The sequence below is a fragment of the Triticum urartu genome, chromosome 7, assembly GCF_003073215.2.
Source record: "Triticum urartu cultivar G1812 chromosome 7, Tu2.1, whole genome shotgun sequence".
In the NCBI taxonomy this organism is placed as follows: domain Eukaryota; kingdom Viridiplantae; phylum Streptophyta; class Magnoliopsida; order Poales; family Poaceae; genus Triticum; species Triticum urartu.
The window spans coordinates 431368005-431439186 of NC_053028.1; the positions used below are offsets into that span (position 1 = coordinate 431368005).

General features: G+C 48.5%; 3 protein-coding genes across 6 annotated transcripts; 1 reads left to right on the plus strand and 2 right to left on the minus strand.

The window, feature by feature from the left end:
• The first annotated feature begins 18545 nt into the window (after window positions 1–18545).
• Window positions 18546–24183, plus strand: LOC125522342. Of its 4 annotated transcripts, none has more exons than XM_048687406.1 (4): window positions 18546–18853; window positions 23026–23190; window positions 23292–23341; window positions 23717–24183. In XM_048687406.1, exons 1-3 carry the CDS (start codon window positions 18583–18585, stop codon window positions 23327–23329), a joined length of 474 nt encoding a protein of 157 aa, XP_048543363.1. In that variant the 5' UTR covers window positions 18546–18582; the 3' UTR covers window positions 23330–23341; window positions 23717–24183. The 4 variants fall into 4 exon arrangements, with proteins under 4 accessions (XP_048543363.1, XP_048543360.1, XP_048543361.1 ...); XM_048687403.1 differs by having other exon boundaries at window positions 23805–24183; XM_048687404.1 differs by having other exon boundaries at window positions 23813–24183.
• Window positions 24184–24395: 212 nt separating this feature from the next.
• Window positions 24396–27756, minus strand: LOC125522341. The gene is made up of 5 exons (XM_048687402.1): window positions 26630–27756; window positions 25646–25725; window positions 25191–25455; window positions 24819–25086; window positions 24396–24733 (listed from the first exon to the last, which is right to left on the minus strand). The coding sequence occupies exons 1-4, from the start codon at window positions 27477–27479 to the stop codon at window positions 24833–24835; spliced, it is 1449 nt and encodes a 482-aa protein (XP_048543359.1). The 5' UTR covers window positions 27480–27756; the 3' UTR covers window positions 24396–24733; window positions 24819–24832.
• Window positions 27757–61336: 33580 nt separating this feature from the next.
• On the minus strand, window positions 61337–63362 carry LOC125524204 (protein LOL4-like). Its single transcript, XM_048689277.1, has 5 exons — window positions 63189–63362; window positions 62773–62928; window positions 62478–62611; window positions 61802–61870; window positions 61337–61689 (listed from the first exon to the last, which is right to left on the minus strand). The coding sequence occupies exons 2-5, from the start codon at window positions 62924–62926 to the stop codon at window positions 61648–61650; spliced, it is 399 nt and encodes a 132-aa protein (XP_048545234.1). The 5' UTR covers window positions 62927–62928; window positions 63189–63362; the 3' UTR covers window positions 61337–61647.
• Between the last annotated feature and the right edge of the window lie 7820 nt (window positions 63363–71182).

The window sequence follows — 71182 nt, forward strand, 5'->3', positions numbered from 1 at the left end:
TCTCGTTTATGGAGGTGACAAAGAGCTCATCGTAAATGGTTATGTTGATGCGAGCTTTGACACTGATCCGGACGATTCTAAATCGCAAACCGGATACGTGTTTACATTAAACGGTGGAGCTGTCAGTTGGTGCAGTTCTAAACAAAGCGTCGTGGCGGGATCTACGTGTGAAGCGGAATACATAGCTGCTTCGGAAGCAGCAAATGAAGGAGTCTGGATGAAGGAGTTCATATCCGATCTAGGTGTCATACCTAGTGCATCGGGTCCAATGAAAATCTTCTGTGACAATACTGGTGCAATTGCCTTGGCAAAGGAATCCAGATTTCACAAGAGAACCAAGCACATCAAGAGACGCTTCAATTCCATCCAGGATCTAGTCCAGGTGGGAGACATAGAGATTTGCAAGATACATACGGATCTGAATGTAGCAGACCCGTTGACTAAGCCTCTTCCACGAGCAAAACATGATCAGCACCAAGGCTCCATGGGTGTTAGAATCATTACTGTGTGATCTAGATTATTGACTCTAGTGCAAGTGGGAGACTGAAGGAAATATGCCCTAGAGGCAATAATAAAGTTATTATTTATTTCCTTATATCATGATAAATGTTTATTATTCATGCTAGAATTGTATTAACCGGAAACATAATACATGTGTGAATACATAGACAAACAAAGTGTCGCTAGTATGCCTCTACTTGACTAGCTCGTTAATCAAAGATGGTTATGTTTCCTAACCATGGACAAAGAGTTGTTATTTGATTAACGGGATCACATCATTAGGTGAATGATCTGATTGACATGACCCATTCCATTAGCTTAGCACCCGATCGTTTAGTATGTTGCTATTGCTTTCTTCATGACTTATACATGTTCCTATGACTATGAGATTATGCAACTCCCGTTTGCCGGAGGAACACTTTGTGTGCTACCAAACGTCACAACGTAACTGGGTGATTATAAAGGTGCTCTACAGGTGTCTCCAAAGGTACATGTTTGGGTTGGCGTATTTCGACATTAGGATTCGTCACTCCGATTGTCGGAGAGGTATCTCTAGGCCCTCTCGGTAATGCACATCACATAAGCCTTGCAAGCATTGCAACTAATGAGTTAGTTGTGAGATGATGTATTACGGAACGAGTAAAGAGACTTGCCGGTAACGAGATTGAACTAGGTATTGAGATACCGACGATCGAATCTCGGGCAAGTAACATACCGATGACAAAGGGAACAACATATGTTGTTGTGCGGTCTGACCGATAAAAGATCTTTGTAGAATATGTAGGAGCCAATATGAGCATCCAGGTTCCGCTATTGGTTATTGACCAGAGGCGTGTCTCGGTCATGTCTACATTGTTCTCGAACCCGTAGGGTCCGCACGCTTAAGGTTTTGATGACAGTTATATTATGAGTTTATGCATTTTGATGTACCGAAGTTTGTTCGGAATCCCGGATGTGATCACGGACATGACGAGGAGTCTCGAAATGGTCGAGACATAAATATTGATATATTGGAAGCCTATATTTGGATATCGGAAGTGTTCCGGGTGAAATCGGGATTTTACCGGAGTACCGGGAGGTTACCGGAACCCCCCGGGAGGTATTTGGGCCTTAGTGGGCTTTAGTGGAAGAGAGGAGAGGTGGCCAGGGCTGGGCCGCGCGCCCCACCCCCCTAGTCCGAATAGGATAAGGAGAGGGGGGCGGCGCCCCCCCTTCCTTCTCTCTCTCCTCTTTCCCCCTCCCGAATCCTATTCCAACTAGGAAAGGGGGGGAATCCTACTCCCGGTGGGAGTAGGACCCCTCCTGGCGTGCCCTCCTCCTAGCCGGCCGCACCCCCCCCCCCTTTGATCCTTTATATATGGGGGCAGGGGGCACCCCTAGACACACAAGTTGATCCACGTGATCATATTCTTAACCGTGTGCGGTGCCCCCTTCCACCATAGTCCTCGATAATATTGTAGCGGTGCTTAGGCGAAGCCCTACGACGGTAGTACATCAAGATCGTCACCACGCCGTCGTGCTGACGGAACTCTTCCCCGACACTTTGCTGGATCAGAGTCCGGGGATCGTCATCGAGCTGAACGTGTGCTAGAACTCGGAGGTGCCGTAGTTTCGGTGCTTGATCGGTCGGGCCGTGAAGACGTACGACTACATCAACCGCGTTGTGCTAACGCTTCCGCTGTCAGTCTACAAGGGTACATAGATCACACTCTCCCCTCTCGTTGCTATGCATCACCATGATCTTGTGTGTGCGTAGGAAATTTTTTGAAATTACTACGTTCCCCAACACTGATATCCGGGCTGTTGCTGCTGATGACCTTGGCCGGGTTGTGGATTATATCCTCCTTGGTTACCAGGATGGCCCTGACCGTGAAATCCTACTCCACCTGAACCGGCCCCCGGGCCTTGGAAACTGCCTCCACCTGAACCACCACCTGGGTTGTGACCTCCATCAAACGTGTTTGAATTTTTAAACGCCTTCATGATCGTACAATCTTTCCACAGGTGGGTGGCTGGCTTCTCGCGGGTGCCGTGCCTTGGACAAGGTTCATTCAATAGTTGCTCAAGGGTGGGACCTGACCCACCCGACCGAGGGGGTTATCTGCCCTTGCGCCGTTGATTTCCACCCTATGCATTGGTGTTAGCAACAAACTCATCAGCCTTGCGTTTATTACCTCCTTGATTTGCCGGGTTATGCTGGTGACCCTTGTTGTTGCTGTTCTTCTTTCCCTTCGTTGTCTTTTCTTTGTTAGACACCGGGTCTTTGGTACTATCAGAATCAGCATACTTGACGAGAGCCGCCATCAACTGGACCATGTCATTACAGTCACGCTTGAGCCGCCCCAACTTCTGCTTCAGAGGTTCAAAATGGCAATTTTTCTCCAACATCAAAACTGCTGAGGCGGCATCCATCTTATCAAACGAATGTATTATCTCCTTGACCCGGCGCACCCAATGGGTTATAGACTCACCGTCCTCTTGCTTACAATTAGTTAGGTCCACAATCGACATAGGCTTCTTACACGTGTCTTTGAAGTTCTGGATGAACCGGGCCTTTAACTCCGCCCATGAGCCGATAGAATTAGGCGGCAAACCCTTCAACCAAGTACGAGCTGTTCCATCCAACATCATAGTGAAATACTTGGCCATTGCTGCGTTGCTGACCTCCAACAACTCCATAGCCATCTCATAACTCTCAATCCAAGCCCCGGGCTGTAAGTCAGCCGTGTAATTAGGCACCTTACGAGGCCCCTTAAAGTCCTTCGGCAGACGCTCATTATGTATGGCTGACACCAAGCAAGGGACGCCTCCGGTTCTTGTGGCCACTCCTGCCTCGACCGAGGTTGCTGGATAAGCCGAAAAAGTTTGATGAGCCGCCTGATCTGCTGCCATTTGAACTGCTCGTTCCGCCTCTTGATGAATCCTCTCCTGATCCGCCAAGTTAAGGGCTCCGGCCCGCACCGGCTCATGCCTATGTGGCCGGTTGTGGCGTTGAGCATTGCTTGACATGTCTGCGGACTCCATATGCCTACTGTAGCTCGGGCTCCGGCTTGGGCGAGGAGTTGAGTGGATCCTGTCTCGACTGTAGGAGTACGCATCCTGCTGTGCTAGAGCTGCTTGAAGAAGTTCTCTTACCCTCCGCGTTTCAACCACCGCCGGTGAGTCGCCTTCCATCGGGAGAGCCGCCAAACGAGCCGACGCTGCGATGAGGTTTTCCAAGGGGTTGGAGAAGTGACCCGGCGGTGTTGGTACATAATGAGATGGAGCAGTAATTATACGAGGTGGTTCCATGGCACGCGGCTGAACCGGTGCGCCGGGTGTCGTGATCCGGTTTGCCTCCGGCGGGTTGCTTCCCCCAGCTCCGGGTGTATGGAATAGGTTCCTAGGATCAAGCGTCAGAGGTAAACGTGAATGAGTTTTCTGATGTCTCCTTCTCATGACCTCGTTTGACGCGTTAAGATCCACCGAGAGTCGGAAGGTCTCCGCTTGAAGCTGTTGAGCACGAACGTCCAAAGCCCCCCGCTCTGCCACCATCCTGACTTCCTCTGCGGCTAGATTTTCCTTAGCTTGCACCATCTCTTCACGTACGCGTGCCACCTCTGCGTCATGCTGGGCTTTATCCGCCAGCTCTACCACGACAGTCAACAGAGTCGTCAGTTTATCCATGAGGTCCATTAGAATTTGAGCCGGGGGCGCGCGGGGTCTCCTCACCTGGCTGCAGCCGACCCGGTAGCTATTACCGCCGCTGCTGTAGAGTTCTGCCCGGGCTGTGTCCCTGCCATGAAGACTCTGGCCCAATTCGGCGGCTCAAGAGGGTCCGGAATACTGCTGCCATCGGAACAGCCCCCGAGCATGCCGTCCTGTAGCTGGTACAAAGAGTTCATCTCGCCCGTTGATGATGCAGTGTCAGAATAGACGGCCGTCTCACCGCCCTCCACCGATCCTTCAGAGTATTCACCGCCGTGGACGCAGCCTACGAAGGCATGCTTCACGACAGATTGAACACGGGTGGTCCTTGCGCGCTGAGCCGTTTCGATGAGGTTGGTGTGGACGTCCGGCTCAGGGCCTGACGCGCCGATCCGACCGATGATGACGTGAATTCTGCCGAAGAGGACCCGGTACCCGTACTCAATTGAGCCGGCCTCGGGGCCCCAGCCTTCGTCGTTGATGTAGAGCTTGCCGCGACGACTCTTGGTCATCCGGCCCACAGCGTATCCCTTGAGCCCTTCGAAGTTGCCCTTCAAGAACACAAATCCACCGTGCGCTGGCCCCATGGTGGGCACCAACTGTCGTGGAATTGTCATGGCAGATGTCCTAGAGAAAGGACTTAGTCGTAGGGCCATCGCAACTAGGAAGCTTAAAGGGGTTAATCGGGACAAAGGACACGAGAGGTTTTATACTAGTTCGGCCCCTTACGATGAAGGTAAAAGCCTACGTCTAGTTGTGTTAGTATTGCTAGGGTTTCGATCACCAAGAGGCACAACTCGCTGGCTTGGTTCTTGATCTCTTGTTTCTTACCCTAAGCCACCACCAGGTTGTCCCCTTATATACACGGGTTGACACCTGGTGGCCTACAGAGTCCCGGCCGGCTCATAATCGTATCCGGCTCGGTGACTTCCTTTACATGCCTTTCCTTACAAGTCTTTCCTTACATACGGCGGTTTATAATACCGGGACTTAAGCCTCCTCCAGGCCTTTGGGCCTTCTATAATATTTAATAAACTATCATCTTGAATGTTTACTGGGCTTCTTGCTGGGTTTCGTAGTAATTTCAAAAAATTTCCTACGCTCACGCAAGATCATGGTGATGCATAGCAACGAGAGGGGAGAGTATGATCTACGTACCCTTGTAGATCGACAACGGAAGCGATTAGTTGATGTAGTCGTACGTCTCCACGGCCCGACCGATCAAGCACCGAAACTACGGCACCTCCGAGTTCTAGCACACGTTTAGCTTGATGACGATCCCCGGACTCCGATCCAGCAAAGTGTCGGGGAAGAGTTCCGTCAGCACGACGGCGTGGTGACGATCTTGATGTACTACTGCAGCAGGGCTTCGCCTAAGCACCGCTACAATATTATCGAGGACTATGGTGGAAGGGGGCACCGCACACGGCTAAGAATATGATCACGTGGATCAACTTGTGTTTCTCTGGGGTGCCCCTGCCTCCGTATATAAAGGCTCAAGGGGGGGTGCGGCCGGCCTAGGAGAGGCGCGCCAGGAGGAGTCCTACTCCCTCCGGGAGTAGGATTCCCCCCCCCAATCCTAGTTGGAATAGGATTCGCGGAGGGGGGAAAAGAGAGAGGGGGGCCGGCCCCCTCTCCTTGTCCTATTCGGACCAAGGGAGGGGAGGGGCGCGCGGCCCATCTAGGGCTGCCCCTTCTCTTTTCCACTAAGGCCCACTTAGGCCCATATAGCTCCCGGGGGGTTCCGGTAACCTCCCGGTACTCCGGTAAAATCCCGATTTCACCCGGAACACTTCCGATATCCAAAAATAGGCTTCCAATATATCAATCTTTATGTCTCGACCATTTCGAGACTCCTCGTCATGTCCGTGATCACATCCGGGACTCCGAACAACCTTCGGTATATCAAAATGTATAAACTCATAATATAACTGTCATCGTAACCTTAAGCGTGCGGACCCTACGGGTTCGAGAACAATGTAGACATGACCGAGACACGTCTCCGGTCAATAACCAATAGCGAAACCTGGATGCTCATATTGGCTCCTACATATTCTATGAAGATCTTTTATCGGTCAGACCGCATAACGACATACGTTGTTCCCTTTGTCATCGGTATGTTACTTGCCCGAGATTCGATCGTCGGTATCCCATACCTAGTTCAATCTCGTTACCGGCAAGTCTCTTTACTCGTTCTGTAATACATCATCCCGCAACTAACTCATTAGTTGCAATGCTTGCAAGGCTTAAGTGATGTGCATTACCGAGAGGGCCTAGAGATACCTTTCCGACAGTCGGAGTGACAAATCCTAATCTCGAAATACGCCAACCCAACATGTACCTTTGGAGACACCTGCAGAGCTCCTTTATAATCACCCAGTTACGTTGTGACGTTTGGTAGCACACAAAGTGTTCCTCTGGCAAATGGGAGTTGCATAATCTCATATTCATAGGAACATGTATAAGTCATGAAGAAAGCAATAGCAACATACTAAACGATCGGGTGCTAAGCTAACGGAATGGGTCATGTCAATCAGATCATTCAACTAATGATGTGATCCTGTTAATCAAATGACAACTCTTTGTCTATGGTTAGGAAACATAACCATCTTTGATTAACAAGCTAGTCTAGTAGAGGCATACTAGTGACACTCTATTTGTCTATGTATTCACACATGTATTATGTTTCTGGTTAATACAATTCTAGCACGAATAATAAACTTTTATCATGATATAAGGAAATAAATAATAACTTTATTATTGCCTCTAGGGCATATTTCCTTCACTTCTTGTGTAACCCACCATTGGGGCTGACCCGGCCCCTCCTGGGCGGGTCATAACTGATAGCTATATCCCCAACAATAACCATGAAACTTGTCATCATGATTTTAATTTTCAATTGGATTATGCCTCACATGAGAGTAATAAATTTTCTATGCTTGTAGTTCATGAAAAGAATGCTTTATGTGATGGTTATATTGTCGAATTCATTCATGATGCTACTAAAAATTATTATGAGGGAGGAACATATGCTTGTAGGAATTGCAATAATATCAAGTTTCCTCTCTATGTGCTTAAAATCTTGAAGATTTGCTTGTTTTACCTTCCTATGCAAGTTGATTCTTGTTCCCACAAGTTGTTTGCTCAAAAAATCCCTATGCATAGGAAGAGGGTTAGACTTAAATGTGGTTGTCATATGCTTCTTGATGCTCCCGTTATGTTTCAGTTCTTACCTTTGTGAGCATTATTGAAATCATCATGCCTAGCTAGGGGCATTAAACGATAGCGCTTGTTGGGAGGCAACCCAATTTTATTTTTGTTCCTTGCTTTTTGCTCCTGTTTAGTAATAAATTAATCATCTATCGTCTGTTATGATTGTGTTTTTTATGTTTTAATTAGTGTTTGTGCCAAGTAAAGCCTTTAGGATCTTCTTGGGTGATTGTTACTTGATCTTGCTGTAAAAAACAAAAGCATGCGCTCACGAGAATAATTTTCATTTTTTACCAGAGGGTAATTAAATACCAATTCCAACTGCAGTAGATCAATATACAAATTGCCTAGGACTCCCTAATTTCTCAGGATTTTTGGAGTTACAAAAGTATTCGAAACCTACAGATTACTACAGACTGTTCTGTATTTGACCGATTCTGTTTTCATCGTGTTGTTTGCTTATTTTGATGAATCTATGCGTAGTATCGGAGGGTATGAACCATAGAGAAGTTGGAATACGGTAGATATTACACCAACATGAATTTAGAATGAGTTCACAACAGTACCTAAGTGGTGATTTATTTTCTTATAATAACAGAGTTTACGAGTTTTCTGTTAAGTTTTGTGTTGTGGAGTTTTCAAGTTTTGGGTAAAGATTCAAGGGACTATGGAATAAGGAGTGGCAAGAGCCTAAGCTGGGGGATGCCCAAGGCACTGCAAGGTAATATTCAAGGACAACCAAGAGCCTAAGCTTAGGGATGCCCCGGAAGGCATCCCCTCTTTCGTCTTCGTTCATCGGTAACTTTACTTGGAGCTATATTTTTATTCACCACATGATATGTGTTTTGCTTGGAGCGTCATTTTATTTTACTTTGTTTTGCTTGCTGTTTGAATAAAATACCAAGATCTGAAATTCTTAAATGTTAGAGAGTCTTCACATAGTTGCATAATTATTCGACTACTCATTGATCTTCACTTATATCTTTTGGAGTAGTTTGTCATTTGCTCTAGTACTTCACTTATATCTTTTTAGAGCACGGCGGTGATTTTATTTTGAAGAAATAGATGAACTCTCATGCTTCACTTATATTATTTTGAGAGTCTTTAGAACAACATGGTAGTTTGCTTTGGTTATGAAACTAGTCCTAATATGATGGACATCCAAGAGGGATATAATAAAAACTTTCATATAGAGTACATTGAATACTATGAGAAGTTTGATACTTGATGATTGTTTTGAGATATGAGGATGGTAATATTAGAGTCATGCTAGTGTGTAGTTGTGAATTTGAGAAATACTTGTGTTAAAGTTTATGATTCTCGTAGCATGCACGTATGGTGAACCGTTATGTGATGAAGTCGGAGCATGATTTATTTATTGATTGTCTTCCTTATGAGTGGCGGTTGAGGACGAGCGATGGTCTTTTCCTACCAATCTATCCCCCTAGGAGCATGCGCGTAGTACTTTGTTTCGATAACTAATTGATTTTTGCAATAAGTATGTGAGTTCTTTATGACTAATGTTGAGTCCATGGATTATACACACTCTCACCCTTCCACCATTGCTAGCCTCTCTAGTACCGCGCAACTTTCACCGGTACCATAAACTCACCATATACCTTCCTCAAAACAGCCACCATACCTACCTATTATGGCCTTTCCATAGCCATTCCGAGATATATTGCCATGCAACTTTCCACTGTTCCGTTATTATGACACGCTTCATCATTGTCATATTGCTATGCATGATCATGTAGTTGACATCGTATTTGTGGCAAAGCCACCGTTCGTAATTCTTTCATAAATGTCACTCATGAGTCATTGCACATCCCGGTACACCGCCGGAGGCATTCATATAGAGTCATATCTTGTTCTAAGTATCGAGTTGTAATTCTTGAGTTGTAAGTAAATAAGAGTGTGATGATCATCATTATTAGAGCATTGTCCCAAGTGAGGGAAAGATGATGGAGACTATGATTCCCCCACAAGTCGGGATGAGACTCCGGACAAAAAAAAAGAGAAAGTCCATAAAAAAGAGAAGGCCCAAAAAAAGATCCTGGCCTCCGCCATCTTGACTTGGCCGTGATCCCGGCTCACCAATGCCCCGCTATCACCGGATGTGGTGATCCCCGATCCATCCACATCCTTTGGACACCAACTTGTGAGCTTTGGAAGGATGGCATGAGAGGCTTTTGTGATTAAGAGCAAACCGATGGAGCGATTCACCCTACCGATCTAGAGATGAATTAGTTAGTTGATCACTTGACCGTGAATCATTTCCCTGTACTTAGAGCCTATTTGGGGACCCTTCATGCTATGCAATTCCTTGATTCAACACTCCCAATCTCAATTCCACACTTCTCATTCAAGTTTGAAGCTTGATCACTCTCACCACGTTGACATAGGTCGTGCTTCAGTTGGTCGAGGACCATGGAGCGGCTCAAGGAGGGAGAGGAGGTCAAAGGAGCTTCTCGGCCATTGGCGAACACTAGTTGCCGAAGTTGAAGACGTGACATTAGTCGCTAGAGGTGAATACCTCGAGTGGACGAGTAGTCCCATGGTGATCTCGCATGGGTGACTCGGTGAGAGAATCCAGATGGGAGTGTCGGCAGAGAGTGGTGTCGAAGGTGTTGTGGCAGTAGGTGTTAGGTCGCCATGTTACCTATCTAGAGAGGAGGGAGTCGAGTCGGGGCCAAATTATTTGGTCGGGGTTGGATGGTCTGCTTGTAATTGTGGGTAATGTATTCAACTTTGCGTCCGCTTCAAATTAGAATATGAAAGTTCCTTGTTTCACAAAATTTACTCGGTCCACGACTGATACGTCTCCAACGTATATATAATTTAAGAAGTATTCATGCCATACTTACATCATTTATATATGGTTTAGGTACACTTTTATATTATTTTTCTGGACTAACTTATTAATTTAGTGCCCAGGGCTAGTTCCTGTTTTTTTTCTTGTTTTTGGTTTCGCAGAAAATCAATACCTATGAAGGTCAAATTAAATGTCAATTTAACATGATTTTTATGGACCAAATGGAGTGTTGGAAGCTTCCAGAGTCAGCGAGAAGAGGCCAAAGGGCCCCACAAGGCTAGGTGGTGTGACCTGGGGGGGGTGGCCGCCCCCTGGGCTTGTGGGCCCCCGACACCCTTTTGATATGATTTAAACACTACAATTTCATATAAATACCGAACCCTCTGTCGTACCCTCAGAATAATTATTCCACCATTGCAAGTTTGTGTTTCGCGAAGATCCCATCTGGAGCCTTTTCCAACACTCTGTCGGAGGGGGATCCAATCCATGGAGGCCGCTTCATCAACCTTGCTGATGTCAGGCCCGTGGGACCAAGGGTACCCAGACCTGTCTGCCTTTGGTCCAGGACGTGGCGCGTGTCGAAGGCCCAATAGGTGGCCCACTAGCAAGCTTCACGAGTAAGACTCCTCGCAACGCTCTCGCCCCGTGGGGCCCCAGTCAGCAGGCGTCCCAGGAGGACCACGAGGCGCCACCAGAAGCCTCACAAGGCGGCCTCCTGAGGCTGCCTCCCGAGGGCCTCCCTCGGGGCGGACAAGTCAAGGGTTGCTCAACTCAGTCGCGCGGCTCTCAGTCTTCACATGGGTGACGCACGCGGGGATGAACGATGCCAGAGGCCGTGCTAACAGGGAGAATGAGGAGGTTTTCCTCTTTTGTGCTAAGGGAGCAGGGCCAACACGCTGGTTCCCAAAGCCCAAAGCAATTCCCAAAGGTTGCTTGATCAGTGCAAGAAGACCAAGACAGTGGGCGCGCAGGGCAGAGGTCATCACCGAGCCCATCGGCGCGTCATGGACGGTGCTACTTCTTGAGCTTGCGTTGGTTTTTCCCTTGAAGAGGAAAGGGTGATGCAGCACAATAGAGATAAGTATTTCCCTCAGTTAAGAACCAAGTTATCAATCTAGTAGGAGAAGAACACACAAATCACCAATACCCGCACAAACAATCAAACACTTGCACCCAATGCGATAAACACTACAAAAAAAGACACATCTATGACATTTTTGGGCCGAACGAATTCTTTTCTGTCATGCTTATGACACTTCTATGTTGATACTTGTGACAAAACCCGGTATCATCATAGATGTGGTGGGCTCCTACTTCTATGCCAAAAAATCATGACATAAAATGGGCTTTTCGTCCTGGGCGGGCCGGAGACGCAGCTGCATGACATTCTTTGGGCCGTCCATGACGGAAAAAACCGTGGTAGAAGCGAGGGTGAGGAAAATATCGGGGAGTTCCCGGTTACGATGGGTGGTCGGGGCCGAGAGATGCATGGAGGTTTGCGCGTTTCTCTCGTACATGTACGTGCATGTGTGCGAGGCGTTGGGCTCTAACTGAACCCGAGCGATTCCACTAGCTACGCGTTACTGAACCCGAGCGATCAATCGGTCCCTAGCTGTTAACTCAACCCGATTGAGGGATTCCTTCGCTACTGCTGCTAACTGAAGCCGATCAAACCTACTGTGGGGGTTGGTTGAACGAGTCAAGATGTACATGGTTGGGGTTGGATGAACAGTTCCTGGCGGGGTTGGATGAACAGGACCCTGTGGTAGTAGTAGTAGGCCGTTGCCGCTGGATGAACAGGACCCCGAGAGGAGGGCCGCCACAGCCGAGCTGGTTGGGGTGGATGAACAGGACCCCGTGGAGGGCTGGTTGAACAGTAGCCGGTGAAGGGCTGGATGAACAGTAGATAGTGGAGGCAGGAGGAAGACGCGATGGATGAACAGTGCAGGTGGAGGCTGAAGAAAGTCGACGGTGGGTGAACAGTAGCCCCGTGGAGTCCCGTCTGCGGTACGCCACACCCTTCCGATGAACAGGACCCCCATTTCGACCATAGCGTTGCAACACAAGTTCCTTTCCTTTGTTTTGCAGTACGCCACACCCCTCCCGATGAACAGGACCCCCATTTTGACCGTAGCGCTCCAACACAAGTCCGGTTCCTCCGTTTTGCGGTAGGCCACAACCCTCCCAATAAACAGACCCATGTTTCGACCGTAGTGCTCCAACACAAGTCCGTTTCCTTTGTTTTGCGGTACGCCACACCCCTCCCGATGAACATGACCCCCGTTTCGACCATAGCCGGTCAAACAAAAGGCTGTTTCCTCTGTACTGCGGTACGCCAGACCCCGTTTCAGTTGTTCCATCCAAGCCGGTTGGCTCCCATTGAACATGACGCATTTCGACCAAGTCTGTTGCCTCCCGATGAACAAGACGCTGTTTCTTCGTTCCGATCCAGCCAGTTGGCTGCCCGATGAACATGACGCCATTGCGGCTGCCCGTTGCCTCTCCATGTACATGAGCCCTGGCCGTACGTATGCGCGAGTACGCGTTCGAGACCCCGCTCGTATGTACATACCTGGCCATATTTTTTGGCTTGTGGTTGTACGTACGTGTACACGGTTTAGAAGGGACTGCCTGAACTGCTACGTCGGGGGCTCTACTACTACATGATAGAGGCGAGGGTCCCGATCTTTCAATGAGATGATAACTATCGATTTGGTGGAGAACGACTTTGATGATCCGACTACAAACATGCACGACGTTGCGCCTTAGCAATCGCTAAACCAATCTCTTGAGGTTATTGACCACATCAAAGCACGATCAACCTGACCACGAAGGTCTATTCCTGCAAGAAATCGAAGAACAAGCAAGAATATGATAAAAACAATCTGAATATTGCGAATATGTATGAAGTATTGATAAAGGTGGTGATCCGAAAGCGGTCTTGATCTGATCGTTTGACACAAACGAAGTACATGAAGTTGCAATGGCTAACTTTTAACTAAACAAATCCCCTAGGAAAAAGCTACCAGATGGATCTACTTATATAGGAGAAAGGGGTGGCGGCCAAGGAGGTGGGAGGACGTCCCAAGGCTGCCTAAAACTAACCCTAGGTTGTACAAGGCTCATGGGCCCAAGTGGAGGTGATGCAACACCTTTGGACTTGTAGTTTGACTCGGATTTTGCTGCAGCGTCAGATCGTTTCGTCAATATCTCAACGCTCCAGATGAATTTGAAGGTGAATCCAATTGGGATGGAAAGAGCACGAAATCTAATTTCCAACAAAAAAGGAATCACCCAATTCGGAGACCGTATGAAAGAGTTCTTGGTGTTTTGAGTCGGGTAGGTCTATGCAGTCCGAATCTGAATTCAAAACGTGAGAGACTTGGACTCTATCTTCTCTTGGGCCAAAATTTACGTAAGATGACTTTTTGAACAGCACCTAAACTTCTCTTTTTCCCTTATCTTCATATGTGGATTGTACAAATGTCCCATACACCTGCAATTAGACATAGCATAAAAGTCTGTGAAGTATTTTTGTCCTAGATAATATCAATAAATTATTGCATAGTTTGCATTAGAAATCACCTCACGAATATCCATGTATGCAATATTTTTTGTTGCATCCAAGGTAGTCATGTCCTCATCATCCTCCCCTTCTTGAAAACAAAGCCGTCCCCGGCGTTGCTTAATCTGAAATGTGGCTAACAAAAGAGACAATGTGTACATGTTGTATATGTATATGTCATCCATTTTTACTTCCCTTGGTTTTTCCACACATGACACATGTATACATGAGTAACTTTCATAGTTCATAAAATATAAAGCCAAAATATTATTACAAGAACTAGAAGGCATGAAAGTATTACAACTCAGTTTGCACATATAAGTGAAGCTCTTATTCGTATTAGAAGATTGACGATGTTCATAATTAAACCATCCCAATATTGGTGAATAAACCTTACTTGCATTAAATTTAGATGCTACAACATGCTCAAATAAGCAAACATGCAATAGGTTATTTGACACAGAATCATCACCAATATTAGAGGTCATATCAAAATGATTAAACATTGGCACAATTATTTTCAAATGTATTTGATCCAAATATGAATAATTCCTTGATTCACATGGTTCTTTTGCATCATCATTTAATTCAATGGGTGCACTCAACATTGTTGATATTGCATTTGTTTGATCACATGGCAAAGTCAATCATCAACACAGTCCTCTAAAATAGGTCGTGTGATCAAAGTAGTGGGTAGGTCATCACATGGCGCACTGAAATTGACAAGGTATTCATCATACTCATGTGGAGGTGGAAGATCAATACCTTTGTCATTACCTTTTATTATCAACTCAGATGATGTAGGCACCCGCAGTGGTGATGTGTCACATGGTGGAGGTGATATAGTCCTCACAACAACGCATGTGGTTTTCATAGTGTGCCTATTAGTTGAAGGTACAATCATATCAACTCTTGGAATTTGCACCGTGCGCTTGTTCTCCTTGTGGGCAACACGTAGTTTTATTTCCTGTTCAGCTTTGCAAGCAAGACGAAACGAATGGTCCATAGGATAACACTCTTCATGAATATCATAGTTTAATCCTCCCAAAATCTATCATAAAATAATCTTCACTTTCTTCTAAATATGAATGCAACAAGGTAGTTCATAAATCATCATAATATTTCGTTACAGTGTCACTACCTTGTTTTAAATGTTGCAACTTTTTAATCATGTCACGAGTATAATAAGCGGGGACGAATGTATGTCGCATGGCAAGTTTCAAATCATCCCAAGTAGTAGGTATATAATCAGGGTGTAACCGACAATATTTACTCCACCAAACCAAAGCATAACCAGTGAAAGAACCAACCGCAACCTTAACTTTTTTATGTTCATCAAAATTATGGAAAGAAAATATATTATTTATGTCGAACTCCCATTCAATATATAAAGTAGGTCTAAAACGGCCATTAAATGGTGGTATAGAAACGTTAACTTGATCATGTGCATTTGGTTGTTTGTGCACCTCTCGTGACGGTTGTGGTATTTGCAAAGGTGGTGGCACGTCTCCCGCGATCAACAAAGCCCATGAATTGACTCTGGATCCTATCAAAATTAGTAGAAACAAGAAAAAAATTAAAAAATAATGTTCCTGTGAACTACTTGGAAGTGGTGGTAAAACGCTCACAGTATAACAAATCTCAATATCTTACAAGTTCTTACCATGCAAGCAGGTGGTGACCGGCAACCAACGGTGTCAAATAACTCCAAAGATTGAGGAAAACGATTGCTAGGGGAACATATGTATACACAGAGTAGAAATATGTGGAGCTTGGAAGGCTTAAATATATGGTAGCAAAAGATTAACAATAATCAATTCAGAGATGCAATGTTGAATAAACGCTCAACGACGGTACTGTGCTAGTCCTAAGCTAGACCGGACTAGAGACGCGAGCCTAGAACACTAATGAGGTCACAGCATAGCACAACTAGCATCAATAAAGGATAAGAAATAGCTCTGGACAACAAGATATAAGTGAAGATCACAATGGCAGTAAAGATAATGATGAAAAATAACTGCCAAGTAGGATATACAACAACTCTCTCTCCAACTTTCCTCTTGAAAATTTTGAGCCAATTTTCTATTTTTTTTCACAAATGCTACTAACTCAAGCTTGCCAATGCAAAAAGAAGCACTCAATTCCGAATGGATATGAGGAGTCAAAGAATTCTAAAACTGGCTTGAAAAACTAAAACAAGCTGTATGTGCGAACTTCGGAGGGCAAACAGACCTATGTAGAAGCCGATTTTGAGACACCAAATATTAAAATAGCTTTTGCAACTATTCAGACGCGGCTCATCGCTAGGTTCAATTTGAGTACTTGTGGAGCCAAAACGGACTTCGTATGAAAAAGATATGCCTGTTTTACTGAACACTGTGCAAAACAGATTCCAATCCGAATTCAGGTACGAGATTGATTCTAGATAGATCATAAATTTCTTTTTTTCCTTTTTCTCTTTTTTCCCTCGCACTTTTCCCTTTTTTTCTCTGTCCTTTTTCTTTTTCTTTTTTTCTCTCTCACTCTTTCCAAAATAAACTAGATAAGATGCAGATTGGATCAAGCGAAGATGTAAACAATCTCAATTATGATGAAGACAATGAACGGTGGGTAACACGTGGTGGAATTGATGGATGTGATGGTGGACAACAGAAGGAATAACGATGCAGCGACTGTGTGACTAGTGTGAACAGAACTCTAAACTCTAAACGAACTAGACACTAAGACCAGCAAGTCGACACGACGATGCAACCGCTAATTCAATAATGCAAACAATGAAAAAAAAATTGTAAAGGCTCAGACTGGCTTGGACAAAGGATAAACATATCTAACTTTTTTGGGGGCTTTCTTTTTGAACAATAGGTAGGAAAATAAATCTAATATAGGGAAAACTAGAAATTCTCACTGAGCAAACCTGAAAACTGATACCACTTGATAGAGGCGAGGGTCCCGATCTTTCGATGAGATGATAACTATTGATTTGGTGAAGAACGACTTTGACGACCCGACTACAAACGTGCACGACATTGCGCCTTAACAATCGCTAAACCAATCTCCTGAGGTTATTGACCACATCAGAGCACGATCAACCTGACCACAAAGGTGTGGAGATCATGGCGGGCGACACGAGCAAGATGACTCCAAAAGAGAAGGTTATGTTTGAGGGGAAGCAAAAATTCATCCAAGACCGAGATGCGTGATCATCTTCTATTTGTTTGTTTTTCATGAACTAGGGTCAAGATGCATGAACTATGGCCGTGGTGATCCTTTTGCTCCAATGTTGTATGCCGACATAGCATATAATGCAAATATGCTAGATTTATTTTGGGAAAACTTTGTTTTTGCCACTCTAACTTTTGACCACTTTACTTATGCCACTCTAAATTTGACATACCACTTTTGCCTTTCAGTTTTGACAAATACATCACAAATGCCATTCCGTGGCAAAGCAATAACTTTTCATTTCACTTTTGCCACTCTTTGATTTTAACAATGTATCACAATTGCCACTCTAAAATTATTGCTTTTGCCACGGAATGGAAATTGTGATGTATTGTCAAAAACTAAGAATGACAAAAGTGAAATGTCAAATTCTAGAGTGGCATAAGTAAAGTGGTCAAAAACTAGAGTGGCAAAAACAAAAATTTTCCATTTATCTTGCTATATATTTGCTATGTTTGATTACCAGAAAATGGAAGTTGGAAAAATGGCCGAGGGCAAAATGGATCGGCGCACTACCCAAACATACCATTTTTTTGAGACAACCCAAACAGACCAAATGGGTTGGCCGGTTGGGCGCACTGACCAAATTGATGCGGACATGAGACAAACTGGTGACCCAACAAACAAAAAAAGATCAAATTCATGTTCGTTTGGATCGGTGCATTGGAGTTGGCCTTAGTACAAACCGGGGTAACCAAGTGGACAACTTGCCTGTTGTGCCTAGTTTACTTCTTTTTCTTCTTCTTCAACTACAACGCTAAGAGACACAGCGATTTCCCTATTTGGTTTCTTTTTTTTCCGTTTTGCTTGCCCGGGTTTTCTTTTGTGTTTTTCTTTTTCTTTTCACCTTCTAATTCTTTGTTCATTTTATTTTCCTTTTTTCAAATCATGAATATTTTTCTTAAATTCTTGATCTTTTGAATGCTTTTTAAATCCACAAACTCTTTTCAAATTTGACAAACTTTTTTCTCAAAACCCGTGAATTTTTTTTCAAATTCATGTATTTTACACAATTGATGAACTTTTTTCAAATTCGTGTTTTTTTACAAAATCTGCAAACTTTTTCAAGTTTGTGAACTTATTTTTTAAAATTGATGCAGTTCTTTGCAAATTCATGAATTATTTTCTCAAATCCTTCTTTATTTTTCAAAATCCACGAACTTTTTTGAAATTCGTGTTTTTTAAAAACAATGATATTTTTTCAGATCTGCAATTTTAAAATTACCGTGGACCCTTTCTAATTTACGAACTTTTTTTTCCGAAATGTGAATTTTTAAAAGTTGATGATTGTTATTTTCAAATCCATGTTTTTTTGAATAAAAAATCTTTTCCCCATTATTTAAGGATTTTTAAATGTTTTTTTCAAAAGCCAACGGTTGATCGGTCAACCGTGATAGTGCGATGCGAACCAATGCGACTCTGGACGAGCGACAATGTAGCCATGATACTGGGCCGGTCCAGAACGCGACTAGGAAGCCCCCTGCTCTTTTGTCCCATTCAAATTAAACGAAGCCCATTGCTTGGCCCAATCTGAGGCCCGGCGTCCTCCCGATCCACTGCTTGTCTCCAGCCCTCTCTCTCGATGGAACCACCTCTAATGGATGGCTTCGATCTTCCCACCACCTCCGGCCCGTCTGCTACAATCGCCGGCGGCGACGACCGGCCTCCGGAGATGACCGGAGACGGCGGCTTGGAGGACGCGGACACGGGTCCGCATCCTGACAGGTGCGAGGCGCTGGCTGCGGCCATCGCGGGGGTGCTAGGCAGCGCGCTTGAGGAGCATGAGGCGCGCGCCGCAGCCACCGCCCAGAGCCAGGCCGAGCTCGCCATCGCCATTGACCGCCTCAATGGAGGTAGGTGGTTACCTCCTGCATCATCTCTTACGCCTTGGCCTCAAATTTACTTGCTCCCTGCTGCTGCCTCTGCGGCCGTCCTGTGGGGGCATGTGCGGGCTCGTCTTCGCCTAGGGTTTTGTTTGCGCTTTGTGGCTAGTTTGCGTTGAGGTGTCTCCGGCATGTGTTTTAATCAAGTGATTCGATACAGATTAGCTCTGCTCTAAGCGAATTGGATTAACTGATACTTACTGATAAGATATGACATCTGACTGATCTAACGGCATTTCTAACTGATCCCTAAAAAATAGCGGAGTATCCGGCCGAGTAAACCTTGGTGGAGTATTTATACCCCACTAAGTTTTGGTCGGTTTTCTAGCCGATCCCCTAAACTTAGCGGAGTAAAACGTAAATTTGCATAAATTCAGCCTAATTTCAACCGAAACTTGCATGCATTTAAACATAAGTTCAACATAGATAGTCTTGACAACCGAATATTAAACATAAACTTAAACTTAAACTACACTAAACTTAAAACTACACTAAAAACTACTCAACCTCAACGGCCGTAGTGGAGGTCGAGCCAATCCTTCCTCGACAGGCCACCCTCGGTGAGAGCTGGGTCTAGGCCAGTGCCGTCGTTGTCGCAGTCGGGGAAGATGCTTCGCCACTCCTCGACTTCGAACTCCTCCTCCTCGCCGCCTTACACCTCGTCGTCGGAGATGACGATGACCTCCCCGCCTTGTCGGCGAATATCGCCCGCTCCGCTTCCACGAGTTCCGGGTGCTGGCGGCGGAGGTCCTCCATGTACGCCTCGTCGGCGGCCTCCGCCTCGAGGCGCTCCCTCGCCTCTCTGTCCTCCCGCGCCATCGCCGCGCTCACGACACCCGGCTCCGGCAGGATGAGGTGGACCGACGCCGTCCCGAACAGGAAGTTCAGCCTCGCATCGCGGCCGTGGAATTGGACTTGCCACCGGTCATACTCCATCGCCGTGAGCTCGGCTGTGTGGAACGACCCGTTGCACTTCCTCTTGTGGGTCTCCCGGTCGGTGATCTCCGCCACCCATATCCCCCACAAGCGCTACCGGACGCTGAGGTAGGTCCTTGTCGGCGGCTGCGGCGGAGGGAGCTCCGGGAAATCGGCGAATTGGGTGGGGGTGGGCCGATTGGGCGAGCGGCGATGGCTAGAGGGTGCGCCGGCGGACGACGACGGCGGGGCGAGGGGGAGAAGTGGAGGCAGAGGAGAGGGACAGGGAGAGATTTTTTACTCGGTCGCCGAGCGGTGGAGTAAAAATAGGGAGGTTTGCGGCGGCCGAGTAATGTGTTACTCCACTATGGTCTATTGGGGATCGGTTAGGTCCCGGTTAGAGGGGTTTTACTCCTCTAACTGGTTATTGGGGATCGGTTAGAAATGCCCTAAGGACCAACAGATTCTGCTTTAAGCTCCTGAATTTTTGTGGTACAGTGTGATATGGGTACTCACGCTAGTATTTCTTTTTTATGGTCATTCTGGTACTGACTCAGCCTTGTTGTCTGAGCAGTAGTTAATGTGTATTTTTCCGTCAATTCGAACCGAAGATCATTCTTATTGTAGAGATGCTCATGCTAGTATTTGGTTTCAGTTTTGTTGCAGTGCAAGTAGTTTTTTGGAACAGAGGGAGTACTTATGAACTAATAATAATGTAGAGCATCTTTTTAAGTGGCATGGCTGACTTGACAATAATTGCGTATTTAGAGGAAGTATAATACTACTATAATAGTACCACCTCCGTCCTGGTTTATTAGCCCCCCTTGTATTTTGGGTCAAACTTTGACCTGATTTTAACTACCAAAAAAAGTTATATACCATGAAAATAGTATCATTGAAAACCTCTTTCAAATATGAATCCAACAGTATAAGTTTTGTGGTATACAACCTATATTTTGTTAGTGAAATCTATGGTCAAAATTTGGCACAAAATACGAAGGGGACCAATAAACCGAGATGGAGGTAGCACGCTATAAGCCTGCTTATTACATGACATTTTTGCCTATGTGGAAAAGAGAGGTAAGGAAAAAGAAAAGGAGTGAGCTCTACGTGTGCTCCTAGGTAAAAAAAATTAATGAGAGAAAAATGAAAGAGAGAAAGTGAAAAAAGTACTAACCTAATAGCCAACTCTATACAGTAATTAAGGCTGGCTTTTGGTGATATGGCAGATTTATGTAGCCAGCTGCTGGCTCTATTATTATCCTACATAAGTGAAAGACAAACAAGAGTGGTTTGGAATATCATCGGGGCTCAGTTCTTGGATAAAAAAGTGCACTTTGAAACACCCAAACAACAAAATGAAGTATATTAAGCAACCAACTTGGTGGACAAACGCATAGAAATGAAGCCAGGGAGGTGCTAAGTTATGGCATACAAAAGGGTTCACTAGATTGGAATTAAAATTATATTACTGAAAAGTACATCACTGTCGATACAAACACAAATATGATAGTTAAATTGACAAAACACATGAAATACGCAGATTAAGATAAATACCTGATTGAGGAAGATTTGGTCCAGCAAACCATAGTTGCTACGCTGGGTTCTCCAATGCATGTTGCTTTCGATAGAAAGCAGGACCTATATGGGTAGCGAATCTTTGGCTCCGGGTGATGTGCACCCCCTGTATCTGGACGGTTCTGGTGTGTAAGATCAGGACATAGAGTAGTGGTATTATGTTGTATTGACTATAATAAATTGTTTGTTTATTACCTGCACACTTATATAAGTTGAATACGGTAGAAGCAAGACTTCTGTGACGCCATCAAAACATGAGTGTACAGGTTTATCGTTGGCTTTCCTTCCCCTCTTGCAAGGCGAGTAGGGCGAAGCCTCCTCACTCAATCTCTGCTGGCGAGCCCGTGGAATCTCCTGCCCTCCGATGGTGGAGAGGGGAATCTTGGTGTCTCGAGTCCGGTTAGTAGATAGGTTAGGGTCTTAATCCTCACAGGGGTGGCGCTCGGATGGATGGCGGTGCTTCATCTCCGAGTCAGTCTTCCGGGCTCTGATCCTCCTCAAGTTCGTCCGTCAGGATGGATTAGACGGAGCTTCTGAGTAGATTCTTGCTGTCTTCTTGGGGCTGCGAGGTTAGGGTTTCTCGTCTTGCATATGAGGCGGTGACATTTCGTGTCAGGTTCTTTGAATTGATTTAAGGGTTCAACGGCGACGCCTGCGGCTTTGGGGCGCTGGTCCTTAAGGGCACGTGCATTAAGACTTCCCGGCTGCCATCGACAAGGTCAGGCTGGTTCCGGTATGGGAGCGGCGACAACGGTTCGTCGACAGCTCGTTTAGCGGCGGTAGTGGTCGTTCGGTGGTCCAAAAACCTTGACGTATTTTTATTACGTTTGGGATGCTTTGTACGAATCTTTATAATAGATCTGAGCCTTTTCTGAAAAAAAGAGCGTGCAGGTGTTTTGCCCTTTTGTTTGCGAAGACAGGTTTTGCCCTGTGCTCTGCACCCTACCAGCACCATCGAGTTAATTGCAAGGAATTAAATGCGGTCTTAGGGTAACTAATGTACATTTAATCATGTTGCCTATGAGGGATTGCTTATCGTGCTTGCAGTATTGAGAGGCACACGTGGGAAGAGGATTTGCAGCACCTGGGTGCTCCACACCCCTATGTGAACATTAAATTCAAAAAAAAAACAGAAATTTCAAAAAAAAAATCTGGGATTTTGGAATATGTGGCAAAAAAGACAAATAATTCTTATGTATAGAAAAAAAACTGTTTGGATGGATTTTAGTTCGGACTGTATTTTTGTCGCCACGGATACATTTCCTGGTATTTTTTCTACGAAACTTCATAACTTCATACGGGAGTAGACTGGGCACCCAAGTTTGATAGTCCAAGATTTCATTTTTGAAGTTTTTCTTGTATTTTTTGAATTTAATTTTCATATAGGGGGTTGGAGCATCCATGTGCTCCTGTGTATTTCCCGGCACACGTGATCCTACCTTGAACCATGTTATGTGAAGTACATCAGCATTTGGCAAGATATCGCCCCAGAGATTTTATACTTCTGTTATTGGATGCTTATTTTGTGGTTCATATGTTTCTGAATTGAGCTTTGTGTTGTTATTTTTCTCTGCATGTATATTGTTTTCAACTCATACTCTCCCTGTGCGTCGTGAATTTTATGAAATTATGCCCATTGGTTTCTGCAGAACTAGACAAGCTATTGGAGAATGCTCCCTCCCCGGTAATAGCACAACATGCAGCAAGGATTTCCTCTATCCGCAAGAGAGTGTTAGCGCTAAACATGCTACTGAGGTCCATACAAAGACGTATAGATAATATGGATAGAATGATTTCTACCGGTGTTACAAGTGGTACTATTCACCATACTAACACTATATCTGATTCTTTATCGCACTACTCGGCTCAGATAAACCTGATGAATTATGATATTCATGTTGTATTATATTTGCAGATCATTCATCTCGTGTGCAGTTGCAAAACCAGAATTAAATTTGGATTGAGGTACATTACTTTGGTCTATTATCATTTCTTTTTCCAGAATATATTATCATCTCAGCTGATATATGTATGGGTGCTCATGATAGGCCTGAGTAAGCTACACTGTAGAAATATGTTGATGGATTTCGATAGTCTGAATCTACTTCTGTAGATAAAAGCTTTCTTATATTTTTGACAGTAGATCAGTGATCATTCAGTTCAGTAGAGTTGTAGCATCTAGCTACTTGGTTTAGTATTATAAATGCAACAGTTTCATATCCGAAATATTACAAGCTTGTTCTAGCTTTAGATTATATAGGGTATATAATGTTACATAAGAAAAACCCTTTTAACTCACAGTTCTATGTTTACTTACTGATAAGTGCCTCCTAACACCAGTGCTATGAACTGCATGATCTAGAGGGATATTTCCTGTGTTGCCCGTCAATTGCTCACCATTTCTGTCAGCTGAACTGTAATTCAATAGCGATGCAGGCGGCATTTTCACAAGAGGCTGTGTATAATAGTGAAGAGTGGTGATTGCAACTGCCCTCCAAATTCGCATCACTAGGAACGCTTCATTCTTTTTCGTTGAAGTGGGATTAGTTCTTCGGTCTGAACAAACTCTTGTCCTTGGTGGCGTGGGAAGTGAAATGCGCTTCAGATGTACCAATTGCACTCATGTACCATTTTCTCTTGGGGAATCCGTCTCAACATGTACAACACTAGATTGCAAGGGGTAAACAATATTTTTATCTAATGTTGTGCAAATTTGGAATAACTGTGTTGTGAATATTGAAGATAGCAACCGCTTGAATTCATGAATTATGTTGGCTGGTAGGAAGAAAACGTGAATATTCTGAAGATGCTTTTGGACTGGGACTATTCCCAAATTGTATGTGCCTCTTGGTCTAAACAATGAAGCCAAAATCAGCATACTGCCATATTCTTGCCGGCAAGGCAAGTTTGGAAGTTCCGAACAAATGATTTGAAACATGTTGGGTTCTTTCATGATCCAATTCTGAAGAAAAATCATGCAACTATGATGAGAATAAATGAACAGACACCTGAAGAACAATGGACGAAGCAATTAGCTTGCTCTCTTGAAAAAATGTTACAGTTTACAGGCAAAATAATGGTACAGTGAGACTTACTACCAAACTTCCCCAAGATAACAATGGAAAAGAAAAGAACTAAAAAAATGAACAGATGTATGGTAAACCTATGTCGGAGGTTGTGAACCAAAGCTGTACATGGCCCCTATCTAGTTTTCTGTCTAATTTTACACCCAATATTACAACAACATCACCAAAGAAATTCTTGGTATCAAGATTTCTCGCTGCCAATGAAACACCTCGGATCTTCCCTTCATGATTGCCTACCGGAAAGCATCCCCCAGGTGAGTACAGGAAGAACCTGCATTCATGGATGGATTTCAAGGAGATGAGCATACACAAGAAGGTTCCATTCATGCTAACTAACTGCTGCACCACCATTTTACCTGTGATGTTCACCTCACAGGCGCATGTAACCTTCCCTGTGGCCTTTGAAGAGTTTCAGGTGCCTCTTGTTCTGGGAGCCACTCCTGGTCAGTTCACGCCGGGTTCGCCATGCCGACACATGAGAATACAGTGAAGGGAACAGAAAGCAAAGCAGCAGGAGCAGCAAGATCACGGCACATATCAGCATCACGTTGGCGAAACCGTCCAGATTTGCGGGGTTCTTGTTCTGTTCGGTCCATGGCACACCACCGACATTCATCCCAAAAACTGCGTAAAATAGCAGGCAAGGATATATCCAGGTGATCACCCATGAGCAGGAAACAACCTGATGAAGGGGAAGTTCACTACGATGACCAACATGGATAACTTACCTCCGGTTACAATGGAGAGAGGGAGGAAAACTATGGAGAGGAATGAAAGATAGTATAGGCTCTTGTTGATCTGCTCTGACTGCCAGCTGTCGAGGCTGGCCTGCAGCGTGGTCACTCTGTTTGTTATAAATCCAAGGTTTTCCTTGAGCCTCCTAAGGCGGCCGATCAAATCTTCGAGGGCGGCAATATCCTCGGTTGCAAACCAACTCTTGCTCGCGCATCTGTCCTTCACACGGGGGAAGACTTGTTCGCCGTGAGAAACCACCTGAAGGAACAGCATATTAGCATCAGGTCTCCAACTTTTATTTGGTATCATGGTATGGTAGGTCAGGAAACAGCAGATGATATTGATCTTGGGGTCACATGGACACTCAGTTAAATACATCACTGAAATACATCCCATTCAAGTCCTCCGTATATCTCTTCAGAAATTTGGGAGAGGGTTCAACAAATACCTGAAGTAGGCGCTGTAAATCAAGGTGCATTTTGGGGAATCTCCTGCCATCCAACAGAAGTTTCCTCATGAAGTGACCACCTGCAATCAACATACATAAGCATACCATGAAAAATCTCAAGAGACGATTTGCCAGGTGCTAGGTGAATACATTTGCCATCTGATACCTTGTAAATATATCCTTTGCATAATCAAACTAGACTATTACTAGACATAAACTAAAGTAATTCGATTAGATGATATCACCTTACAAACAAATTTGAGTACAAGTTTATCAGTAGTAATGAAGGCTTGCTTTATATTGCATTCCATTGACATTAACCTGTCTAGAACCCAAGATATTAATGAACAAAATTCCCCCAATAACTCGCAGATGGCGCAGAAAAGATCATGTTGGGCAAATATATACCGCCACTGCATTCATTGCATTTCAGAAAATAAGGTTGCTTGACAATTCACATTCTACCATCCATAAGCAAAACCTGTTAAGTTCTTAGCTTCCTCTTTTATCTTTATTCCAGCATCAGGGCATCTTCAATCTATCAGGGAATGGCCTCTAGATAGAAAAACACCATTTGAGAATCAGCTTAAGCACAAATGTGGAACCAAAACTGTGTTGCAAATCGAACAATCCACAATTAACCCAAGAAAATCAGCAAACTCGTGTTGACCTTCCAGAAGTTCTCCCAGTTCGCCGTTCCAATGCACATCAACAATTTCAACAAATTTGACGCCCAACCCCCATTTCCTTGCCACCAAATTAAGCTTCCGGTTCAATTAACATTCTATGATGATGATTAATGCAACTCACGTTATTCATACAACAAGAATTTGTCATCACCAACCACATAGGCGTAGACATGAAGTTAGTATCAACTCCTAAAAGATTGCCTTTTTTTTTTGCAGAGTCTTAAAAAGATGACTAGTAGAATAAGCACCGTATGCTTTGAGACTACCAGCCAAGAAAGCAACCTCCGTCACCCACCTTTGTCGATGTGCAGCTCGATGTTGTCGATCTCCATCTCGAGGCGCGTGACAATGTCGTGGACGTGGTCGACGTGCGTGCCGAGGACGTGCACGAGGAGGTTGGACACCGTCCGTGGCACCGGGTTGTCGGTGTGCGCGCCGTCCGCGTGGTTCATGGCGAGCAGCGACTCGAGCAGGCGCAAGTCGATGACGACGCCGCCCTCGACAGCGCGGCCGCCGCCGTGCCCCTCTTCGGCGAGCGAGGCGGCCACCCCGAGGGGCACCTCCGAGAGGAGCGACGCCTGCGTGGTCCCGAACGCGAGCCGCGGGACGGCGCCGACGGACACGGTGACTACGGAGCTCTCGGTGACGCGCGCGGCGAGGCGGATGGCGAAGGCGCTGCCGAGCGGCCCCGGCGCGCTGGCGCGGAGCACGAGCGCGCCGCCGCCGCCGTCGGCGACGCCGCCGCAGTGCGGGCCGTTCCCGACGAGCGCGAGGATCTCCTGGAGCGTGAGCGGCGGGCACAGGAGCTCGATCAGCGCCTGCGCGTGGTGGAGCGGCTTCGCGGCCGCGCCACCGGTGAGCAACCGCGGGAGCTCGACGTGATGCCACGTGAACGCCCCCGGCGCGGAGGAAGGCGACGTCTCCGCCGACGTAGGCAGGTCCCACGGCGCGTCCATATACCGCCCCTCGCCGTCGAACTCCAGCGCGTGCCGCGGCACAGCGCCGGACGCGAGCGGCTTGCCGACCACCGGGGACGGCGACGGGGGAGACGGCCCGTCCCGCGGCCGCAGCATGTTACACCCCACCGCCTCCACGAGCGGCGAGGCCTCTCCGTTTCCGGCCGCGGCCGCCATTGGCATCGGCATTCGCGTGAGGCGCCGGGGAACAACAGCAGCGGGAACGGACCGGGCGGGAGGCGCGGCTGACCCGGCGGGGACTATATCATAGTTTCTCAGCTGTGCCGAGGTCCTAGTCGTAAATTGCGAAGCAGGGGACGTGGAGCGCAGGGTCCTTCCTGTAAAAGAACCAGGGCCGTCCGGCGGGGGTTGTTAAGCTTAATCGGGGAGGTTGTTACCCGCCCGTAGTATGATAATAACAGCAATAATGAAGCTGGTAATCTTGGCATGAGGTTGACTATTTTTGGAATCTCTCTCTCTCTCTCTCTCTCTCTCGTGCGCCGGTGATGCGTCATGGAACATGGATCACGATCTGCAGGTGTTATAATAGAATTTTGAAAATTGAGATGGTAATTAGTCGCACGTCTAGGACCGGCAAGGCTGGCCGAGGTCGGAGTATCTGTATCCAGACGAGCATCCCCACTCCTATTTGACCGCTGAATACATAAAACAAAAGACTGAAGTATCATCTTCGTTTTCCTACAGATTTGAAATCTATATCAGAGTTTGTTACTTTGTTTGATTATATATAATACATTATACTACAAGGAAACATAGAAATTGTTCTAAGATGACCGAGTCAAGATAAAATTTCTCTTGAAATGTATGGTACTACAAAAGAATTCTTAGAAAAAATCATACCGGATTTAATTCAGAACGACCAAGCTTCTCCGGCGGAAGAGGTGCGATAGTCTCATTCTGAAGCTTGACATTACCCGTGCCTTTGACTCGGTTGCTTGGCATGGATATTTTACAAAATGATGAAAGGTTTTTGGACCTAGACGGTGTGAGCGGATAGCTATGGTTCTCTCCACGGCCTCCTCGAGTGTTTTTCTAAATGACTCCCCTGCTACTCAGATTTGGTATGCCTGTGGACTCTGGCAAGATGATGCCTATCCTTGATGTTCTTAATTTTCTCTTATCAAAAGCTGAAGATATGGGGCTGCTTACTCCCTTCATGATTGGCGTTGTGCCGTCCAGGCTCTCGTTATACGTGGATGATGTTATTTTATTTCTGCAGGGCCTCGCTGATAGATGCCCAAATTGTTGGATCTATGCTCCAGGTTTTTGCTAATGCTTCTAATCTAAGGTGCAGTCCCCTCAAAAGCTCAATTTCACCCATTTTCTATGATGAGGACATAGCCAATGCTTGTTACAATCGTCTTAATTGCCAACTCAACCATATACCTATAACATATCTGGGGACTTCCTTTGAATTGCAGGAGGGCAAGGAAAGAAGATTGTACACTAGATATCATTCGATCTAGGTTTGCGTCATGGCACGCTGCCTTGCTCACGCTGAGTGGTCATCTCATCCTCGTTCAGTCGGTCCTTACCACTATTGCGATCTTTCATATATCTCTCTCTCTCTCTCTCTCTCTCGCCTTGGGTTCTTAAAACCATTGATAAGGTCTACACGAGCTTTTCTTAGGAAGGGTTCTAAAGTTATTGTTGGTGGCTACTGCCCGGTCAAGTGGGACACAATGTGTAGCCCGAAGGAAGTTGTAGGCCTCGACATCACTTGTCTTGCGACCATGAGCTCCACCATGAAGTCGTGGTGCACATGGCTTGCTAGGGCGGACCCAAGCAAGCCTTAGAAACATTTGGGCATTCCTCTTGGCAGTCGTGACTTGGAATTTTCAACGCTGCTGCCGACTTTGGGTAATGGTGAGTGCAGGCTGTTCCAGTATGATAAATGGTTAGATGATTCCTCTCTTGTTGAAATTGACTCGGACATTGTTGCGGCTGTTCCTGAGCAAACTAAGTCCAAGCGCACAGTCGATGATGCTCTAATAAATGGTCGTTCATTGTGTTAAGTTGTGTTCTAAATTCATATAAAGTATAAGGACTAACTTCTGACGGAGCGGATTGGACAACGGTTAGATCGAGTATCTTCTGTTGAGATAAATATGTTAAACATCATGATCATGTTAGTGTCTTGGACAATCTAGAGTGATTGTAATAGTAGTAGTGGCGGAGCTACAGCAAGGCCCAAAGGGCCCTGGCATGCCCAACATATGAGATTTTCTTTAAGGTATATCTATTTTCGGACCATAGAACACAAGTTCAATAGCTATTTGTATCTCCCCTAAAAAAAGGGAAGAGAAGCTATTTCTATCAACCGGCCTGCCTAGTTATTTGGCCAAGCTCCGCCACTGAATAGTAGGGTCTTTGATAACTGTTGGATTATGGATGGGCTTAGGCCCATATAAGACACTAATCCCTGGTTAATCTTGAGGCCCATGTATGAAATAGCAAGTGGTGGGAAGTTTAGTCTCACCTTGCTAGTTGAGGAGAGTTGAGACCCCTTTATAAGGGCTGCTCTACCACTTGCCATTGGGAGCTTGGGAAGAGGAGTGGTACACGCGCGCTCCTCCTCCTCTGCCGCCTGCCTCACCACGCCTCGCCTCGTCACGACACGCGCGCGCCACGGGTTGCAGGAATGAGCCGAGCCAGGATTCGTCGACTCCCTTGCCGATGAAGGAAATATGCCCTAGAGGTAATAATAAAGTTATTATTTATTTCCTTATTTCATGATAAATGTTTATTGTTCATGCTAGAATTGTATTAACCGGAAACATAATACATGTGTGAATACATAGACCAACAGAGTGTCACTAGTATGCCTCTACTAGACTAGCTCGTTAATCAAAGATGGTTATATTTCCTAGCCATAGATATGAGTTGTCATTTGATTAACGAGATCACATCATTAGGAGAATGATGTGATTGACGTGACCCATTCCGTTAGCTTAGCACACGATCGTTTAGTATTCTGCTATTGCTTTCTTCATGACTTATACATGTTCCTATGACTATGAGATTATGCAACTCCCATTTACCGGAGGAACACTTTGTGTGCTACCAAACGTCACAATGTAACTGGGTGATTATAAAGGTGCTCTACAGGTGTCTCCGAAGGTACTTGTTGGGTTGGCGTATTTCGAGATTAGGATTTGTCACTCCGATTGTCGGAGAGGTATCTCTGGGCCCACTCGGTAATGCACATCACTATAAGCCTTGCAAGCATTGTAACTAATGAGTTAGTTGCGGGATGATGTATTACAGAACGAGTAAAGAGACTTGCCGGTAACGAGATTAAACTAGGTATTAATATACCGACGATCGAATCTCAGGCAAGTAACATACTGATGACAAAGGGAACAATGTATGTTGTTATGTGGTCTGACCGATAAAGACCTTTGTAGAATATGTAGGAGCCAATATGGGCATCCAGGCCCCGCTATTGGTTATTGACCAGAGAGGTGTCTCATCATGTCTACATAGTTCTCGAACCCGTAGGGTCCGCACGCTTAATGTTCGTTGACGATATAGTATTATATGAGTTATGTATGTTGGTGACCGAATGTTGTTCGGAGTCCGGGATGAGATCACTGACATGATGATGAACTCCGGAATGGTCTGGAGATAAAGTTTTATATATGGGATAATAGTGTTTGGTCACCGGAATGGTTCCAGAATTCTCCGGAAGGGGTTCCGGATGTTTCCCGAAATGTTTGGGTACGAGAACACTTTATTTGGGCCAAAGGGGAAAACCCACAAGGTTTTTGGAAAGCGCAAAAGGAAGTTTTGCGGAGTCCAGGGGCCATACGCTAGGAACCCTGGCGTCTGGCCCTGGAGTCCGAGAAGGACTCTTGCCTTTTGGGTGAAACCGACTTTGTGGAGGCTTTTACTCCAAGTTTCGACCCCAAGGCTCAACGTATAAATAGAGGGGTAGGGCTAGCACCCAGGACACATCAAGAAACACCAAGCCGTGTGCCGGCTACCCTGTCCCCTCTAGTTTATCCTCGGTCATTGTTTTCGTAGTGCTTAGGAGAAGCCCTGCGGAGATTGTTATTCACCAACACCGTCACCACGCCGTCGTGCTGCCGGAACTCATCTACTACTTCGCCCCTCTTGCTGGATCGAGAAGACAAGGACGTCACCGAGCCGAACGTGTGCGGAACTCGGAGGTGCCGTGCTTTCGGTACTTGGATCGGTCGGATCATGAAGACGTACGACTACATCAACCGCGTTGATATAACGCTTCCGCTTTCGGTCTACGAGGGTACATAGACATACTCTCCCCTCTCGTTGCTATGCCTCACCATGATCCTGTGTGTGCGTAGGATTTTTTTTTGAAATTACTACGTTCCCCAACAGTGGCATCCGAGCCAGGTTTTATGCGTAAATGTCAATGCATGAGTAGAACACAAGTGAGTTGCGGGCGATACAAGTCATACTGCTTACCGGCATGTCATACTTTGGTTCGGCGGTATTGTTGGATGAAGCAGCCCGGACCGACATTATGCACACGCTTACGCGAGACTGGTTCTACTGACGTGCTTTGCACATAGGTGGCCGGCGGGTGTCAGTTTCTCCAACTTTAGTTGAACCGAGTGTGGCTAGGCCCGGTCCTTGAGAAGGTTAAAACAACACTAACTTGACGAACTATCGTTGTGGTTTTGATGCGTAGGTAAGAATGGTTCTTGCTCAGCCCGTAGCAGCCACGTAAAACTTGCAACAACAAAGTAGAGGACGTCTAACTTGTTTTTGCAGGGCATGTTGTGATGTGATATGGTCAAGGCATGATGCTATATTTTATTGTATGAGATGATCATGTTTTGTAACCGAGTTATCAGCAACTGGCAGGAGCCATATGGTTGTCGCTTTATTGTATGCAATGCAATCGCCCTGTAATGCTTTACTTTATCACTCAGCGGTAGCGATAGTCGTAGAAGCATAAGTTGGCGAGACGACAACGATGCTATGATGGAGATCAAGGTGTCGCGCCGGTGACGATGGTGATCATGACGGTGCTTCAGTGATGGAGATCACAAGCACAAGATGATGATGGCCATATCATATGACTTATACTGATTGCATGTGATGTTTATCTTTTATGCATCTTATCTTGCTTTGATTGACGGTAGCATTATAAGATGATCTCTCACTAAATTATCAAGATATAAGTGTTCTCCCTGAGTATGCACTGTTGGGAAAGTTCTTCGTGCTGAGACACCACGTGATGATCGGGTGTGATAGGCTCTACGTTCAAATACGATGGGTGCAAAATAGTTGCACACGCGGAATACTCAGGTTAAACTTGACGAGCCTAGCATATAACAGATATGGCCTCGGAACACTGAGACCGAAAGGTCGAGCGTGAATCATATAGTAGATATGATCAACATAGTGATGTTCACCATTGAAACTACTCCATCTCACGTGATGATCGGACATGGTTTAGTTGATATGGATCACATGATCACTTAGATGATTAGAGGGATGTCTATCTAAGTAGGAGTTCTTAAGTAATATGATTAATTGAACTTTAATTTATCATGAACTTAGTCCTGGTAGTATTAGCATATCTATGTTATAGATCAATAGCTCACATTTAGCTCCTCTATTTTATTTTTGATATGTTCCTAGAGAAAACTAAGTTAAAAGATGTTAGTAGCAATGATGCGGATTGGATCCGTGATCTGAGGATTATCCTCATTGCTGCACAAAAGAATTATGTCCTTGATGCACCGCTAGGTGACAAACCTATTACAGGAGCAGATGCAGACGTTATGAACGTTTGGCTAGCTCAATATGATGACTACTTGATAGTTTAGTGCACCATGCTTAATAGCTTTGAATCGGGACTTCAAAGACGTTTTGAACGTCATGGATCATATGAGATGTTCCAGGAGTTGAAGTTAATATTTCAAGAAAATACCCGAGTTGAGAGATATGAAGTCTCCAACAAGTTCTATAGCTAAAAGATGGAGGAGAATAGCTCAAGCAATGAGCATGTGCTCAGATTGTCTGGGTACTACAATCGCTTGAATCAAGTGGGAGTTAATCTTCCAGATAAGATAGTGATTGACAGAGTTCTCTGGTCACTATCACCAAGTTACTAGAACTTCATGATGAACTATAATATGCAAGGGATAAATGGAAACGATTCCCAAGCTCTTCATGATGCTGAAATCGACAAAGGTAGAAATCAAGAAAAGCATCAAGTGTTGATGGTTGACAAGACCACTAGTTTCAAGAAAAGGGCAAAGGGAAGAAGGGGAACTTCAAGAAGAATGGCAAGCAAGTTGCTACTCAAGTGAAGAAGCCCAAGTCTGTACCTAAGCCTGAGACTAAGTGTTTCTACTGCAAAGGGACTGGTCACTGGAAGCGGAACTGCCCCAAGTATTTGGCGGATAAGAAGGATGGCAAAGTGAACAAAGGTATATTTGATATACATACTATTAATGTATATTTTACTAGTGTTCATAGCAACCACTCGGTATTTGATACTGGTTCAGTTGCTAAGAGTAGTAACTCGAAACGGGAGTTGCAGAATAAACAAAGACTAGTTGAGGGTGAAGTGACAATGTGTGTTGGAAGTGGTTCCAAGATTGATATGATCATCATCGTACACTCCCTACACTTTCGGGATTAGTGTTGAACCTAAATAAGTGCTATTTGGTGTCTGCGTTGAGTATGAATATGATTTGATCATGTTTATTGCAATATGGTTATTCATTTAAGTTAGATAATAATTGTTATTCTATTTACATGAATAAAACCTTCTATGGTTATGCACCCAATGAAAATGGTTTGTTGAATCTCGATCGTAGTGATACACATATTCATAATATTGAAGCCAAAAGATGCAAAGTTAATAATGATAGTGCAACTTATTTGTGGCACTGCCGTTTAGGTCATATTGGTGTAAAGCGCATGAAGAAAATCCATGCTGATGGGCTTTTGGAATCACTTGATTATGAATCAGTTGATGCTTGCGAACCATGCCTCATGGGCAAAGATGACTAAGACTGCGTTCTCTAGAACAATGGAGCGAGCAAATAACTTATTGGATATAATACATACTGATGTATGAGGTCCGATGAGTGTTGAGGCTCGCGGCGGGTATCGTTATTTTTCTGACCTTCACAGATGATTTGAGCAGATATTGGTATATCTACTTGAAGAAACGTAAGTCTGAAACATTTGAAAAGTTCAAAGCATTTCAGAGTGAAGTGGAAAATCATCGTAACAAGAAAATAAAGTTTCTACGATCTGATCGCAGAGGCGAATATTTGAGTTACGAGTTTGGCCTTCAATTAAAACAATGTGGAATAGTTTCACAAAACTCATGCCACCTGGAACACCACAGCGTAATGGTGTGTCCGAACATCATAACCGTACTTTATTTGATATAGTGCAATCTATGATGTCTCTTACCGATTTACCACTATTGATTTGGGGTTATGCATTAGAGACAACTGCATTCACATTAAAAAGGGCACCATCTAAATCCGTTGAGACGACACCGTATGAACTGTGGTTTAGCAAAAAACCTAAGCTGTCGTTTCTTAAAGTTTGGGGTTGCGATGCTTATGTGAAAAAGTTTCATCTTGATAAGCTCAAACCCAAGTCGGAGAAGTGCGTCTTTGTAGGATACCCAAAAGTAACTGTTGGGTACACCTTCTATCACAGATCCAAAGGCAAGATATTTGTTGCTGAGAATGGATCCTTTCTGGAGAAGGAGTTTCTCTCGAAAGAAGTGAGTGGGAGGAAAGTAGAACTTGATGAGGTAACTGTACCTGCTCCCTTATTGGAAAGTAGTTCATCACAGAAATCTGTTTCTGTGACTCATACACCAATTAGTGAGGAAGCTAATGATGATGATCATGTAACTTCAGATCAAGTTACCACCGAACCTCGTAGGTCAAGCAGAGTGAGATCCGCACTAGAGTGGTACGGAAATCCTGTTCTAGAGGTCATGTTAATTGACCATGACGAACCTACAAACTATGAGGAAGAGATGATGAACCCAGATTCCGCGAAATGGCTTGAGGCCATGAAATCTGAGATGGGATCCATGTATGAGAACAAAAGTGTGGACTTTGGTTGACTTGCCCGTTGATCGGCAATCCATTGAGAATAAATGGATCTTCAAGAAGAAGACTGACGCTGATGGTAATGTTACTGTCTATAAAGCTCGGCTAGTTGCAAAAGGTTTTCGACAAGTTCAAGGGATTGACTACGATGAGACTTTCTCACCCGTAGCGATGCTTAAGTCTATCCGAATCATGTTAGCAATTGCCGCATTTTATAATTATGAAATTTGGCAAATGGATGTCAAAAATACATTCCTTAATGGATTTCCTAAAGAAGAGTTGTATATGATGCAACCAGAAGGTTTTGTCGATCCTAAAGGTGTTAACAAAGTGTGCAAGCTCCAGCGATCCATCTATGGACTGGTGCAAGCATCTCGGAGTTGGAATATACGCTTTGATGAGTTGATCAAAGCATATAGTTTTATACAGACTTATGGTGAAGCCTGTATTTACAAGAAAGTGAGTGGGAGCACTACAACATTGTTGATAAGTATATGTGAATGACATATTGTTGATCGGAAATAATGTAGATCTTTCTGGAAAGCATAAAGGAGTATTTGAAAGGAGTTTTTAAAGAAAGACCTCGGTGAAGCTGCTTACATATTGAGCATCAAGATCTATAGAGATAGATCAAGATGCTTGATAAGTTTTTTCAATGAGTACATACCTTGACAAAGGTTTTGAAGTAGTTCAAAATGGAACAGTCAAAGAAAGAGTTCTTGCCTGTGTTACAAGATGTGAAGTTGAGTAAGACTCAAAACCCGACCACAGTAGAAGATAGAGAGAGAATGAAAGTCATTCCCTATGCCTCAGCCATAGGCTCTATAAAGTATGACATGCTGTGTACCATACCTATTGTATACCCTGCCCTGAGTTTGGCAAGGGAGTACAATAGTGATCTAGGAGTAGATCATTGGACATTGGTCAAAATTATCCTTGGTGGAATAAGGATATGTTTCTCGATTATGGAGGTGACAAAAGGTTCGTCATAAAGGGTTACGTCGATGCAAGTTTTGACACTGATCCAGATGACTCTAAGTCTCAATCTGGATACATATTAAAAGTGGGAGAAATTAGCTAGAGTAGCTCCGTTCAGAGCATTGCTGACATAGAAATTTGCAAAATACATACGGATCTGAATGTGGCAGACCCGTTGACTAAACTTCCCTCACAAGCAAAACATGATCACACCTTAGTACTCTTTGGGTATTAATCACATAGCGATGTGAACTAGATTATTGACTCTAGTAAACCCTTTGGCTGTTGGTCACATGATGATGTGAACTATGGGTGTTAATCACATGATGATGTGAACTATTGATGTTAAATCACATGGCGATGTGAACTAGATTATTGACTCTAGTGCAAGTGGGAGACTGAAGAAAATATGCCCTAGAGGCAATAATAAAGTTATTATTTATTTCCTTATTTCATGATAAATGTTTATTGTTCATGCTAGAATTGTATTAACCGGAAACATAATACATGTGTGAATACATAAACAAACAGAGTGTCACTAGTATGCCTCTACTAGACTAGCTCGTTAATCAAAGATGGTTATGTTTCCTAGCCATAGACATGAGTTGTCATTTGATTAATGGGATCACATCATTAGGAGAATGATGTGATTGACTTGACCCATTCCGTTAGCTTAGCACAGGATCGTTTAGTATTTTGCTATTGCTTTCTTCATGACTTATACATGTTCCTATGACTATGAGATTATGCAACTCCCGTTTACCGGAGGAACACTTTGTGTGCTACCAAACGTCACAACGTAACTGGGTGATTATAAAGGTGCTCTACAGGTGTCTCCGAAGGTACTTGTTGGGTTGGCGTATTTCGAGATTAGGATTTGTCACTCCGATTGTCGGAGAGGTATCTCTGGGCCCACTCGGTAATGCACATCACTATAAGCCTTGCAAGCATTGTAACTAATGAGTTAGTTGGGGATGATGTATTACAGAATGAGTAAAGAGACTTTCCGGTAACGAGATTAAACTAGGTATTAATATACCGACGATCGAATCTCGGGCAAGTAACATACCGATGACAAAGGGAACAGCATATGTTCTTATGCGGTATGACCGATAAAGATCTTCGTAGAATATGTAGGAGCCAATATGGGCATCCAGGTCCCACTATTGGTTATTGACCAGAGAGGTGTCTCGGTCATGTCTACATAGTTCTCGAACCCGTAGGGTCCGCACGCTTAACGTTCGTTGACGATATAGTATTATATGAGTTATGTATGTTGGTGAACGAATGTTGTTCGGAGTCCGGGATGAGATCACGGACATGATGAGGAAGTCCGGAATGGTCCGGAGATAAAGTTTGATATATGGGATAATAGTGTTTGGTCATCGGAAGGGTTCCGGAATTCACCGGAAGGGGTTCCGGATGTTTCCCGAAATGTTTGGGTACGAGAACACTTTATTTGGGACAAAGGGGAAAGCCCACAAGGTTTTTGGAAAGCGCAAAAGGAAGTTTTGCGGAGTCCAGGGGCCAGACGCTAGGGTCCCTGGCGTCTGGGTCCAGACGCCAGGAACCCGGGCGTATGTCCCTGGAGTCCGAGAAGGACTCTTGCCTTTCGGGTGAAACCGACTTTGTGGAGGCTTTTACTCCAAGTTTGGACCCAAAGGCTCAACATATAAATAGAGGGGTAGGGCTAGCACCCAGGACACATCAAGAAACACCAAGCCGTGTGCTGGTACCCCATCCCCTCTAGTTTATCCTCGGTCATAGTTTTCGTAGTGCTTAGGCGAAGCCCTGCGGAGATTGTTATTCACCAACACCGTCACCATGCCGTCGTGCTGCCGGAACTCATCTACTACTTCGCCCCTCTTGCTGGATCGAGAAGGCGAGGACGTCACCGAGTTGAACGTGTGCAGAACTTAGAGGTGCCGTGCTTTCGGTACTTGGATTGGTCGGATCGTGAAGACATACGACTACATCAACAACGTTGATATAACGCTTCCGCTTTCGGTCTACGAGGGTACATATACATACTCTTCCCTCTCGTTGCTATGCATCACCATGATCCTGTGTGTGCGTAGGAATTCTTTTGAAATTACTACGTTCCCCAACATCCGGGACCCGCGTTGCTAGTATTCGTCGACTCCCTTGCCGGGAGTGGGTCGACTCGGTCGTGGGCCTCGGCAAGGCCCACGACTTTCTTCCTTACGGACTATATAAGAAGGCTCTGGCCACTGAAGTAACCTAGTTCAGTTCACTCACTCCCTCTTGCGTGACCTAGCCGTCATCCATTGTTCCTCACTCTGTGTCGGAGTAATGGGCCACGGGTAGGCCAACCCGAGCCCCAGAACCTTTCAAGACATCGGGGCAGGCTGCGCCCCTCAAGACCCCAGGACGAAGAGCCGCCTCCTGAGGAGTCGACGGCAAGACGGTCGACTGCCCGCTCACGGCCGAGTCCCAGGGACGACTTCAGGATAAAGCCGACTCCCGACGGGCGACTTCCAGAGAAGCCGGCTTTGGGGAGTCGGCCTGCGACTCCAACAAACCCCATGACCTCATCAAGGGGGACGAGGCAGGGGCGTGGCTACAGCGAAGCCCACCCCCGCCCCTCACCAAGGGCAGGCATGGCCACAACACGCCGTACCCCGGAAGATCTCTGTGCGGCGTGGCACTGTTGCCATGCCGGCCCTGACATCAGCACCGCAGGGCCGAATCCTGCACCCACGACGGCCTGTCTGTACGGCCTAGAGGCAGCAGGCCCCACCAGTCAGTGAGACCTCGGGAGACGGCAGGAGAACCACCAGTCGGACCCGTCGGGAGTCGGCCCGGGGGAGTCGGCCGAGCCCTCCCCCGGGGCCCACGCACCATTAATCAAGATGTGATGGGGAGTGGCAACAGTGATCGCCCGCCAGGCGGCGGGGCTGTTGCCACGACCTCATGATCAAGCCCGCGTCATCAGAAGCATGGCTACAGTAATCAGTAGCCGGCAAGACCCGCCTGCGGCGGACGCGGCCTGTCGGCTCCGTACCAGGCCAGTCGGCGGGCCCCGCCAGTCGGCGGGCCCCAGCGGTCGGCAGAGAAGACGGAGGCCAGAGGCACTAACGGCTGGGCCTGCGTCCAGCCGGATTACCATTGTACCCCTGGGGGTAGGCCTATATAAACCCCCCAGGGCACCCATGCAAAGGGTGGGAACCTATTAGCTCTAGACCAGATCATATAGAAGGGAGAGAGCTAGCGTTGCCCTCTCCTACCTCCAAGAAATAGCTCAAGGAGCAACCGTGTAAACACTTGGTCATAGTGATCATGCGGAGACCCCGCAGAGCAGCAGTAGGGGTATTATCTCCTCGAAGAGCCTTGAAGCTGAGTAAGATTCACCGGCGTGCATGTCTTCGCCTCATCCCGTTTCCAGGCACCGGCGACGTTCTACTCGCCCCCACCATGATAAGCCATCCTTTGGCATATGTCGCACCAAACCCCCGACATTTGGCGCCCACCGTGGGGCCTGGTGCACCGCCGTCCGGAGATCTGTTCTGGACGGGAACCCTTCTCCTCCCTGGCGAGCGCATCCAGTCAGGCACGCCAGACGGAGTTTGCACCGACACACTAAGAGGCGTCGAGATCGCCTGCGCGGTCAGCTCCTTGGCCGAACTTGTCGGCAAGGTCCGCCTCTCCGATGAAACTGCATCTAACGCGGGCACGGGCGGCCCCGAGAACCTCCTCGCGGGCCTCCTCGATCAACTCCATGTTTCCGGCGAGCCTGCCGTAGACTTGGAGTCCGTAGGCTCCACCGACCTGATGCTGGTCGACTCCGACACCGCATCGCTTGACGCGTTCCCCACCAATGTGGTGGTCTACGACGAACCTCTCCCCCGCGCAGAGAGCAACGGAAGCACCGTCACCGAGGTGCTAGTCATCAGTCATGACGAGCTCCCCGGCGGAGGAGCGCACGACTCACTCGGCGCGACGCTGCAAGACCTAACTGCGCCCATTCTGGAAGACGCTGACGCAGAGACGTTGGAGGTGCGCCGCCTTCAGCTCGTTGAAGGCGCGAAGAAGCTGGCCAGTATGAGGTGCTTGTCAGAAGCATACCAGCGGGAGATGGATCGCGCCGTCGGCGGCTCGCCGGCCCCGGTGGGGCCCAGCCGCCTTGGCGCGGTCCGGCAGCGCGGTGTAGCCATCACCAACCTGTTTGGGGCAAGCCGCCCTGTGTACGCTACACCAGCGGAGAACATCCGAGCCGCCCAGGCAGCGGCGGACGAGCTGGACAATTTCGAGGGCAAAGAGCGCCGCCTCATGATGGAGCGAGTCCAGCGGCTTCTTGACGCGGCCGCCGCGCAGAACGAGGCCGGCTGCCGCACGGAGGCGCCTCAATGGCCCAACGACGACCTTCACCGAGATCAAGGTGCGACATCTCGGACGCCGACTGGCGGCGCCCGAGGAAGAAGAGACAAGGAGCCGACTGTCAGCCACAGTCGGACTCGCATTACCATAGAGCGCGACCGAGACGGCCGCCCAAGAGTAGTGGAACGACGGGACGACTGTCCGCCTCCCCCTCCCCGCAAGGAGAGGCGAGTCTCCCCGCTGCCTGTTGACCATCCGACTCTCGGTGACCGCCTTGGCCGCCGAGAGGGAGTTGGAGAGAATGACGCCCGCCACCGGATCGACCGACTTCACCGATCCTTAGCGCTGGAAGAAGAAGATGAGCTGGGTCCGCCTTGTTTCGGGCCCCGCATTCGGGACGAGCCCTTTCCTAGAGGGTTCACGCTCCCAAGAGACACGCCCAAGTATACCGGCTCCGTGAAGCCGGAAGACTGGCTAGTCGACTACTCCACGGCTGTCAGCATAGCAAACGGCAACAAGCGTGTCGCCGTAAAGTACGTTCCGCTCATGCTCCAGGGCACGGCCCGGACATGGCTGAACAGCCTAAAGCCCCGCAGCATCAACAGCTGGGTCGACTTCACCGAAGCGTTCGTTCGCAACTTCACCAGCACATACAAGCGTCCTCCAAGCCTCGTCAGCTCTCCTTGTGCGTGAAAGGCCCCGACGAGTCGACTCGCGATTACCTCACGCGTTGGGCAGAGCTCCGGAACTCCTGCGAGGGCGTGCACGAGGTGCAGGCCATCGAGTACTTCACAGCCGGGTGCAGAGAAGGCACCCTCCTCAAGCACAAGCTCCTTTGCGACGAGCCAGAAACCCTCGACGAGCTGCTGATCATAGCGGACAAGTATGCCACGGCCGACTCCTCCATGAAGGCGGATATTCAAATCAGCACAACTGGCAAAGTGGCTCCTCAAGCTCCAAGAACTCCGGCGGCAGACGCCGGCCGGCGACAACAGCAGGGCGACAACAAGCGCAAGGCCCCGCAGCCGGCTTCCAGCAGCCGGCAGGTCGCGACCGTTGGAGCCCAGCAGCCAGATGAGCAGCCCCCGCCCAAGCGACAGAAAGGCGGCAAGCCAAACTGGTTGCCGGCCTTCTCCTATGAGCAGACCTTGGATGGACCTTGCAAGTTCCACAACGGCGCAAAGCCGTCGAATCACACCACCCGGAAGTGCCACTGGCTCACCAGGATCGCCAAGGGAGACGACCTCCTGCCTCCCCCGCCTGCTGGGCAGCCGCCTCCGCCTCCGCCCCAGCAGCCGGCTGTCAGGCCAGTCGGTGCAGTACAAGACGAATACCCTGAAGAACATAGAGCCTATGTGGTGTTCACCAGTGTGGCTGATGATTGACGCAGCAGGCGGCTGCAGCGACAAGAGGTGAATGCAGTAGCGTCGGAGACGCCAGAGTTCATGCACTGGTCTGAGAAGCCCATCAGCTGGAGCAGGGCTGACCACCTAGAAGTGATGCCGAGTCCGGGCTCCTATGCCTTGGTCCTGGACGCCACCTTTGCTACGGACAGACGATCCGCGCGTTTCTCGCGAGTTCTAATAGACTGAGGCAGCAACATCAATATCCTGTACAAGGACACCATGGAGAAGTTAGGAATCAAGCAAAGACAGCTTCAGAAAAGCCGAACTGTGTTCCACGGCATTGTTCCTGGGCTTTCCTGCTCGCCAATCGGCAAGATCCTGATGGACGTCCTCTTTGGAGACAAAGATCACTTCCGTAGAGAGCCTGTTTGGTTTGAGGTGGTGGATCTTGAGAGCCCATACCATGCGCTGCTTGGCCGACCTGCCTTGGCCAAGTTCATGGCGGTCCCCCACTACGCCTACCTCAAGATGAAGATGCCCAGTTCTAGGGGAATTCTAACTGTGGCTGGCGACTACCGGAAGTTGTCTGCTTGCGCAGCTGAGAGCAGTCAGCTGGCCGAGTCCCTGGTAATCGTGGCTGAGAAGCAGCTCCTTGAGCGAGTTGTGGCGATGGCCGGCAAGCAGCCTGAGGCATCGCCCAACCCAAAAGAGTCGGAGGCTGAGGGTTCGTTCAAGCCGGCCAAAGAGACAAAGAAGATTCCCTTGGATCCGGAGCACCCAGAGAGGTACGCCGTCGTAGGTGCAAACCTCGAAAGCAAATAGGAAGGCGAGCTCGTCGATTTCCTCTGTGAGAATCGGGACATCTTCGCATGGTCCCCCAAAGACATGCCAGGTGTACCGACGGAATTCGCCGAGCACAAGTTACATGTCCGATCTGATGCAAAGCCGGTCAGGCAGCCCCTGCGCCGCTTATCAAAAGAGAAGAGAAGAGTTGTCGGAGAAGAGATAGCCCGACTCCTAGCAGCCGGCTTCATTATGGAAGTGTTCTTTCCAGAATGGCTAGCAAATCCGGTCCTGGTACTAAAGAAGAACAAGCAGTGGCGAATGTGTATTGACTACACGAGCCTCAACAAGGCCTGCCCCAAGGACCCATTTGCTTTACCAAGAATCGATCAGGTGATAGACTCCAAAGCCGGATGCGAGCTGTTGAGTTTTTTGGATGCATACTAAGGATATCACCAGATCAAGCTAAACCCAGCTAACAGACTGAAGACCGCCTTCATCACGCCGTTTGGAGCCTTCTGCTACCTCACCATGACGTTCGGCTTAAGGAACGCCAGCGCCACCTTTCAGCGTTGCATGCAGAAGTGCCTCCTCAAGCAGCTTGGCAGGAATGCCCACGTTTACGTGGACGACGTGGTGGTGAAGACGGAAAAGCGTGGAACACTGCTGGAAGACCTCAAGGAGACTTTTGAGAACCTGCGCCGGTTCCAGATCAAGCTCAACCCCGAGAAGTGTGTATTCGGAGTACCAGCCGGTCAGCTCCTTGGCTTCTTGGTCTCTGAACGCGGCATAGAATGCAACCCAGTAAAGATCAAGGCCATTGAGAGAATGGAGGTACCCAGCCGGCTGCTGGACGTGCAGAAGTTCACCGGTTGCTTGGCGTCCATCAGCCGATTCATCAGTCGGCTGGGCGAGAAAGCTCTCCCCTTGTACCAACTCATGAAGAAGACCACTTTTTTCGAGTGGAACCATAAGGCGGACGAAGATTTTCACCAGTTGAAGAAGATGCTGACTACTCCACCCGTCCTGGCGGCTCCGACTCCCAAGGAACCTATGCTCCTGTACATCGCCGCCACCAGCTGGGTAGTCAGCACGGTCATTGTAGTGGAATGCAAGGAGGAAGGCAAGGCGCTACCTGTCCAGAGACCGGTATATTACCTGAGAGAGGTACTGTCGACCTCCAAGCAGAAGTACCCCCACTACCAGAAGATGTGCTATGGCGTACACTTTGCTGCCAAGAAATTGAAGCCTTACTTTCAAGAGCATCCAATCACGCTGGTCCGCACGGCCCCGCTTGCCGAGATCATTGGTAGCCGAGATGCTTCTGGCCGAGTGGCCAAATGGGCCATAGAGCTGGCTCCCTACACCATCCACTACCAGCCCCGCACCGCCATCAAGTCACAAGCACTGGCCGACTTCCTCGTCGACTAGGCCGAGACCCAGTACCTACCTCCAGCACCTGATTCCACCCATCGGCGGATGCATTTCGACGGCTCCAAGATGCACACTGGCTTGTGAGCCGGCGTCGTCCTCACCTCTCCCAAAGGCGACAAGCTCAAATACGCGCTGCAAATCCACTTTGCCGCCTCCAATAACGTCGCCGAGTACGAGGCGCTTATTCACGGGCTCCGTCTTGCCAAAGAACTTGGCACCGCCGGATCTTGTGTTATGGCGACTCGGACTTAGTAGTCCAGCAATCATCTAGCGACTGGGACGCGAAAGATGCAAACATGGCGAGTTACTGTTTCCTCGTGCAGCAACTCAACGTGTATTTCGAAGGGTGCGAGTTCCTCCATGTGCCAAGAAATGACAACGACCAAGCAGATGCATTGGCACGAATCGGCTCTACCCGCCAAGCGATACCATCCGGTGTCGCCCTTCAACGCCTCCTCAAGCCGTCTATCAAGCCTTCACCAGAATCAGACTCCATTTTTGTGCCAGCTCCTCCCGAAGACGTCGGATCCGACTCCAGAGCTCCGGCAGTTGGTACGAGGATTTTGGCGGAAGACCCCAAAGCTGCCACAGTCAAACCCGGCCCGGGGACTGCGGTGGCGGACTCGAAGACTCCAGAACTTGGCCCAAGGACCGCGCCAGTCGGCCCGGGGACTTCATCAACCCAGCAAGCGGCTGTTGACTCCAACCCACCGCCTCCCAGCCAAACTACCCTCGTCCAAGTCGCAGTTCTGGCAGTCAAAGAAATAGCAGCACCCTCATGGGCCCAGCCCATCCTCAAATTCCTGGTGAACAAAGAGCTGCCGACCGATGAAACCTCAGCTCGGCAAATACAACGCCGGGCGGCAGCCTACACCATAGTCAACAAAGAGCTGGTCAGGCGCAGCGTCACTGGTGTCTACTAGTGCTGCGTAGAGCCAGAGCAAGGCCAAGTGATTCTCAAAGACAACCATCAAGGCGAGTGCGGCCACCATGCAGCTTCAAGAGCACTCATCGCCAAAGCCTTTCGACACGGTTTCTTCTGGCCAACTGCCTTGGAAGAGGCCAAGGAGTTGGTCCAAAAATGCAAAGGGTGCCAGAAGTTCAGCTCCAAGCCGCACCAACCAGCTTCTGCACTCAAGACCATCCCCATTTCCTGGCCTTTCACAGTTTGGGGTCTAGACATGGTGGGACCATTCAAAACAGCACGAGGTGGTTTAACTCACTTACTTGTCTCAGTGGACAAGTTCACCAAGTGGATAGAAGCAAAGCCAATCAAGAAGCTGAACGGTCCGACTGCCGTAACTTTCATCTCCGATATCACAATTCGGTACGGCATACCACACATCATCATCACCGACAACGACACAAATTTCGCCAAAGGCGCCTTGGCCCGTTTCTGCGCAACACAGGGCATCCGACTGGACCTAGCGCCCGTCGCCCATCCGCAGTCAAACGGCCAAGTGGAGCGAGCAAATGGCCTCATCCTATCTGGCATCAAGCCTCGGCTGATCGAGCCTCTGGAGCGCTCGGCTGGCTGCTAGCTCGACGAGCCGCCAGCCGTCCTTTGGAGTCTGCGCACAACTCCAAACAAGTCAACCGGCTTGATGCCCTTCTTCCTCGTCTACGGTGCCGAAGCCGTCATCCCAATGGACATAGAGTTTGACTCCCCACGAGTCACCATGTACACCGAGGAGGAAGCAGAAGAAGCACTGCAAGACGGCGTTGATCTGCTGGAAGAGGGACGGCTGTTGGCACTCAGCCGGTCCAGCATCTACCAGCAGAGCCTGCGCTGATACCACAACAGGAAGGTCAGGCCAAGATCTTTCCAAGAAGGCGTCCTTGTGCTCCGGCTGATCCAGCGAATAGCCGGCCAGCACAAGCTGTCGGCGCCTTGGGAAGGCCCTTTCATCATCAGCAAAGTACTGGGCAACGATTCCTACTACCTGATTGACGCTCAGAAGCCCCGAGCACGCAAGAGGGACGACTCCGGCAAGGAGACAGAGCGGCCATGGAATGCAAATCTCCTCCGAAGATTTTACAGTTGATGCAGTATGTACCACGCTACCTTTTGTATTAAAGTACCAAGACTTCGGGCCCCCCGAGACAAGCTCGGGGACTGCCCTCTTTTGTCTGTATGATAAAAATTATGACTGCGAGTATGTTACTCCTTTTTATGCCGTTTGGCACCGGGCTCGACAAGTCGGCCCGGGGACTTGCCGCCTTGCACTATGAAATGCTTCCTGCAGTCGGACAAGTAGTGTGTAAACGCCTAAACCGTCTCCTGTCAGAAGCCGCAGCTCGCAGAGCGACTGTACGGTGGGCAGCAGTAAGGTAGAATGGGCATTCGCATGAAAAATGGCTAAGGACTCAAAGCATAAAACATAGCTCAAGACAGCTTCTAGCCTTTTTCGCAAAACCGACTCTCGAATAGTCGGATTGCCGTATTCTATCCAACTTGCTCAAAAACTCTTGAAAACGGCTAAGTACTTGCTTTCCCAAAGTAGCCAAGCACTTGATCCAGCGACAGTCCGCAGAACGGCTGTCCGATTGGCAAGGCAGGCAACTAAGAGAAAGCGGCAAAGGAAAAAAGCCAAAAGAGCCATGAGCAAGAAAAGATAGAACTCAGATAAATATATTTACATAACATAGGCCCTTGGCCGAATTTTCGAGCAGAGGTTCAAAATACACCCCGCGGGTGGAATTGTGCGAATTAACAAGTTCTTCAAAGACTACTGAAGCATACAAAACAAAGATACAGTGGCAACTTAGGAAGCAGCAGACGGATTCGGAGGGTCGGAGGAGGCGCCAGCACCAGGCGTCGGGGCGGGCGGCTGGCTAGTCTCGGCTTGATCGCCTCCGGCGGCAGTCGGGTCGGTCGCACGCGGCTCGTTGCTGGAGGCACGGTCGAGCTGAGGCTGGCCGTCTGCTCCATCTTCTGGTGCCTCCGCCTCGCCTCTGTCCTCTGCCTCGCCCTCTTCCTCGACGCTGGAGCCAATCACCTCCGCCGAGTCCTTGCTGTAGTCTGGGTTCATCCCAAACCACTCTGGCGGTACCTCCTCGCCGTCTTCAGACCGCTCGGGGACGAAGATGCTAGTGTCGGTGTACTCAGCGATCACCGCAGCATGTTTGACGAGGGCGTCTTCCATGGCTGCCAGCTCCGGCTGGGCCTCCGACCAAAGCGTGGCCAGCCAGTCTAGGTCCAGCCCCGGATACCATGCCTTGACGAACTCCAAGGCCCGGCGTGCTCCATCTCGGGACGAAGAGCCCTTCCAGGCCTCAAGACGACCAGCCGCGACCTCCAGCCAGTCGGCCGTCAGGCTGGGGGTGCGCGGAGCCTGCATATCCAGCCACAGGGCGACAATCGCCTGGGCACCGACACGCTGAAGCCGACGCAGCATCCGGTGAGCCGGCCGAAGGCGAGCCTCGATGCTCATGATGTGCTCGTCAAGAGTTTGGGGGGCGTCGGCGGCAATCTCTGCACCCTCCGCCCTCCGACCTTCACGGTCAGCCTCGATGGCTTGGATGGCGGCCTGCGACTGCCCAGGGAAGAAGTCTGCAAAGATAGGAAGAAACGAAGAAGCAAGTCAAAAACCAGGAGTCGGCACGACTTAAATCGGCAGCTCGAAGAAAGAAAATAAAGAAACTCACCATCAACGATGTCTTCAATCTCGTGGAAGCTGGAGGACAGCAGCGCCTCCTTGTCAGACCAGGAGGGGCGCTCGCTCGCGAACTCGGCCAAGAGGGCGGTTTCCGTCTCCTCCGCCTCCCTCTGCGTCTTCACAAGCAGCTCCTTCTGCTCTGCCAATTGAGTGGCCAGCAGATCGTGCTCCGTGGCGAGCTTGCTGCACTCCTCCTCTTTGGCACGCAAAGCAGAGTTGGCGTCGCTCAGCTGCTGTTGAAGAGCAGCGTTGGCCCCTGAGAAGAAGAAAGAAAGAAGGCGTCAAGTCATCAGTAAAGAAGGTCGCCGGGGAGATCCGGCCCGACTGCTCAGCAGTCGGCCCGAATCTCGGGGACTATAGCCCGCGGGTGCGCCAGCGCGCCCCCGCGAAGAAGGAAAAGGACTTACTCCGGCTCTCCGACAGATCGGCGGTCCACTTGCCCAGCTCTTCAACGTTACGGTTGAAGGCAGTGACGCGGAGGTCGTGGTAATCCTGCGATGAATATTTCAGACAAAAAGTTAATACCCAAAGTTCATCAATTGGAGTTCCGGGCTGCCTGCTCAGCTGCCAGCCCGAAACTCGGGGACTAAACCCAGTGGGTGCGCTGGCGCGCCCCACAGAGAGGAACAAGAAAAACAAAGACCGAAGGGAAAAAACATACCCGGACGGCTGCCCGCGACGCCAGGAATGCCTTGGTGCAACTCTGGAGAGTGTCGCCCTCAGCGTGAAGCTTTGCCTGGATGTCCAGGAGCGCCTGGTTCAGCGGCCCTGTGCCGCCTCCTCGCACCCACCCAATGGGTGCGGCGCTCGTCGCCTCAGCGTCTGGGATCGCCAAGCTGGCGGTGCCGGCTTCCAGGGGGCGGGGTGCCGAAGTCGCCTTCTCCAGACGGTGGCGCGTTGGCGAGCCGACTTGGAGGAGTAGCCTCGCCACGGCCTCATCTTCGGTCGGCGGCACCGGAGGGTCCGCTGGCTGCTTGCCTTGCGCACCTTCAGACGGCGGCGGAGGCGGCGGCGGAACGTTCACGTCCGGCGTAGAGGGGTCGCCGCCTTCCCTCTCCACGACGGGGTTCTCCCCGCCGGCCTCCCCAGTCTGCCCCGTGAACTCCGAAGGCGGCGGCACAGAGTTCAACGGGGTGACGAACACCGCCGACTGGCGGCGTGCGGCTTCCTCAGCCTGCCGCTTCATCACGGCGGCGGCTTCGGCCTCCGCCCTGTCAGCCTCCGCCTTCTCCAGGCGGAGGGCCTCTTCTTCGTTGCGCTTCTCCTGCACATTCCGCTCCGTCGCCTCCCGGAGGTCAGCAGCGGGGTCAATCCGCCGAGTGGTGGCGGACGTCTCCGCTGACCCCATGACGGAGGCGGTGGTGACCCTCTCAAGAGTGAGGGGAGCCCTGAAGCAAGAGGATCAAGCGAAGACTCAGACAAAGTCACAAAGAAAGAATAAAACTTTGAAGACAGAATACTCACGCGGAGACCAATGGCGGCTTCTTCACTTCCTTACGGAAGCGGATGGCCTTCGCAGCCGCCTCGTCCCGCCGAGTCACCGCCGCCGAGCCCTTGGGCTTCTTTGGCCGACTGCCGAACAAGGTCGGCACGGCCCTGCGCTTCTTCTCGCCGCCTGGAGCGCCCGGCGCGGCAGAAGAGCCCGCGCCAGGCTAGCTAGCTCCTAGCCGATGGCGAGGGGCGACTTCTCCCTCGGCGTCGTCGTCAGGCCAGTCGGCAAAAGTGGCCGAGGGGCTGAAGTCGCCTGCTGTTCCTCCTCCTCCCTCGGCGTCGTCTTCCAGAGCCGCCGCCCCCAGATCGGGGTCGTCGACATCGCTCTCCGCCCGGTCAGCGAGTAACTCGCGGGCCGACCCTAAGGTGCCGGCTGGCGGGTGGAGGAGGGGATTCTAACCAAAGCCGACTGGTCAAAACAAAACTCGGCAAGAAAGAAGACAATCCGAAGAAAGAAAGGAAAGGCGACTCACCACGGGCGGGGGGTTGGCGCGGGAGTACGGCTCCTTGCCGAACCGCCAATCCTCCAGGAGCCTGCTGTCCGAGAGGTAGTTCACCATGAAGGCCACCTCTTCGTGAGGCATGTCCTTGATGCACATCCGACTCGGGTCACGGTGCCCGCTCATCTGGCATATCATATGGGGGCGGCCTTGGAGTGGGAGAACTCGGCGCGAAACGAAGGCGGCCAGCAGGTCCGGACCAGTCAGACCCTCTGACTGCGTCAGCACTCGGAGTCGCGTGATGGCGCCGGCTCCCGCAGGCGTCAGCGACTTGGCCCGGTACGACCAGTTGGGCAGTCGCCCAGCCGGTGGGCCGGCTTCGAAAGCCGGCAGGTTGACCCAGTCCCCCCTCGCGGAGGCGTTCTTGACGTAGAAGTAGGATCTGTGCCACATCTTCACCGACTTGATCAGCGAGATGGAGGGGAAGGGATTGTCGGCCCCCGACCTTCGCACGACGATGAAAGCGCCGCACTGAGCCGGCACGCCCGCAGCCTGGGTGCCGAGCTTGGAGAAGAAGAACTCCCCCCAGAGCTCGAGGGTGGGGAGGACTCCGAGGAAGCCTTCGCACATGGCAACAAAGGCGGACAGCAGCACCACTGCGTTGGGGGTGAGGTGGTGCGGCTGGAGGCCGTAGAACTCCAGGAAGGATCGGAAGAAACTACTCGCTGGCAGCCCCAACCCGCGCAGGCAGTGCGAGCGGAAGATAACCCGCTCGCCCTCCTGCGGCGCGGGGGAAATCTCCCCCTTCAGCGCAAGACGCACCTGCACGCGATCCTCGCCGGGGAGCCAACGAGTCCGGCGGAGGAACTCGATGTGGTCTTCGTGAACTTCAGAGCCGTCCCAGGTGCCGGAGCGCACTGGGGGAGGCGCGGCGGCGGAGGAAGAACTCATCGCGAGCTGTCACCGCAGCGTTCGCTGGAGCTTGGGCGCGCGGCGGAGTGAAGAAGAAGAGGAAGGAGGAGAGCGAGGAGCAGCAAGAAGGAAGAGAACGAGGAGTAGTGGGAAGGAGGGGCGCGCGTGCCCCCCTCTTCCCCCTACTTATAGCCTCGTGGGCTGCGAAGCCGAGGGGGCGGACGTGGGGATTTACTACGCCCACGACCCCACGACCCCCACGATCCACGATAAAGTTACTACACGCAGTAACTCCACGGGAATCCCAACCGTCCACTGGGGCCGCAGCGGATCCGCTCGGGCGCTGAGGCACGGTAGTGGCGGGCCCCGCCTATGGGCATGTCCCGTCACGCGCGTAGGTTGGCAGGACGGCCTAGCCACGTGCCATCGCGTGACGGGCCTAGAACGGGCGGCGGCCTGGAGGCTTAGTTAGCACGCCACTTAAATTCCGCCGCGACGTTCGAAATACTGAGCGAGACGGAATTGAGTGAGTCCGAGTTGAGCAAGTCCGACTCCTTCCAGTCGGCCCGACAGAAGTCAATCAAAGACCATGTGTTGAGCACCCGGAAAGAGAAACTGCTGAGGCTTCTCGGCCGATCGTCCGCGGCGCCTCACCAGCCTCGGGGGCTACTGTCGGAGTAATGGGCCACGGGTAGGCCAACCCGAGCCCCAGAACCTTTCAAGACATCGGGGCAGGCTGCGCCCCTCAAGACCCCAGGACGAAGAGCCGCCTCCTGAGGAGTCGACGGCAAGACGGCCGACTGCCCGCTCACGGCCGAGTCCCAGGGACGACTTCAGGATAAAGCTGACTCCCGACGGGCGACTTCCAGAGAAGCCGGCTTTGGGGAGTCGGCCTGCGACTCCAACAAACCCCATGACCTCATCAAGGGGGACGAGGCAGGGGCGTGGCTACAGCGAAGCCCACCCCCGCCCCTCACCAAGGGCAGGCATGGCCACAGCACGCCGTACCCCGGAAGATCTCTGTGCGGCGTGGCACTGTTGCCATGCCGGCCTTGACATCAGCACCGCAGGGCCGAATCCTGCACCCACGACGGCCTGTCTGTACGGCCTAGAGGCAGCAGGCCCCACCAGTCAGTGAGACCTCAGGAGACGGCAGGAGAACCACCAGTCGGACCCGTCGGGAGTCGGCCCGGGGGAGTCGGCCGAGCCCTCCCCCGGGGCCCACGCGCCATTAATCAAGATGTGATGGGGAGTGGCAACAGTGATCGCCCGCCAGGGGGCGGGGCTGTTGCCACGACCTCATGATCAAGCCCGCATCATCAGAAGCATGGCTACAGTAATCAGTAGCCGGCAAGACCCGCCCACGGCGGACGCGGCCTGTCGGCTCCGTACCAGGCCAGTCGGCGGGGCCCGCCAGTCGGCGGGACCCAGCGTTCGGTAGAGAAGACGGAGGCCAGAGGCACTGACGGCTGGGCCCGCATCCAGCCGGATTACCATTGTACCCCTGGGGGGTAGGCCTATATAACCCCCCCAGGGCACCCATGCAAAGGGTGGGAACCTATTAGCTCTAGACCAGATCATATAGAAGGGAGAGAGCTAGCCTTGCCCTCTCCTACCTCCAAGAAACAGCTCAAGGAGCAACCGTGTAAACACTTGGCCATAGTGATCATGCGGAGACCCCGCAGAGCAGCAGTAGGGGTATTATCTCCTCGGAGAGCCCTGAAGCTGGGTAAGATTCGCCGGCGTGCATGTCTTCGCCTCATCCCGTTTCCAGGCACCGGCGACGTTCTACTCGCCCCCACCATGATAAGCCATCCTTTGGCATATGTCGCACCAAACCCCCGACACTTTGTGTTGCCTCCTGCGATCCCACCCCGACGACCGCGTGCACGGCTGGTCAGGAGAGCAGGTGCCTCCAGAACCCTGTCGTTCGAGATCCTGCCCGGGAGAACGGCAATAAGGTTTTTGGGGAGCGTCTCGACGCGACTGCTCCCGATCCGTCCCCAACTCCATTCGCCTCTGTTTCCACTAGTTCCTCTGCATCGACACCATGGTCGACGATGCCGCCGCTAAGAAGAAGGCCACGGACGACACCGAGGCTGCTGCCGCCGCCGCGTTGGCCTGGCCAACTGGAGGGTATGATATGTTCATCCCTCGTTTACTCGTACTTATGCTAGCCGTATATGTGCTGTGCTACCTCTTGAGCACTGCGTTGGTTTTTCCCTTGAAGAGGAAAGGGTGATGCAGCAAACTAGCATAAGTATTTCCCTCAGTTTTTGAGAACCAAGGTATCAATCCAGTAGGAGGCTACGCGCGAGTCCCCCGCACCTACACAAAACAAATAAATCCTCGTAACCAACGCGATAAGGGGTTGTCAATCCCTACACGGTCACTTACAAGAGTGAGATCTGATAGATATGATAAGATAATATTTTTGGTATTTTATGATAAAGATGCAAAGTAAAATAAAAGGAAATGAAAATAACTAAGTGTTGGAAGATTAATATGATGGAAGATAGACCCCGGGGCCAGAAATGGCTCATTGTCGGGAGTCAAATCTTGACTTGACTTGGTGCGAATCTCCCCGGCAACGACGCCAGAAATCCTTCTTGCTACCTCTTGAGAACTGCATTGGTTTTCCCTTGAAGAGGAAAGGGTGATGCAGCAAAGTAGCGTAGGTATTTCCCTTAGTTTTTGAGAACCAAGGTATCAATCCAGTAGGAGGCTACGCGCGAGTCCCTCGCACCTACACAAAACAAATAAATCCTCGCAACCAACGCGATAAGGGGTTGTCAATCCCTACATGGTCACTTACGAGAGTGAGATCTGATAGATATGATAAGATAATATTTTTGGTATTTTTATGGTAAAGATGCAAAGTAAAATAAAAGGAAATGAAAATAACTAAGTATTGGAAGATTAATATGATGGAAGATAGACCCCGGGGCCATAGGTTTCACTAGTGGCTTCTCTCGAGTGCATAAGTATTTTACGGTGGGTGAACAAATTACTGTTGAGCAATTGACAGAATTGAGCATAGTTATGAGAATATCTAGGTATGATCATGTATATAGGCATCACGTTCGAGACAAGTAGACCGACTCCTGCCTGCATCTACTACTATTACTCCACACATCGACCGCTATCCAGCATGCATCTAGAGTATTAAGTTCATAAGAACAGAATAACGCTTTAAGCAAGATGACATGATGTAGAGGGATAAATTCATGCAATATGATAAAAACCCCATCTTGTTATCCTCGATGGCAACAATATAATACGTGCCTTGCTGCCCCTACTGTCACTGGGAAAGGACATCGCAAGATTGAACCCAAAGCTAAGCACTTCTCCCATTGCAAGAAAGATCAATCTAGTAGGCCAAACCAAACTGTTAATTCAAAGAGACTTGCAAAGATAACCAATCATACATAAAAGAATTCAGAGAAGATTCAAATATTGTTCATAGATAAACTTGATCATAAACCCACAATTCATCGGTCTCAACAAACACACTGCAAAAGAAGATTACATCAAATAGATCTCCACGAGAGAGGGGGAGAACATTGTATTGAGATCCAAAAAGAGAGAAGAAGCCATCTAGCTAATAACTATGGACCCGAAGGTCTGAGGTAAACTACTCACACATCATCGGAGAGGCTATGGTGTTGATGTAGAAGCCCTCCGTGATCGATGCCCCCTCCGGCGGAGCTCCAGAACAGGCCCCAAGATGGGATCTCATGGATACAGAAAGTTACGGCGGTGGAATTAGGGTTTTGGCTCCGTTTTTGATCGTTTGGGGGGTACGTAGGTATATATAGGAGGAAGGAGTATGTCGGTGGAGCAACAGGGGGCCCACGAGGGTGGAGGGCGCGCCTGGGGGGGGGGGGGGTGGGCGCGCCCCCTACCTCGTGGCTTCCCTGTTGGTTGCTTGACGTAGGGTCCAAGTCTCCTGGATCATGTTCGTTCCAAAAATCACGTTCCCGAAGATTTCATTCCGTTTGGACTCCGTTTGATATTCTTTTTCTGCAAAACTCTGAAATAGGCAAAAAATAACAATTCTGGGCTGGGCCTCCGGTTAATAGGTTAGTCCCAAAAATAATATAAAAGTGGATAATAAAGCCCATTAATGTCCAAAACAGAAGATAATATAGCATGGAGCAATAAAAAATTATAGATACGTTGGAGACGTATCATGCTGCTCATAGAAGGTTCGATTCTATGTTCTATACGTGCTAGTATGCTTAGGTATCAGATGCATACCTTTTATGCCATGCTTACTATTTACTCGTGGATAAGTCTAATCGGAAAAGTGCTAATATTTCCAACAATCCAAAAACCTTATTTTAGGCACTTTTCGATTCAAGGCTTTGCTGCTACTCTGAAACCGGAAAAGCTTACCAGGATGCATTTTAAGCATTGGCAGACTAGGACCACCTTGTGGCTCACAACGATGAACGTGTTCTAGGTTGGTGGTGTGTCCCTCACAGAAATGATTGCTCCTGAACAGGAGAAGGCGTTTAGGGAGGCAACCACAATATTTCTGGAAGCAGTTCTAAGTGTGATTGGAGACAAGTTGGTTGACGCCTATATTCATATGGTGGTTGCCAAAAACTTGTGGGATGCGCTCGAAGTCAAATTCGGCGCAACTGATGCTGGTAGTGAGCTGTATGCCATGGAGCAGTTCCATGATTACATGATGGTTGATAACCGTTCTGTATTGGACCAGGCTCATGAGATACAGTGCATTGCTAAGGAGCTGGAGCTCCTGAAGTATGAGTTATCGGACAAGTTTGTCGCGGGTTGCATTATTGCAAAACTCCCTCCTAGTTGGAGGAACTTTGCTACTTCTCTCAAGCACTTGAGACGTGAATTCTATGTTGAGGATGTCATTGGTCATCTCAGTGTTGAGCAGAACTCGAGAGCAAAGGACTCACACGTGAAAGGGGCAGAGGGTTCTTCTAGCGCCAATGTGGTGCAGAAAAACTTCCACAAGTTCAAGGGAAAGAACTCTATCCAGCAGAATACTACCTTTAAGAAGAAAGGTAAGAAGAAAGACAAAAAGAGAGATGGCTGCTTTACTTGTGGTTCAGATGAACATTGGGCAAACAAGTGCCCAAACAAGTAAAAGAAGCCATCACAGGACTCCAAGTCTGTGAATGTCACTCTAAGCAACAATGATGCGGCATCTGGGTATGGTAATCTGTTTACCATACTTTCAGTCTGTCAGTCCACCGATTGGTGGATTGACACTGGGGCCAATATTCATGTGTGTGCTGATGTGTCTTTGTTTTCTTCCTACCAGGTCGCACGAGATTGTTTCTTCCTGATGGGGAATGGCTCGCATGCTTCTGTTCATGGTGTTGGCACGGTAGATCTGAAGTTTACTTCGGGAAAGATCGTGCAACTGAAGAACGTGCAGCATGTCCTTGCCATAAAGAAGAATCTCGTTAGTGGCTCCCTTCTATGTAAAGAAGGGTTTAAGTTAGTATTTGAGTCTAACTAAGTAGTCGTATCTCGGTATGGACTATTTGTTGGAAAAGGATATGATTGTGGTGGTTTGTTCCGCCTTTCCCTGGAGGATTTCTGTAATAAAGTCGTGAACCAAATTCATTCTAATGTGAACGAATCTGAGGTTTGGCATTCACGTCTTTGTCACATAAATTTCGGTTGTATGACGTGGCTAGCTAAGATGGATTTAATCCCGAGTTTCACTTTAGCCAAAGGCTCTAAGTGCCATGCGTGTGTGCAAGCTAAGCAACCTCGTAAGCCTCACAAGCCTGCGAAGGAGAGACACCTGGCACCTCTAGAGCTCATACATTCAGATCTCTGTGAGATGAATGGTGTGTTGACTAAAGGTGAAAAGAAATACTTCATGACTCTGATTGATGATTCCACTAGATTCTGCTATGTGTATTTGTTAAATACTAAGGATGAGGCTCTACACTACTTTAAAGTCTATAAGGCTGAAGTTGAGAACCAACTTGAGAAGAAAATAAAACGAGTCCGGTCTGATTGTGGTGGAGAGTACTTTTCTAATGAGTATGATTTATTCTGTCAGAACATGGTATTATTCATGAGAGGACGCCTTCCTACTCACCCCAGTCAAACGGGGTTGCCGAACGAAAAAACCGTACTCTAACTGATTTGGTTAATGCCATGTTAGATACATCGGGTTTATCCAAGGCATGGTGGGGGAGGCTGCATTGACATCTTGTCATGTCCTGAATAAAGTTCCCACAAAGGATAATGAGACTACTCCCTATGAGCAATGGGAAAAGAAAAGAACTACACTCTCTTACTTGCGCACTTGGGGCTGTTTGGCGAAAGTCAACGTGCCGATAATCAAAAAGCACAAGATGGGACCAAAGACCGTGGACTGTGTTTTTCTTGGCTATGCCAAGCATAGCACTGGCTATAGATTTCTAGTGGTGAAATCTGAGGTACCTGACCAGAAGGTCGGTACAATTATAGAGTCTAGGGATGCTACATTCTTTGAGGATATTTTCCCCATGAGAGATATGCAAAGCAATTCTAGACTGGAATTTGATGAGACTCCTGAACCTGCTATTCTGATGGAATATTATGAACATAAAAGTGATAAGAGTTCCACGGAGGATGACGAGGAAGCTCCTGTTAGGAGCAAGAGACAGAGGACTGCAAAGTCCTTTGGTGATGATTTCCTCGTGTACCTCGTGGATGATGATACTCTCAGCTCCATTTCCGAAGCTTATGCATCTCCGGATGCTGACTACTGGAAGGATGCGGTCCGTAGTGAGATGGATTCCATCTTGGCTAACGGGACATGGGAGATCACTGATCGTCCTTATGGTTGTCAACCATTAGGATGTAAGTGGGTGTTCAAAAAGAAGCTTAGGCCCGATGGTACTGTTGAGAAGTACAAGGCTAGGCTTGTGGCCAAGGGTTATACCTAGAAAGAATAAGAGGATTTCTTTGACACTTATTCACCTGTGGCTAGACTGACAACCATTCGAGTGTTACTCGCCTTGGCTGCCTTGCATGGTCTTCTCGTTCATCAGATGGACGTTAAGACAGATTTCCTTAACGGAGAGCTAGACGAGGAAATTTACATGCAACAGCCAGATGGCTTTGTAGTAAATGGTCAGAAAAGAAAGGTGTGTAAGCTAGTGAAATCTCTGTATGGCCTGAAACAAGCACCTAAGCAATGGCATGAGAAGTTCAACACTACTCTGACATCCGCTGGCTTTGTTGTGAACGAAGCTGACAAATGTGTATACTATCGCTATGGCGGGGGCGAATGAGTTATACTGTGTCTGTATGTCGACGACATACTGATATTTGGGACCCACCTCAAGGTCATTGAGGAGGTCAAGTCTTTTCTATCTCACAACTTTGAGATGAAGGACCTGGGTGTGGCTGATGTTGTCCTGAACATCAAGCTACTGAGAAATTCTGAGAGTGGAATTACACTTTTGCAATCCCACTATGTTGAGAAGATTTTGAGCCATTTTGGATATTCGGACTGCAAACCTTCTGCAACACCATATGATCCTAGCGTGCGGATTCGAAAGTTCGAAGGCACGGTTGTAGATCAATTAAGATATTCTCGAGTGGTTGGTTCACTGATGTACCTAGCATGTGCTACTCGTCCTGACATCTCATTTGCTGTGTGCAAACTGAGCCGTTTCGTTTCCAATCTGGGAGATGTGCATTGGCATGCTGTTGAGCGGGTGATGCGTTATTTGCAAGGTACTGCGAACTATGCAATTCACTATTCTGGGTACCCGACGGTACTTGAGGGGTATAGTGATTCGAATTGGATATCTGATGCTGATGAGATGAAAGCTACAAGTGGACATGTCTTCACACTTGGTGGTGGTGCTGTTTTATGGAAGTCTTGCAAGCAGACGATCTTAACCAGATCGACTATGGAAGCATAACTCACAGCATTAGACACATCATGCGTCGAAGAAGAATGGCTTCGAGAGCTTTTGATGGATTTGCCGGTGGTTGATAAACCAGTGCCGGCTGTCCTTATGAACCGTGACAATCAAACAGTGATTGCCAAGGCTAAGAGTTCAAAGGACAACATGAAATCCACAAAGCACATAAGAAGAAGATTGAAATCTGTCAGAAAATCAAGAAACTCCGGAGTAATAGCGTTGTATTATATCCAGATGGCCAAGAATCTGGCAGACCCTTTTACGAAAGGGCTATCACGGATTGTGATAGAAAATGCATCGAGGGAGATGGGTATGAGACCCACGTAAGTTGCCATGGGGGTAACCCAACCTATGTGATCGGAGATCCCGTGAATTGGGACCCGGGAAAACAATCCAGCGGTCAACTAAGGAGAGTATCCTTAATAAACCCACTCCGTTGGAGATGCAGTAATACTCTCAATTCTATAAGGCAGGCTGACTTTTGTCTTAATGTGTTGCAAAACTTATGTAAGCAAGATGCTAACCTACAGAGCATTCTTTGGAGGAACACACCTATGTGAGCCCGACTGCTGGTCACAGTCTATGAGATTGGGTAATCTCTAGTAAACTCGTGAGAAGGTACGGAGTATGACTAATAAGCTCCACCCGTGGGGTTTAGCCTATGATAGCCATGTATCAGCTGACAATAGGCGAAACTTCTGCACGCCAAACTGACAATTCAAAGCATAGTCTATTGTTGAGTTGTGAAGAAGTCTAATCCTGTTGCTCTAGGTGGAAGTTCAACTTAATAGTCTCCACTGAAAATTCTGGTATATCAAACATTGTTTGAAACAGTTGACAAACTTATGTGCCTCGAGATCTGGTGGGGGATTGTTGGATTAGGGATGGGCTTAGGCCCATATAAGATACTAATCCCTGGTTAATCTTGAGGCCCATGTATGAGATGGCAGGTGGTGGAAAGTTTAGTCCCACCTTGCTAGTTGAGGAGAGTTGAGACCCCTTTATAAGGGTTGCTCTACCACTTGCCATTGGGAGCTTGGGAATAGGAGTGGTACACGCGCGCTCCTCCTCCGCCGACCGCCTCGCCTGAACACGACACGCGCGCGGGTTGCGGGAATGAGCCGAGCCGAAGCTTACTTTTACCGCTCAAGAACGAGTTAATTAATCATGTATTAATTAACGAGTCGCTAACATGTGGCTGCCACTGTCCAAGACGTTGGACCGTGGGCTGACTTGCGTTGCCGTCGACTCCCTTGCCGGGAACAACGACTCCCTTGCCAGGAGTGGGCCGACTCGGTCGTGGGCCTCGGCAAGGCCCATGACTTTCTTCCTTACGGACTATATAAGAAGGCTCTGGCCAGTGAAGTAACCTAGTTCGGTTCACTCACTCCCTCTCGCTTGACCTAGCCGCCATCTACTGTTCCTCACTCTGTGCTGCCTCCAGCGGTCCCATCCCGACGACCGCGTGCACGGCTGGTCGGGAGAGTAGGTGCCTCCGGAACCCTGTCGTTCGAGATCCTGTCCGGAAGAACGGCAATAAGCTTTTTGAGGAGCGTCTCGACGCGACTGCTTCCTATCCGTCCCCAACTCTGTTCGCCTCTGCTTCCATTATAATCCCGGCGAGACCATTTATGTTGCACGTTCGCAATAGGCGAAGGAACCAGTCCTTGCAAAAGAAAAGAAGTGGAGAAACCAGAACTGCGTGCACACCTCTCCTGCCAGGAAGGTCCGGAGCGCCCCCCAAGAATACGATTGAATTGTTCAATTGAGTTGAAAATGATATTGTCTCAGGAGCAAGTTGTTAAGTAGAATAATACAAGTGCACTTGGAAGCATACAACATGCACGTGAGTTCCACGTCGAAGAGAGGAAGAGATCCTGTTTTCTTTACGGAATTCTGTCTGGTTGGTGGCCAATTGGTGGTGTTCCATCCATGCTGTTTTCTTTTTGAGGCAATTCCATCCATGCTGTTGAAATTGCCAGAATGCAAGTTTCAGCCTCGGTTCAGGTGGCCCCGACTTTCCTGGGCCCGGGTAACATTTCCTATTTCTTTTGAAGTCGGCCCACTCTGACCCAGAGCCTTAAAATCTCAGATAACAGAAATACATTATTCTGTTTCTTTTCATCCCGAAAAATAATACGTATACAATACTATTTAGTCATGTGATTTTTTGTATATATAAATTACTCGTGGTTTCTTTTCTAGGCCTTGGGTTGGGCCGGGCTTTGGATGGGCCATGTCCTGCATGCTTATGCTTTGGCTGGCCTTGATTCACTAGGGTTTGTACTGATCCCTCAAAAAAAAAAAAACTAGGGTTTGTACTGTAACTGTAGAAGCCTAGCCCTAGTGTTATCCATGGGCTATCTTCAACGTTCAAAACCTGAACTGCCGGCGCTGTAAAGATGAATACATCTGGCTCTTCTTCCTGTGAACAGTCAAAAAGAAGCAGGCATCCATTATTCCGTCATCATCTTTTCGCTGCACAGTAGTTTCAGGTTTTCAACTGAAGAATCAGAGCCCCAAGTGCAAAGTCGACTCAGCATGTCGATCGGTAAGCCGGCCGAAAAGAAATTTCCGAAAAGGATAAAACAAAAAGGAGAGGGGGAGAGAGAGAGAGAGAGAGAGAGAAAATTCCTGGACATAATGCTTTTTTGCATTCCTTTTTCTTAAGAGCACATCATAGGCTAGCACATAGCCAGCATATTTACATTTTCAGAAAGAAGCACAAACATGGCACATTTCAGAGATCCATTTTTTTTCTTTTTCTCCTTCTCTTCCATTGCCTCTTTTCCTACTGTTTCTCTTGTTTATATCAAGCTTCAAAACACACTTGATTTTAACATTTATCTGACGATGACGACGACGATGATGACGATGATACAGATTCACCAAGGGCATGCATCATTAACCAGACCCTTGGGGATAAAACCAAGAATTCCTTCTTGGTCATCTTTTCCATGAGGTGACACCGACCGCCACATTGCTGACCTGAACCAGACGCAGACAAATTCAGTAAATTACATAGATAATTTCTTTGCCATAACTAGCGATGAAAATAGAGGGTTTTGGTAGAGTGTTAGCTAGAGATGAGGCTGGTTACCAGTTTGCCCTTGTCGTTCATTGTCCTGGGATTCTCCACGAGAACTGTCTGAGGCCGGGCATGGGCATCCTGCAAGTAGCACGAACAAAGTTTAGCTAGAGAATAAAGCCGGCTGGCGCCGCCATCAACCTTTGACAATAAGTTTCAGATTGTTTGGCCGATGATCGATTCCAATGGACCACTGGTACGTATGTAATTTTCAGACAGTTTGATAACACGGATGGTTCAGAGAATTTGATAACACGAATGGTCCAGAGAATTTGATAACACGAATGGTCCAGAGAATTTGAATGCTAGTCTGTGGTACGTACTCCTACGTAGCTAATCGTCTACTATTATTCTCAGGTACTTGCCTATCTGAGCAGTGGGAACTGATTCCATGACGAAGCCATGGAGCAATCTGAACCTACCATAGTGGTGATCTTTTCAAGAAATTTTGATGCAACAGGAGAGGGTGATCGCACAATGCATGGCCCCATGTAGCTTTGGACCACACAAATATCTCCGTAAACTGATTCTTTGTGCGGGAAACCGTGCCGACTAGTAGCTACAACGTTGCGTTCGAAAATATCACGTGGCATTCTAGACATGCATAGACATAGCCTCTAAGAGAAGTTTGTTTTCAAAGATCATGTCACTGATTACAGAAGGCATGGTACGATTTAGCTCTGCTTACCGGAGGAGCTGAGGAGCCCTGGGCTCTGACAGGGTTGACGTGCTGGCAGTTGGCGCACCCCACGGTGGAGGCCCCCGGCGGATACATGAGCGTTGTCCGGCACCGGCCGCATGTCAGGTGGGCGATTTGGCTCGCTGCGAATTCACAGACGAATACCAATGTCAGTTCAGTTGAATGCAACAAGCAGCTAGCTAGTTAGGTGAATGCAACTCCATTGCAGCAGCAACACCAACACTGCTGGTGCGTGTGAGTTGCAGAAATGGCAGGGTCTATATATATATGTATGGGAAAGTACCTGATCTGGTGGAGTTGACCCTGTTGCACCCGGAGCAGCGTACGTTGGCGGCGCCGCGGTTGTACAGCACCAGGCTGAAGCAGCCGTTGCAGATGAGCTCCGACATGGTCGCTGTCTCCGTTTGGTAGTTGACCGACGAGGTGCACCTAGGCATGCCTGCAGATTACATCCGTCGTTGTTAACGACACACACACATACACACATTGATTCTGCTTACGTAGGAGTATATATATATATGCAAATATGCAATGCATGCTCGATCAGTACAACTATATATGTAGCCATGCATGCATCAAGAAAAGAGCCGCAGAAGGCTATAGATAAATTTTGCAGAAAGAAGCACTCCTATTTTTTGTCCTGGCAGCTACATGCGTACATCATATCGATCTAGGAGGATCGACAGCATTGAGACATACCAAGCAAAGAACCCAACAAGCGGCTTGCTCCGATCGCCGAAGCGCTGAGAGAGAGGTGCGTGGGTGAGAGGGGGAGGTGGAAGAAGTACGTAGCCAAGGAGATGAGAGATGAGGGAGAGAGAGAGAGAGAGAGAGAGAGCTGGGCGAACTCCACGGTGGCAAGAAACGTCTCGGGGGCGTGCAATTTATGGGCGAGGGATGGCGGGGTGATGGATGGATTTGCTGGCTAGGATATATTCGCGGAATCCGAGAAACCGCCGGGCCGGGTCGGCGACGATGGTGGAAGGGATGGATGCCTTTCGGATATGGCCGAATTGCTGTCTCTGCCCCTCCTCCAATTCCATACTGAGAGAGAGAGAGAGAGAGAGAGAGAGAGAGAGAGATTGCTTTGGTTCGTTTCTCTCCCTATCGTCGAATCTTTCCTTTCTCACTCCTACGCGACGCGCCAATAATTCATTCGTCGTTCATTCCTCCCGCCCGCGTCCAGCTCTAGCTTGGTTTCCTTTCTTTCCGTTTCCTTTAGCTTACATAATTATTAATCTCCTATGCTAGTTTGATTCGATGCTCCATCCTTTGGTCTTCAATTGAGTCCGCTGCGTTTGAGTTCCGCTTGGCCGCGCGCACCCCCTCCCAAGTCCCAACTAACTAATCAACTTCCCAGCTGAATTCATTATTGTTACTCCTACTGTTGTCAGTTAGAGCACTCTAGCTGCTCCCCTAAAACCGGTTAGAGAAAAAAAATCGGTTTTTCTCCTCTAACTGACACCTAGCCGAAGCCCAGAAATATTTTAGAGTTAATTTTTTACTTGAGTGTCATCCAACTCTTATATTCACTCCTCACGGCTACGGAGTAAAATTCAACCGTGCCTCTCCACATCTCCTCCACCCAATCCCAACCGCCCAATCTACGTCGGTGAGTCCCGCACCCACTCCGGCACCGATAATGGCCCGATGCCGCCGCCGCCGCTCCCCACCGCCCATCCGCACCACATATCCGCGCCACCACAAGTGGTCCCGAGGCCGTGGCCGTGCCGCCGCTTCTTCCTCCCGCGGACGCCTGCGCCGCTTCTCCGAGCTCCTGCCATCGTCGCTGCCACAGAGTTAGTACATCGGCGTGCGACAGCGGAATTGAGTGTCGGTGGCCAAGATAACAGGTCGACACACCCACAAGAAAATCTGGATTGAACCTCCCATTCCGCCGAACTAGAGGCACGAACATACGATATCATGTCCGTCCGCCTGCTCGGCGCCGACGACCACCAGGATCGACTTTCCTTTTAAAGAGATGCTGCGGCTGGAGCCCGTTGACCCGCCGGTGGTCTCCGCGCGGGAGAGGAGGAAGGACCAGGAGGCTCGGGTGAGCATCATGGCAGAGGCCGCGATAAGGCGTACATGGCAGAGCTCCGCTGCCGCTACCCGGAGCAAGTCGAGGCAGAGCACCGCTTTTACGAGATGTTAGCGGCTAGGGGGGTTACCATTCTGTAAAACGACAACGAAGACGGCGACGACAACGATAGGGGCGAGGATGGAGGCGACAATGGCCAAGGCCCCGATCCTATGATGAGTGGGCTGACCAGAGGCGATTGGAAGAAGCTCCGAAAAGATGGATAGGGATTAGTAAGTTTCGATTAGTTTAGTCTAAGTTTTGGCTAAGTTCATCTAAATGTCAATGTAAAATATTATATATGAATTGACACCGAATTTGGTTTTAGTAGGTTTTATATATACTTGTTTGAATCAAATTTGTGTTTGTGTGCACCGAATTTGTGCTTGTGGCACTCAATTCTTTTTTACTCGGCCAAGTTTAGAGGATCCGCTAGAAACGACCAAATTTTAGAGGAGTAAAAATACTTCACTAAAGGATACTCGGCCGTTTACTTCTCTAAATTTTAGGGGATCAACTAGAGTTGTTCTTAGTATAGTTAGCGCTGACGCGAGTGGTTTTCAAATGTGCCATACGATGCAACTTGCACTCATGAAAAAGACAAACAAAGACATGTTTGGGAGGATTTTTGGCTTGCTTGACATGGTGAAGGAGTTAGAATAGCGAACCACATTGCACTCCTGGTAAGCAATCCAAACTTAATGAAAACAAAAAAGAATACCACTAGCGACGGTGCACCCCATGGACAGGATTAGCCTCTGCGTTGCCTCAACGACAAGTAAGGCACACACCCTTCCAATTGGCGAGCAACACACGAAGGTCACCTTACCGCTGCCATCTTCAAAGTACGTGTGGGCTTCCGTTGGGTCATTCAGGCGACGGCAAGGAGCGTGAAGGAAGGAAGGAAGACGTTGTTGTGGTTGGGGTTTGTCGTCGCCCGAGTCGTCCAAGGGGAGCAACACGGGGTATCGAGGCATTTTTTTTCTTTGATTGATTATCTTTCGTAAAAGCCATTTCTCTCATCAAAAAATATATATGCGGCTTACTCTGGCTTGTAATGTAGTTTGAACCTATCTTCTTTGAATGAAAATGCGCGCAACTCATATGTATTCTTGAAAATTCATGTCTTCTCTGATCTGACGACCTTACCTCCGGCCTTTCTAGATGATTTCATGTCGATGCTAGTTCGATCTGCATATGCAAAGCCGAAGCCCCTCTCAAAAATAAAAAATGCAATTTCGGATGAAAGAATCATGATTAACCTATCTAAATTATCATCCATGAGAATCTACGAAAAGAGGGAAAATATGTGAACAATAATGGCAGCATTAGTAAAGCAAGTAACGGACACACGCTTGTTTGAGATTCTAGATGGGGATGGAGGGTGATGGCAGGATGGAAGATGCATCAATGCTGCACCAAAAATCAGTGGCCACGTAGCTGTTTGCAAGCCAATCGCGTAGTGCCCTTTTGGCTTTCAAGGTCGGTAATGACACGTCGGCGTTTGCTGGTCGTGTCAAATCAGCTAGCACGATGTCAAAGTCCACGTGGATGGCTGATATTGCATCCAAGGGCCATGCTGCACGACCAGAGGCATCCCCATCCGTCGCCAATCATGCGCTGATGCATCTTGGAAAAAGCATGAGCTCGAAGTCAAAATTGAACAGGACATCGTGGTTCACAAGGGACCATTCCCCATCTTTTTCCTTGGCACTCCCGCGTTTTCCTGGTTTCTACGGACTGTTCAAATCGGTTTTGATAGCAGCCTAGGATGTTTTCCTTCTGGCTAGCAGTATTTTTTTCTGCCTGATATTATATTTTCATGAAATGTTGCTCCGGTGAGAGGCCGATAATAACAAAATTTATTTGGGCAGTCAATTTCCTTTGGCACAGGCATTGCTGTTACGGTTTGCTTATAATTAGAAGTTAGCGTGGAGGAGGGGTTTAAATCTCTGTGTGACTATGTCCCCTCCGGCTTAAGAGGATGGCAGAGGGATAAGACGATGAGGGCATCTTCAACGTGGACCCTGGCCGGCTTTGACGAGGGAGGGGCGGGCTTTATTTATAAAGTCGGGCGCTGGCCTTTTCTCTAAAAAAGAGGCGATGACAGCGGCTCGTCTTCGGCTCGCTTCAGTGCTTGTAATCGTCGTTAGGTGGTCTACGGATCTGTATGTAATTTTTATTATTTCTAGTGTTCATTGTACTACCATGATGCAAGATGAATGGATTGGAGGTTTTTCAAAAAAATAAATCACCCGCATACGTTCAGACCATGCGGTCCGGACGTGTTTTGACAACTAGCATGGGCTTGTATCGGTCCGCTCAGCGGTTGGGTGCATTTTTCCCCGCAAACCCGAGACAAAGTGGTGGTGGTGGGGGAGGGGGGGGGGGTTGGGGGGTTGCGGGCTTCCGAACCGTTGCCATGTCCGCTTCTAACTGCCCTGGCCCACCCAAAATCCTCCTCCATTGTCTGTGTGCCTTCCCGCCCTGCACCAGCTGTTCGCATTCATGCCGCTGTCAGCGGCCGCTCCACATTAACGCCAGCCTAGAGCGGACGGAACCTCTCACTAGTGCCGGCATTGAAGTGGCGCGACGGCTAAGAGAGCGCCGCCCGCTACATACCCGGCTGAACACACCTCCTAGACTACTCGGCTGAACAAGCATCCTCGCTTGCATCCATTAAATCCGCGCATGTGCCAAGAAACCTACCCCGGCCACACGTCCGTTCATGAGCCGACCGACATTAAACACAATGTCGGTTGGCTTCCCGCGTCCACCGGCCATTTAAACGAGGCCAGACGCCGGGCAAGAACCCACCACACCTCCGCTCCCCATCTCCTCCTTGCACCATATTCTCCACACTGTCCATGGCATCCGGCGAGCAGGAAGAGGGGTTCTCCGGCATAAAAGCCGACTGGTCACACCAAGCCGGCGCATGGTTCAACAAGTCACCGCTCCAAGCCAGCTCGCGGAGGAGCACGACGGCACGAGAAAAGTTGTTGTCATGGATGAGGCAGTGTCGTACCGCTCCTCCCACGCCATCTATCGCAACTTTCATGGAACCTCGCCCTGTCGATGGAGAAAGAATTCGGCATCGTGGAGATCAACGAGGCGGCTAGCACGTCTGTGGCCGTCGTTGACAGTGAGGAAAAATAGATCATGGGAGGCTGCCTCCAATTGGGTCCCACGAAGGCCCCAGCTGGCGCGTCGCCGACATGCACAACCAGTGTCTTGCCCTGTTTGCATGCCACCTTCGCCCCCGCTTTAAAAATCAACCTTGATTCGTGCTTCACGGAAGCGGAGGCCACTCTGATGAGCGTCTCAGCTGTACATAGGGAAGGTATGGGAGAAGTGGAGGCTATTATTCCCATCTCGCTGAAGCATATCTCTCCAACGCATTTGGCAGTCCAACAAGCGGGCTACCGGACATGGGAAAGACATGTCAGCGGAGGCGCCACGGAGGGCTGCTGAGGGTCAGGGGCTTCATTTTACACGGCTCATGGCCGGCCGGAGATGGGGAACGGGCGCCGACGGTCATTTTAGTCTAGGTTTAGAGTCCGATCTAGTTGAAAAATGTCTAACCATAATGAATTTGCTCTAGTTTAGATGAAAAGCATCCGGTTTTATGTAAAAAATGTTAGGTTTGTTTGAATTTGAATCAAATTTGTTTATTTTCATTGAACTTCATTTGAAAGGTAACCGGACATATCCAGCTAGATTTGGATGGCCGGCTCCCATATCTGTGTCTGCGGACTAGTCCCCCTGTTCGTGGACGGATGCCGGAGCAAATTTTTGGGTCAACGTTGGAGATGCCCTGATGGTCAGATTTTGGTGTCGCTTCGATATAAATAAGGTCCGAGGATCAATAGGAGGATGTGAGCCATGACTGGCGGGACGTCCGGAAACCTCTGCACCATGTTGAGAAAGGTCGCATGCATGGATGCGAAGGGAAAATTATCAAAGAAAAATGGAAGAGGGGCTACCGAAAAAGGTTTCGGCACCCTGTTATATAAATAAAGCAACAACATGATATAACAACACCGAAACAGAGGTCCATGAAAGTGCAACTAATCCCCTGGTGGTTTTGGTAATTCATAACAACATATAGCTCATTGAACTAATAACCATTCAAGATGATTATTTCAGAAAGTTCAATGATGGGCATCGCATGGAGTAGAGATGTGGACCCCTTGAACTAATAACCATTCAAGATGATTATTTCAGAAAGTTAAGTGATGGGCATTGCATGGAGTAGAGATGTGGACCCCTCAAAATGCTAAGGACAAATATTGGCAAAAACTCAAGACTCTTCATTTCTATTTCAGTGATCCAAGATCACATTGAGTCCATAGGAAAAGCCAATACTATTAAAAGGGGATGAGGTGTTGCTTAATGCTCTACTTGCTCAAAATGCTTAGTGATATGCTCCAAAGCCCTCAACCACCTTCTCAAATCCAAATATGTCATAAACCTAAAGTCGAACTCGGCCCCACCGATTTGATCTACCCGGCGCCACCGAGTTCACTTGACATAGCCATAGACAGAAACCCTAATCAGTTCGGTCTCACCGATAGGGATCTCGGTCTCGCCGAGATGGGATTGCAAACTCTCTGTTTCCCTTCGTAACATTTCAGTCTCATCGAGATGAGCAATCGGGCCCACCTAGTTCGCAATGCAAACTCTCTATTTTCCTTTTGTAACGTTTCGATATCACCAAAAGGAGCGATCGGTCCCACCGAGTTTGCCTGACCAACTCTCTGTTTGCTTATTACTGAAATCGGTCTCACTGAGTTCACGTAATCGGTCAAACCGAGATGAGGTTTTGCCCTAACCCTACCTCATCGCTTCCACCGAGTTGATCATGTCGGTCCCACCGAGAACCCTAACGTTCACATTTCGAACTGTATCGGTCTCACCGAGTTCACGTTTTCGGTCTGACCGAGTTGGGTTAATTGTGTGTAATGGTTAGATTTTGTGTGGAGGCTATATATATACCCGTCCAGCCCCTTCTCTATTCAAGAGAGAGCCATCAGAACATGCTTACACTTTCACTACTCATATTCTGAGGGAGAACCACCTACTCATGTGTTGAGACCAAGACATTCCAATCCAACCACAAGAATCTTGATCTCTAGCCTTTCCCAAGTTGCTTTCCACTCAAATCATCTTTCCACCATAGCCAAATCTATGAGAGAGAGTTGAGTGTTGCGGAGACTATCATTTGAAGCACAAGATCAAGGAGTTCATCATCAACACACCATCTATTACCTTTTGGAGAGTGGTGTGTCCTAGATTGGTTAGGTGTCACTTGGGAGCCTCCGTCAAGATTGTGGAGTTAAACCAATGAGTTTGTAAGGGCAAGAGATCGCCTACTTCGTGAAGATCTACCCAAGTGAGGCAAGTCCTTTGTGGGCAATGGCCATGATGGGATAGACAAGGTTGCTTCTTCGTGGACCCTTCCTGGGTGGAGCCCTCCGTGGACTCGCGCAACCGTTACCCTTCATGGGTTTAAGTCTCCATCAGCGTGGATGTACGATAGCACCACCTATCGGAACCACGCCAAAAATCTTCGTATCTACATTGCATTTGCCTTTCCAAACCCCTCTGTCGGTGTCAAAACCGGCGGATCTCGGGTAGGGGGTCCTGAACTGTGCGTCTAGGCTAGATGGTAACAGGAGGCAGGGGACACGATGTTTTACCCAGGTTCGGGCCCTCTTGATGGAGGTAAAACCCTATGTCCTGCTTGATTAATATTGATGATATGGGTAGTACAAGAGTAGATCTACCACGAGATCAGAGAGGCTAAACCCTAGAAGCTAGCCTATGGTATGATTGTTATTCGTCCTACGGACTAAAACTCTCCAGTTTATATAGACACCGGAGAGGGCTAGGGTTACACAGAGTCGGTTACAATGGTAGGAGATCTACATATCCGTATCACCAAGCTTGCCTTCCACACCAAGGAAAGTCCCTTCCGGACATGGGACGAAGTCTTCAATCTTGTATCTTCATAGTCCAGAAGTCCGGCCGAAGGTATAGTCCGGCTATCCGGAAACCCCCTAATCCAGGACTCCCTCAGTAGCCCCCGAACCAGGCTTCAATGACGACGAGTCCGGCGCGCAAATTGTCTTCGGCATTGCAAGGCGGGTTCTTCTCCAAATTCCGTGTACCTGTTGAACAGTATCCGGTTTCTTGTAAATGTAGTGCTCCTTGGCTTCTACGCCCAATAATGGCCGTTTTCCACGTGTCAAACAAATACGAAAAGTCAGGGTGTTTTTTTATATTTACACCCCTAGCCGCGTGAATGAGCCGCCTATTTAAGGGGACGAGGATTTAGATCCAAACCACACCTTCTCCCTTCCGCGAGTATTCATCAGAGCGTATCTGATAGAGGTCCATTCCATCATGGCCGGCCGCCGCAGCTCCTCCTCTCGCCCTTCCAACCCTCAGCCTGGAGATTTGAAGAGATGCTCCCTCCCGCACAGCGAGCTATTGATGCTCCAGACCAAGGGATTTCTCCCCCGGCCTATATGGTCCGGGTTCGAGCCGGACTTGCCACCTATAATGGCGGAGAGCAAGCGGAGAGCGCCCCCAATCCCTCCAAAGGAGA

What these genes read in the sequence shown, in the direction of transcription:
- LOC125522342 (XM_048687406.1), top strand. Translation starts at nt 18,583, where the DNA reads ATGGAACCACCTCTAATGGATGGCTTCGATCTTCCCACCACCTCCGGC. An exon ending in CATTGACCGCCTCAATGGAG is followed by an intron (nt 18,854 to 23,025) that starts GTAGGTGGTTAC and finishes TGGTTTCTGCAG; the next exon opens with AACTAGACAAGCTATTGGAG. An exon ending in TTCTACCGGTGTTACAAGTG is followed by an intron (nt 23,191 to 23,291) that starts GTACTATTCACC and finishes TTATATTTGCAG; the next exon opens with ATCATTCATCTCGTGTGCAG.
- LOC125522341 (XM_048687402.1), bottom strand. Translation starts at nt 27,479, where the DNA reads ATGCCGATGCCAATGGCGGCCGCGGCCGGAAACGGAGAGGCCTCGCCG. An exon ending in CGAGCTGCACATCGACAAAG is followed by an intron (nt 25,726 to 26,629) that starts GTGGGTGACGGA and finishes TGTTGATTGCAG; the next exon opens with GTGGTCACTTCATGAGGAAA. An exon ending in TCTCTCCATTGTAACCGGAG is followed by an intron (nt 25,087 to 25,190) that starts GTAAGTTATCCA and finishes TATTTTACGCAG; the next exon opens with TTTTTGGGATGAATGTCGGT.
- LOC125524204 (XM_048689277.1), bottom strand. Translation starts at nt 62,926, where the DNA reads ATGCCTAGGTGCACCTCGTCGGTCAACTACCAAACGGAGACAGCGACC. An exon ending in GGTCAACTCCACCAGATCAG is followed by an intron (nt 62,612 to 62,772) that starts GTACTTTCCCAT and finishes GTGAATTCGCAG; the next exon opens with CGAGCCAAATCGCCCACCTG. An exon ending in AGGGCTCCTCAGCTCCTCCG is followed by an intron (nt 61,871 to 62,477) that starts GTAAGCAGAGCT and finishes TGCTACTTGCAG; the next exon opens with GATGCCCATGCCCGGCCTCA.